General features: G+C 38.6%; 3 protein-coding genes across 4 annotated transcripts; 1 reads left to right on the top strand and 2 right to left on the bottom strand.

Moving 5' to 3' along the window:
- Positions 1 to 4311: 4311 nt before the first annotated feature.
- Positions 4312 to 11451, bottom strand: rex1bd (required for excision 1-B domain containing). Its single transcript, XM_053634080.1, has 5 exons — positions 11267 to 11451; positions 11048 to 11130; positions 8312 to 8516; positions 6924 to 7012; positions 4312 to 4916 (listed from the first exon to the last, which is right to left on the bottom strand). The coding sequence occupies exons 1-5, from the start codon at positions 11288 to 11290 to the stop codon at positions 4844 to 4846; spliced, it is 474 nt and encodes a 157-aa protein (XP_053490055.1). The 5' UTR covers positions 11291 to 11451; the 3' UTR covers positions 4312 to 4843.
- Positions 11452 to 12188: 737 nt separating this feature from the next.
- LOC128613372 (prolyl hydroxylase EGLN3-like) lies at positions 12189 to 41989 on the top strand. The gene is made up of 5 exons (XM_053634078.1): positions 12189 to 14175; positions 29701 to 29820; positions 32102 to 32238; positions 32858 to 32925; positions 34197 to 41989. The coding sequence occupies exons 1-5, from the start codon at positions 13390 to 13392 to the stop codon at positions 34265 to 34267; spliced, it is 1182 nt and encodes a 393-aa protein (XP_053490053.1). The 5' UTR covers positions 12189 to 13389; the 3' UTR covers positions 34268 to 41989.
- Positions 41990 to 42215: 226 nt separating this feature from the next.
- Positions 42216 to 61699, bottom strand: katnb1 (katanin p80 (WD repeat containing) subunit B 1). Of its 2 annotated transcripts, none has more exons than XM_053634076.1 (20): positions 61451 to 61699; positions 60602 to 60663; positions 60184 to 60314; positions 59936 to 60053; positions 59334 to 59434; positions 59173 to 59214; positions 57907 to 57990; positions 57680 to 57795; positions 51708 to 51776; positions 51432 to 51582; positions 50829 to 51010; positions 49338 to 49483; positions 49150 to 49200; positions 48985 to 49043; positions 48719 to 48877; positions 48471 to 48620; positions 48299 to 48375; positions 44166 to 44240; positions 42799 to 42915; positions 42216 to 42658 (listed from the first exon to the last, which is right to left on the bottom strand). In XM_053634076.1, the coding sequence occupies exons 2-20, from the start codon at positions 60639 to 60641 to the stop codon at positions 42523 to 42525; spliced, it is 2004 nt and encodes a 667-aa protein (XP_053490051.1). In that variant the 5' UTR covers positions 60642 to 60663; positions 61451 to 61699; the 3' UTR covers positions 42216 to 42522. The 2 variants fall into 2 exon arrangements, with proteins under 2 accessions (XP_053490051.1, XP_053490052.1); XM_053634077.1 differs by lacking the exon at positions 61451 to 61699 and adding an exon at positions 61340 to 61425.
- Positions 61700 to 62073: the final 374 nt, after the last annotated feature.

Genomic DNA, 62073 nt, shown 5'->3' with positions numbered 1-62073 from the left:
TTCAATTGGGATTTAGGAAGTGAGAGAGTCCTGCTTCTTTTATGCTTTTTATGCAGATACATTACCATTAAATTAAATGCAAATATAAGTAAATATATTTTTCCGTGATAAAGGCTTAATTTAATTAACTCCAGTTGGGTGTCTTATGTACTTATCTTATGTACTTGGGATTTATTGTTTGCCAGTTTTAGCATAATTTTTTTTTTTTTTTACCAGATCTTCAAAGATTATTTTCTGGCACTAGAAACATAATACATTATAGCCTTAAAAAGCTAAATGAACACATCATTTAAATGCATAAATACAGCAGTAAAGAACTGCCTTGCCTAAACTATTTAAATAAATATATATTTAAAAAAACACACATTTTAAATAATTTAAATACATCTATAATGCATTGTAAAACTGTATTACGTGATCATTATTATTACTATTATGCCGTGATATTACATGCTCTACTAATGTTGACGTTCCAAATAAAATATTTACATGTGTATACTCACACACACTTAATATTTTGTAGACAGTGGTAGTAGTAGACAGTGATTTTGTAGACAAGGTAGGGGCTAGTACTACATTAACATGACTAAACACTACCAAAGCAAAGCAAAAAATCATTCACACAGACACAAATAATAGCATTTGCACCCACTGTACCATTTTGGCACTGTTGCCTAAGCATTAAAAGTCACAGCATTACATGGAAATAAAAATTTGATGGCAATTCCTTTCAGGAAATAGTGACATTTAGAAATGCTCCAACATAAAAAAAAAGCATCATAAATTGCTGTTGTTAATAGATGCATTGACAGTTGGTACTTTTAACACACCTACTAATTAGTTAGCAAACAGCTAAATGATATTATCCATTAGCCTTTTATAAATCATAAAATAGCGTAACTACCTTATCAGGGGAAGCTAAGGAGGGAAATAATCAGAAGCAAATGATTGGTCTAATCATGGAAGCCCTGTCCAATTCTTTCTTTCTCTTTCTACTTTTGGCCTCCACTTTTATATGCAGGAATTATAAATTGAAAGCAAGCAGGAACTATAATTTTTTCCAAAAAGGCTGGTGGCTGCTGCACTGTTAGAAAAACTGTTAAAAACAACAGTTTGAAACTCTTAGAAACTTCAGACAATGCAAAGCAACATAATTGGACCGACCATTAGTGACTTCTAAATAACCAGAGGAAATGAGAGTTAGATATAATGCATGTTTCCCAAACCTTCCAAACCTCCCAGGGGCCTCAGTGCAAATGCACGCTGCAGTTCCGCCCCTGAGTGGAGAACTGCTTCCCAACACTTTTCTGCTGATACATGCCAACATTCATGTATAAAAAAATGTAATTATTGGCCATTAAATTGTAATTGACTGTTATCAGCATATTTGTTGACTGCTTAAACTATTATGTTAGTAAATATTAGGACATGGAAGAAAGAAATAAGGGCATGCCCTAAAGAAGACTCCCCAAAAGTGTACTTCCACAGTCAAATATCTGAGGAGTTATGAGCGGTTTTAGACGTCAAGCACTCCTAAGTGAATGCTACAAGAAGAGTACTGAAAATTGGATAATACATTCACAAGCTCATAGCCCATTTAAGCTCATAGCCCATATTCTACAAACTTTGTTCTAACGTTGCTTTGAACTTGGCATGTACCACAAATTCAAAAAAAAAAAAAAAGTACAGCAGTCAGGTCCAAGTAAATATGACTGTTTAGTCATGGCACTACCAAGAGACCAAAGATTTGGTTGAGACCAAAGGCTGGTGTCTTTAATAAAAATGTTTCCTCTATGATAAAACTCCTTCACTGGATAGCTATAAACGTTTTCTCCCTTTGTTTTATGTTACTTTTATACTTAGAGATATGATCACATTACATTATAATGGATTTATTTAAAGAAAACTACAGTCATGATACTGTGGAGTATGAGTCTAAATTGTAAGGCTTTAGACTGGATGTAGCTCATTAATACAGCCAATATAAACCTGCAGGATCCAGTTAGTTCAGGTTAGTTAACCTTGAAATCAGCTAGCTGAAATCACCTAATTTGTTAAAATTAGTTAAAGTAGTTTAACTGAAGTGCTTCAATAGAAGAGCCGCTTGCTACTGTTTAATACAGATGAGTGAAAAAGCATTTGGTGAGTACTGACTTGGTTTATATTTTAATCACATAAGTTTTCTTTTCCACCCCAGCAATTTTCAAAAGAAAGTTATGCCTGTCATGTCATGGCAGGCTAGTGACTGCATTTCCCAGAATGCACCACAAACTACAAACATGGCCAACGACTACAACTCCCAAAGCTACACACAGACACTCACCTTCTCCTGAGGACTAATCAGACTCACCTGTCCATATCATGCTGACAAGCACACCACACTATAAAAGAGACCACTCATTCACTATGTCTTTGCTAAGTATTATGCTCAGTTACTTGTTTCTGTTGTGTACCAAGCCTTTCATTAGTGCTGTTAATCTGGTTTTGATTGTTTGCCTCTGACCTTGATTTCTGTCTAACCTGCTCTACCCTGCTTACCTGATCGCCTGACTGCTGCCTGTCTTTGTTTATGGTTTTTGCCTTGCCCTCTGGATATTATGTTCTTAATAAAACCCTTAACTGCACTTACATCTGTCCTAAGACTCAGTTCATGACACCACCTGGGTGGTCTTGTTATTATCCTTTTAGTGAAACAAGGACCTCAGTGTTTTTACTGTTGATATGTCCTATAAATTTTGGTGTGGTTCATGTTACACTGTCACATATCATGTCTTGCTCACAGATACAGTCACAGTATTATAAATCAGCTCAGCAATAAAAATGCATTATTTTATTTTAAAACGCTGCCAAAAAAAATCATGTAACGAAGTTACATGAAGGGGTAAATGTATGGCGGACGAGGAGGCTAAGTGGGCTGCCAAAAAGGTCTCACCCTCTCTTCACGTCCGTGACGCCACCGTGTTTTAATTTTTCTCGCATGCATACACCCCTGTGATATTGATATTGTGTTTTTGCAGACCTCTGGTACACAGGCTGACTTTTCCTTTTGGCACACAGAGGGGTGTATACCCAGGCTGGATGGCATTATTCGCTGCCCTTCCACACTGTTCTTCCTTTCCTTGTGCACCATTTTCACAGTATTTCTCATGTCACAGAAAAGGAGGTTATCAAAAGTATTACTGACCAATTTTGTATCCCAAATGTTGTAAAAACCATGAAACATTTCCTTAAACATGATGCCCTACCTCCACCTGACACCCTTTCAGAGCCTGCAGATTGACACCTGGCATCAGTACAAAACCTGAGAGGATATTCATAAGTTTACTTTACACTCTTCTCCCTTTGTTAATCTCCCGCCACTGCACAAAACCAGTTTCAACCGGTTATGGGCAGATAAAGCTTCTTACCATTCCTATGTCTTCCGAATACCATACAGTGGGGGAAATAAGTATTGAATTTACTAACCCAGCTGATATTAATTTGAACAGATAGGGGGTATAATTACTTACGGATTTCAGCTGGTTCCTTGCTTTACCTTGGAGAACTGCTTTTTCTTAGCGTGTTCAATACTTTTTTTCCCGTGTCATTCCACTATATTACACATAACTTTATTTATGGACTTTAATACTGAGTTAATACTGGTGTCTGGTGAAAATGTCATGTGAATAACCTCATTGGAAATATGTTTACTGAAAAAAATGTTGACGCATTCAATACACTGATATGCTTCCTGTTTCATGCAAATATGCCTTTCCATCTAGCCAATCAATAGTTAACCCATTGTCTCTGTTGTCTGTCAACATGATGCATATACACTGATTTTCTTTGACAAGAGAGATCTTGCCATCTGAATTTGTGTGTCTGTGTCATTTGGCAAACTCTCCCAAGCACTTGATACAGGAAGTGTGTAGCGGAGCGAGGGGACCTTCTCTCTTGTACTCTTCGATAAGACTACATTTTGCTTTCTTTTTTCTTAAAAATCACAACCAGAAGGCCACATTTCTAACAGCAGGTGACCAAATTGGGGAGAAAATGGGGACATTTTTTTTTTTTTTAAAGAAAATAAAAAAGAGAAAATTTTATTACAAAAAAACTAACTAACTGCACTAACGAGAATAAACTGTCATGTTGTTACTCATTATCCAACATGCTCTCAACATCAAAGGTGTTATGGGACAGAAAAACATTAACAGGGAAAACACATGTTTACTAAACAATGAATGTGTCTTAATATCACTTTCCTTCTTTTCAGAATTGATCCCAAGTTTCACCACCGTGCAAATGCAAGTATACAGATGTCCACTCATAATGTGTGATAACATTTTATGGCTGTATTTTCATTTGGATAACATGTTGAACAATTGGTTTATGAATTAATCTATATAAACATATGATACAAATCCTCATGAATTAAATAATCAAAAGAACAAAAAAACATTTATTCAGAAAATGCATCCTAGGTTTGACATGGAACCTGCTCTTCTTTAAAGAACATTTTAAAAAGTTACTGCATGGCAACAAAATGTTTTAAGTACAGACTTATCTAAACGTTCTACGATGATAGTTACAGGAGATTTTATCTAGTGTAATTTTTATTCTTGGTCTAATTTCAATTGTTTAAAACCTGCTAAAACTACAGGAATAACTGTAAAAGCGACTCTTCCAAATCTCTGAATGCAATTACTTATAAATAATTTCTTGCAAAGAAACGAAACATCAGCAACACCTACACATGGTATACACATTGCACTGCACACACGATAGCATCTTTGGCCACTCCTCATATAAAAGGACACGGATGCAAACTCCATCCAAATCCATCATGGTATGCAGTCTCTCTGTTTCATTCTGCATCTTCTGAGTCATACTTGAAATCCTGCATAATTTCACTCAAAGACTCCTTGTTTTTTATGATACTGCAAAATAAAGAGTGAGAAAGCAACAGTGAGGTATACAGTAAGGCTGGACGATATGACCTAAAATCAAAATCTCGATTAATTGAACATTTTACCTCGATTACGTTTAATCAACGATTATTTTGCTTTTGGGGTTGTTTTTTTTTGTTTGTACTGTAAATACGCTCAACTATTAAAGGTGGGATTTTTTTTTTCCTAATCTAATTTTTTTCTAAGCATGAATTTCTTGTCTTATTTTAAAAATAATTGAAGGAAACACAAACTATTAAACTACTATAAACTATATAACACAAACTATTAAACTATATAAACTATCGTCCTACTCGACCAGAGATCAGATGTGCAGACTTCAGTGAAGCAGCTACTTTTTTATGACGTGTTTTCTGCAGTTTGGGGAAAATATGGTTGCAATGGCACAGTGTATGTTCTGTGGAGAGTTTCACCGAGGTGTTTAAACCCACTGCGCTTCACTGTCGCTATGGGAGCCATATCTTTCGCGATGTAGTAACAAATGGCGTCAGTTATTTCTTTCCATCTTCTTGAATCCTTTTCATATTGTGTAGCATTTTTAAATGCTTGTGTTATCGACACCTGCTTTGTGGAGGCACTTGTTGCTTGTCGGTCTCTCTTTTTTGAGCCATGCACTGTTCATATACGGTAACGTGATTGTGCTGCGAGTGTTGAAACAGATTGGTGTTATTGTCTTTGGTCGCTGAAACGGTTTTTCTGCAATGTTTACATTTAATGTAATTTTGTTCAATGTCTTCTTTACTGAAGCCAAAATGCGTCTAAATGAGGGACAAGGCGTTTTTCTTTGGTACAAGCTGCTCCTGTTGCACGGTTGACTCGGTGTTCGAGTCTGCCTCCATGTTGCTTCCGTGCCGCTGACTGGATGGGGCGGAGTCACGTGACTACACACGCTGTATGTTCTTAAAGGGAAAGTAGTAACCGGAATTTAATAAACAACGAAATAACCGACAAGGGGAAATTACGTCGGTTCGAGGTTCTGAATTTCGGTTTCGATTACTTTTCGATTAATTGTCCAGCCCTAGTATACAGTGAGGGACAACAAATATTTAGTCACTTCTGTTTTTGTAATTTAATATAATTCCAGTGCATACAGTATATCCACTTAAAGTTCACACGTCTTTTGACTCTGTATGAAATTGATAGGGAAAAACGTATGCAAACATGATCTGTACAATTGACCTGTCAGTACAGTTGGTTTGAGAATATGCAGGTGGAAAGTTCATGGAACCAACAGTCCTAGAGCACTATGAAGATTTCACAACACAATCTCAGAATAATGAAACGGAAGGAAAGAGAGAAGTCAGCAGTCACTTGTAAAGACTTGCAGGACGACCTGAAAGCAGCAACTGTTTATTGCTTAGTTTTATACAGGGAAAAAAAAATCAGCAATGAACTGCACTGAAATCATCACTGTTCCTATAGAGAAAATCACAACTCTTCTAGAACAATATACTTTATATCAGGAATATCAGAAAATGAAAGCTAAAATTTTGATCTATTGTCTCATATTCATCTCCAGTCTACTCACTCGAATCCCATGAGGAATCCTTATAACCCTGGGGACTTGAAGACAATTTGTCAAGATAAACAGGCCAAAATTAGACCACAATGCTACAAAAAAGCTTACTTCTTACTTTAGATGTCTCAAAGCTGAAATCGCCAACAACAGCTTTGCAAAAAATTACTAATTTTGGTCATTTGTGGTGTCTGAATACTTTTCCCCTATCAATTTTGTTTTTAAACGTATATTTGTTCATGTTCACAAATAAATACTTTATTGTTCATATTTACAAGTACAAAGTCAAAAGACACTATGTGTACATTTGGAGTGGATTGTAACAATGGTATGGTAAAGATGGCTGGATATATATATATATATATATATATATATATATATATATATATATATATACACACATACATACATACATATATATATATATGGAATAATGAGAATAAAATGATTGCCACTCTTACTCCTGTTTGATCTCCTGAACCTTCTCCTGATAGCTCTGATCTTCTGGATGATCTTGTGCACTCTGCTTGGCTAGCTGTAATTTTGCTGTCTGCAAGAAAGATTATGAATAGTTAAAATTCCTACCACACTGTTCTGAATGGATTTACTAAGCTAGCAAATGCAAGGGCATTCTTTAAGAAAGAAAATGTCCTTCACTCACACAGCTCTAACAAACGTGAGCAAAATGCACAATGACTTAGCTCACACACCAAAATGAGGCTACCATCGCAAAAAGATTTGTAACATCTTACGCGTAACATTGTGTGGGACAAAAGACACTGTAAACTTACATCAGGAAATCTTTTTAACCATCACGCATTCACAACTCTGTGTGCCTTTGAGCGTCGGTGGCTTGAAAAATATTGAGTAATTTAAAAAGATCACTGCATGTCCTATACACATGTGGAGAAGTGCAGATTTAAAGATATATTGTAATTGATTGATGTGCAGCTCATAAATATATTATTCTTTTTATTTTTGCTACAGTATGGTTACTATAGGTCTACCTTGAATTCTATGAATTAAAAGAAAAGTTAAATTAATATTGAAGTGTTCTGCATCAAACACAGTTCATACTTAGGAACATGAAAATTAGTGTGTGCTTCCTTTCCGTCTTAGTGCTTATGAGTCTTATGAGTCTGAGAGGCTGTGAAGCCGTGTTTTGTAATAATTACAAAACACAATTACAATTGCATCACAAGTTACACCTATAATTTCTCACAATCTTGCAAACAGAAGGAGCATGCATGACAACATGCTAACTGTTGGTGTAGAAATAATAACATGTAATAACTATGTAATAATAATAAACATGTAATAATAATAAGTAATAACATGTAAGGAAAAATTGTAGAAAATAACTTCTGGTTTAATTGTTTAATCTATATTGCAGAACAAATATCTCCATCATGAGTGGATGAATCCTGCTACCAACCCCACCAGTCCAAACAGACAAGGAGAAGTGATGAACTAGTGTGCATGCTCTATGTAATGAAGTCACAGCTGTAGTGTGGATCTTGATGTGTTACAGTTGTGTCGGCTCTCCCCTACTCTGTGTTGTTAGTTTGTAATGTAACACCACCATGCCAGCTACCGTGGCTATTTTCATGACAGGAAACAGATTAAAATGTAGAAAAATATGACGACTTTACAAACTTAAAGTCCTAGAGGAGTTGAAACCATCACAGTCCATTAAAATATGCCTCAGATGTTGGAATGTGGCATAAGGGGCATAAAGGAAGATTCATGTCATTTTTAAATATTAATTACAAAATAAATGCTTGCTATTAAAAAAAAAAAATCACTGAAATATTACTTGAGTAACAAACAATTTATGTTAAATACATACCAACTCTAGTTTCTGTTTCTCTTTGATTTGCAGCTTCTCGATATGTTCGGAGAGATCTGATCGGTTGAAGTCTTGATGAAGGCGCTCTTTAATCTCCAGCACCTCTTTTGAGATGCCACAGAACGCTTTGGTCATCTCATGAACCAGCTGTCTGTAATGCTCGAAGTCATAATCTGGCCCTGTCCTCAGGTACGCCTCATGACCTCTGAGATAAACATAAGCCAACCACATTAATTAACTAACACACACACACACACACACACACACACACACACACACACACACAGAGGTTTCCCAAAGTAGGGGTCGAGATCCCATGTGTGGTCGCTTGATATACAAATAGGGAGAAACCTCACAATCTCCTCTTCTGTTTCAGTCAATTATTTTACAAATTAATATTAATTATAGAGCTCGACCGATTGATCAGTTTTGTCGATTAATCTGCACTGATAACTGATTACTGAAACTATTGGTTATCAGCAAAAATCCACACGGATAGTTTTTCCCAGGTGTATCCCTTGCGGGAGCGGCTCAGAAGTGTCCGTTGTCAATGTACAGTATGAGAGCGGCCTCTAGGTCAATTTTTTTAATAGCACTGATGTCTGGTGGTGTTTGTTTTTGACACGTGAGTCGACACTGTGCACGGAGCGGGATACTTCAGACCACGGATTTAATACATCGACAACGAAAAGGAGTTTCCAGGAATGTTACTTTTTGGTAGTACAGTTTGGGATGTATATATTTTATTTACTTCAATATTTATTAATAGTTTATATACACAGTGCCCTCAATTAATATTGGCACCCTTGGTAAATATGAGCAAAGAAGGTTGTGAAAAACTGTCTTTATTGTTTAACCTTTTTATCTTTTGTTTAAAAAATTCACAAAAATACTCTACTCTGATGGATATCAAACAATTGCAAACACAACAAGTTTATCCAAAAAAACCCCAAAACCCTTTGTTAAATTTAGGTGTGCAACAATTATTGGCACCCCTATGAATTTATATAAGAAAAATATTTTTCACCTGGATGACTAGGAACAGCAAACAGGAAGTTGTTCAACCATGACTTCCTGCTTCACAGGGGTATAAATATGAGGTAACACATAGACCAAATTCCCTTAGTCATTCATAACAATGGTAGAGCAAGGAATATAGCTGTGATGTGCAGCAAAAGGTTGTTGAGCTTCACAAAATGGGAAGTGGCTATAAGAAAATAGCACAAGCATTGAAAATGCCCATTTCCACCATCAGAGCAATATGTGAAGGTGAAATTAGAGTCAGGTGATTGTCATCCCATTGATTAAAATCAGGTGAGTGAGCTCCCTATTTTATTTAAAGAACAGGGATCTAAACAAAAATTTAACAAAATCTTGGCATAAACAAAGGAGATTTCTGAGGATCTCAGAAAAAAAAAAGAGCTGTTGATGCTCATCGGGCTGGAAAAGGTTACAAAACCATCTCAAGAGATTGGACTCCACCAATCCACAGTCAGACAGACTGTATACAAATGCAGGAAATTCAAGTCCATTCTTATCCTCCCCAGGAGTGGTCGGCCAACAAAGATCACTCCAAGAGCAAGATGTGTAATAATCCGTGAGATCACAATGGAATCCAGGGTAACTTCTAAGCAACTAAAGGCCTTTCTCACATTGGCTAATATTAATATTCATGAGTCCACCATCAGGAGAACACTGAACAACAATGGTGTGCATGGCAGGATTCCAAGGAGAAAGCCACTGCTCTCCAAAAACAACACTGCTGCCTGTCTGAAGTTTGCTAAAGATCACGTGGACAAGCCAGAAGACTAATGGAAAAATGTTTTGTGGACGGATGAGACCAAAATAGAGCTTTTTGGTTTAAATGAGAAGAGTTATGTTTGGAGAAAGGAAGACACTGCATTCCAGCATAAGAACCTTATCCCACCTGTGAAACATGGTGCTGGTAGTATCATGGTTTGGACCTGTTTTGCTGCATCTGGGCCAGGACGACTCGCCATCACTGATGGAACAATGAATTCTGAATTATACCAACGAATACTAAAGGAAAATGTGAGGACATCCGTTCATGAACTGAATCTCAATAGAAAATGGGTCATGCAGCAAGACAACAACCCTAAACACACAAATCTTTTTACCAGAGAACGGTTAAAGAAGAATAAAGTTAATGTTTTGGAATGGCCGAGTCAAAGTCCTGACTTTAATCCAATAGAAATGTTGTGGAAGAACCTGAAGCAAGCAGTTCATGTGAGGAAACCCACCAACATCCCAGAGTTGAAACTGTTCTGTACTGACGAACGGGATAAAACTCCTCCAAGCCGATGTGCAGGACTGATCAACAGTTACCAGAAATGTTTAGTTGTAGTTATTACTGCACAAGGAACTCACACCACATACTGACAGCAAAGGTGCACATACTTTTACCCCTCACAGATATGTAATATTGGATCATTTTCCTCAATAAATAAATGACTAACTATAATATTTTGCCTCATTTGTTTAGTCTTTATTTACTTTTAGGACTGATGTCCTTGGTCAGTTTCTCACTCACTCACACACACACACACACACACACACACTCACTCACTCACACTCACACACACACACTCTCTCTCTCTCACACACACACACACACTCTCTCTCTCTCTCTCTCTCTCTCTCACACACACACACACACACACACACACACACACACACACACACAATGTCATCACAATTTAAAGGCCACCGACTTACTCTTCAAAAAGTGTGTATGCCTCCATGCGCTCAGTCTGAAGTGCGTAAAAACGTCGGACCAAACATTTTAAATCTGAGGGGGACTTTAAAAAACAGTCAAATTATGAAATCATGAATAAGGCTTAAGTTAAAAATAAATAAATCATCATCATCATAAACTACCCTACTGGTCTACATTATAAGCTAATAATCATGATAATAAATAGCTCATTAACGTACCATGGCTGGACCAGCGCTGTTCATCAATTCTTTCACCAGCCAGCGATTTCATTTATTTTACTTCCGGGGAATTTCAGCAGGATATTGTCAAAATAAAAGTCAACCCTCGACAACGCTTTATTCACAACATCTGGGAACTCGAAACCTCCTACTAACTCATCCGTCTAAAACCTAAAGTCGTCTAAAGTCTTCTAAAGTCTTCTAAAGTCTTCTAAAGTCTTCTGTCGCTGTCTACAAAAACTGAAATGAAAGAGTTTTGTGATTAGTGCTTAATTAATTTTTTTAAAGTGTTAATTTTTTTTTATTTATTTATTTATTGTATTTAGACAATCGTATGCTTCCAACTATGTTTTTTTGTATGCTGTAGCTTTAACACCCTTAACACCGTTCACTGGAACTAAAACGGACCCAAACCCTGAAAACAGCCCCAGACCATTATCCCTCCTCCACCAAACTTTATTGTTGGCACTTTGCACTCTGGTAGGTATTGTTCCCTTGGTATCAGCCAAGCCTAGATTCATCCATCAGATTGCCAGATAGTGAAGTGTGATTCCAGACAACATGTTCCACTGCTCCAGTGTCCAGTGGCAGTGTGCGTTACACCACTTTACACCAGTCCATGCTTGGCGGTACACATAGTGATCTTAGACATGTGTGCAGCTGCTAGGTCATGGAAACCCATTTCATGAAGCTCTTCTTCTGCTGGTGTTGCTTCCAGAGGCAGTTTGGAACTCTGTATTGAGTGATACAACAGAGGAAAGATGATTGTTACATGCTACACACTTCAGTGACCCCGTTCTGTACGTTTGCATGTTCCTCTGCTTCATGACTGAGCAAAAACAGTTGCTCCTAGACACATCACAACAAAAGCACTTACAGTTGAACAGGCCGTCCATACAGGATTTCACAGAGTTCTTTTTTGATTGTTGCAGCCAAACATGCGTGATATTGCTTTTGGCCTTTTTCAAATTTTGCGATACAGTTTTTGGTATTTTTCTGTGCTTTTTGTTGGAACATGACACTAATTGTCAAAATTGCAATCGCACAAAATAGTTCTGCACAGTCATTCGTAGTGATGTTTGTTGGTAAATGAGACCTTTTAGTTGTACTCATGTTCGACACATGTGAATCGAAGAGGGCTTTGGCTGAATGTGCGTTGCGATAGCGTCACATGGCGTGTCTTGGCCCAAATCTGTGGAAAATCTGCAGTCATTCTGAAAAATTGCAAGCTCGTTTGAATATCGCAGTGTTTGCATGATTTCGTGTTCATTTCTGCGATCGCAAAGTCGAAAGATCCTGGAAGGACTGATTAGGGTATCTTTAGAAGGGCAGAAATTTTAGGATCTGACTTGTGGCACTGACCGAATACAGTAACACATTTAAAGTCACTGAGCTCTTCAGTACAACCCATTCTACTGCCAGTGTCTGTCTATGCAGACTATGTGATGTTCTCCACTTGTAGCAATGGATGTGGCCGAAACACCTAAACTCTATAATTAGGAGGGGTGTCCACATACTTTTGGCTGTATAGGTTTTGATATAAGCATTCGTTTTCTTATCTGAAGAGTGGTCTATAAGGTAATATGTTACTTTCTTTACTGGCTTACAAACATCTGTCTTGTACAGATGTCAATCTGGCCAGATTCGAACCCAAACCAGGCTTCTAGTCATTGTCGGTGACGTCATCACAGGGAAAACAACACACGAAGTATCTACACAGAGCTTGACCTGCAAGTGCCCGACCTGCTGGAGACACTCTGGAGCTCCATACCCAGCATAACATCACTAGTCACTAGTCATAACCCATTACACGATTTGTCAGACTGGCTCCTGGTCCTGCCCTCGGTGCGTGACGTCACGAGGCAGCTCAGGCGGACGTGTAGGTATGAAAATAGAGGAACAGCCACCGGCGCCATGTGTCTCTGAAACGCGGGACTCGGCGGAAGGTTCAGAAAGCTGAAGTGAAGCCCGGATTGTTTGTTTTCTGTAGGAAATGAGCGAGAAATCAATGGCGCGGTGTGTGTGACGTGTCCGGGTGGGTTTGAGTGTGTAACTTGGACACTAGAGTCAGAGCGAATAGGAAACAGATCGATCCAGAAGTACAACAACAGCTGGTTTGAGTCATGGACGGACTCACGGGGGAAGGTGTCAGGACAGATCCAGACCAAGAACGGCAGTATTGTGAGCTTTGTGGTGAGATGGAGAACCTCATGAAGTGTGGTCGCTGTCGCAGCTCTTTCTACTGCAGCAAGGATCACCAGAAACAAGACTGGAAGAAGCACAAACAGGTCTGCAAGCAGGCCGAAAACAACCCGCTCCTACCGCACACACACACGCACACACACACACACACGCACACACACACACACACACCGTCGGCACAACCGAACTGCCGAGATAACGTGAAGAATGAACCGAAACCACTGCAGGAACAGCAGAAGAGCACAACACCAAGCTGCACGGCCTCGGAAAAGTCCAAACCACATGTAAGCACCACACAACCTTCACCATCGATCAAACCTGTGTGTGGAGCTGAACCTGAACACACTGGGGATGATATCTCCAACGGGCAAACCATGTCTCCTCATCAAAAACTGGCCACGGAATATATAGGGCCATGTATGAATAAACATGGCATTTGTGTTGTGAACAACTTCCTCGGTGAAGAACTTGGTCTCGGCGTGTTAGAAGAGGTCTGTGCTCTCTACACCTCTGGGGAGTTTACAGATGGACAGTTAGTCAGTCAAAGAAGTGACTCAATTAAGGACATAAGAGGTGATAAGATCACATGGATCGAGGGAAAGGAGCCTGGATGTGAGAAGATAGCTGTCCTAATGAGTCGCATGGACGATATTGTCCGTCACTGTAACGGAAAACTGGGAAACTACAGGATAAATGGAAGGACAAAAGTAAGTAACAGACATAAGTTTCTCGACCAGATATTACGTTAATATTATAACGCACAGAACGATGCTTTCGCAGTTTTCATGTCAGTGAAGCGTGTAGACTACAAAATATAAGGTTTCAGGTCTCCTACATTCCTGTAAGGCAGAATGACAGCAGTTTGGGGTCAAGAAGCTTTCTTTAACCTTTATATTAACATCGAAGGATGGCAAGTGCAGACAGCAATTGTGCAAACTTTACCAAAATAGTTCAAGATGTTTGATACTGACCATATGTTTTTAATTGCTGAAATACATTTTCTAAATAGTTGGGCAACTTTACCAAAACTCAATCTCTAATTGACTGCACATATTATATTAAAATCATCCAGGGTGTTTCCACATATAGTTCTGAGTCCACATTGTTTTCACAAAACACAAATCAAGTGGACCACAAAATGAGTTACAAATGAACTGTAGTCAGACCACGTCTGGAGCACTGAAACGTGAACGTGAAACACCCTCAAACAGCATTCGCACATGGGAAATGTTGCATAAAACTGTTCACAACTACCCCCCCACCCCCACCCCGTATTTGCTGTGAGCAATGTCTTTTAAATGATATTACATATGACCTCAAACACACATGTGAAACATCAGTCTACAGAAGAATAAGGGAATAAAAAACTTTTTCGAAAAGCTAAGCTGTGAGTAGATTGTATAGTGATCCATATGTGTGCTATAATGTGTTTTAGTGTGAACGAACAAATTTACTTGCACATATATTGAATATTGCGTACTAAATATTTTGTTCCCAGTTAAAACAAACAACAACAAAATGTATGAAATGAATGAATGAAGTAAAAAACTGACTGATTCTTTATGCACAGAAGAAGAATTAGTGAATTTGGGGCCCTAGGTAAGATACAGGAGTGAGCCCCCGTCTCATTCACCCATGCCCGAGATAAAATCCTACAAGTCTTGAGTGGCTTATTTGCTTTATGAAATGACGACAGATATAATTCAATTCAATTCAATTCAATTTTATTTGTATAGCGCTTTTTACAATAGACATTGTCTCAATGCAGCTTTACAGAAATATCAACATGGTATACAGATATTAAAGGTGCGAATTTATCCCAACTGAGCAAGCCACTGAGTGGCGACGGTGGCAAGGAAAAACTCCCTAAGATGTTTTAAGAGGAAGAAACCTTGAGAGGAACCCGACTCAGAAGGGAACCCATCCTCATCTGGGTAACAACAGATAGTGTGAAAAAGTTCATTATGGATTTATATGAAGTCTGTATGGCCTTAGGAGCAGCCGTAGTCCCAGCAGTCTGGAATTAGAGAAGATTTGAGCTCCATCCAGAGGCAGAAAGGATCTGGATCTCTAGTATCTCCATAAATTCATGTGGGGCTCGGCGAAAGGAGAGAGGGAGAAAAAAGATTATTATGACTGCGAAGTAGTAGAACAGAATCTAGTCAGGGTAGGCTTGAGTAAACAAATACGTTTTAAGCCTAGACTTAAACACTGAGACTGTGTCTGAGTCCAGAACACTAATAGGAAGACTGTTCCATAACTGTGGGGCTCTATAAGAGAAAGCTCTTCCCCCTGCTGTAGCCTTCACTATTCGAGGTACCGTCAAATAGCCTGCATCTTTTGATCTAAGTAGGCGTGGCGGATTATATAAAACCAAAAGGTCGCTTAGATATTGTGGCGCGAGACCATTTAGTGCTTTATAGGTTAATAAAAGTATTTTATAGTTAATGCGAGATTTTACTGGGAGCCAATGCAGTATTGATAATATCGGTGTGATATGGTCGTACCTTCTAGTTCTAGTTAGGACTCTAGCAGCTGCATTCTGGACTAACTGGAGCTTATTTATATTCCTACTGGAACATCCAGACAGTAAGGCGTTACAGTAATCTAATCTAGAGGTGACGAATGCATGAACTAGTATTTCCGCATCATGTAGTGACAATATGTTTCTTATTTTAGAAATATTTCTGAGATGAAAGAAGGCTATCCTAGTAATATTATCTACATGAGCATCAAATGATAGGCTGGAGTCAATAATCACTCCAAGGTCTTTAACTGCTGCACATGATGAAACAGAAAGACCATCCAGAGTAACCATGTGATCAGAAAGATTACTTCTAGCTACACGTGGGCCTAATAAAAGTATTTCTGTTTTATCAGAATTAAGTAGAAGGAAGTTAGTTAACATCCAATGTCTAATGTCCTTTACACAATCCTCAGCTTTACTAAGCTTCTGTCTGTCCTCTGGCTTCGCTGAAACATACAACTGTGTATCATCAGCATAACAGTGGAAGCTAATTCCATGTTTACGAATAATTTGACCTAGGGGTAGCATATATAAAGTAAAGAGCAGTGGGCCTAAAACAGAACCCTGTGGAACTCCAAAAGTAACCTCAGTACGCATGGAGAATTCACCATTTACATCTACGAACTGATAACGATCGGTCAGATAAGACCTGAGCCAGGAGAGGACTGTTCCCTTAATGCCAACAACATTTTCTAATCTATCAAGGAGAATAGTGTGATCTATAGTATCAAAAGCTGCACTAAGGTCGAGTAACACAAGCAGAGAGACACAACCCTGATCGTAGGTCAGTAGAAGGTCATTTACTACTTTAACTAATGCTGTCTCTGTGCTATGATGAGGTCTAAACCCTGACTGATACATTTCATGAATGTTATTCCTATCTAAGTACGAGCATAACTGCTTTGCTACAACCTTTTCTAAAATCTTAGAGATGAAGGGGAGATTTGATATTGGTCTATAGCTGGACAATTGAGACGGGTCAAGATCAGGTTTTTTAATCAAGGGTTTAATAACTGCTAATTTAAGTGATTTAGGTACATAGCCAGTGCTTAGGGAAGAATTGATTATATTTAGAAGTGGTTCAATTACTCCTGGACAAATCTGTTTAAACAAACATGTAGGTACGGGATCTAGTATGCAAGTTGATGAATTGGCTGAAGAGATTAATGTAGCTGGTTCGGATAATAAAATCCAGTATTCAATAAATAACTTAATTTATTGTGAATAACATTATAAACAATTCTTAAACCATGTAATCTAGATGACTAACAGTGAGCTTTGTCTGTTATGTTGCTTAGCAACCAAACACTATTCTATGGGTATTCTATGAATAAGACTAGCTTAGTGCGACAGTTTGCTTGGTTTAAACCCTGCCACTTTAGTATAGAATTCAATTATTGTTGTACGATCACTGGTGTGTGTGTATATTGAGGATTTTACAATGGCTTTGAACGCAGTTCAGCCAATTATATTTTTTGGAACTGAAATGCTCTGTTTTATAAACCAGCTTTGGTGAGAGCATTATGTACAGTCTGTAACAAATAGCTGTAATTCCTAAACAGTTAATGCAATATTAAGTACAGAGGCAAGATTACTAAAATTGCGCCACTGTCCAAATACTTTTGGACCCTGACTGTGCAGTCCCCTCTGAAAGTACTGAAACAGCAAATCCCATTCTTCTGTTTTTGGTATACACTAAAGACAGTTGGGTTTTGGGCTCAAAAGATGAATATGAGACGATGGATCAGAATTCTAGCTTTCATTTCCGGATATTTATATCTAGATGTGTTAAACAACTTAGAATATGACAGCTTTTGTTTGAACCCATCCATTTTTCAAGTGATCAGAAATATTGGCTCAGGTGTGCCCTGTTAAATGATTGTTTAAACAATTAATAGCTCTGGATGCCTGCATTTGGTTTGAGCCTTGGGTTTCACCTGTGAAGACAGTGTTTTGTTGTTCATAAGGATAAACCGACATGAAGACCAGAGAGCTGTCTTTGGGAGAAAAGCAAGCCATTTTGAAGCTGAGAAAAGATGGAACATTGATCAAAACCATTGCACAAGCATTGGTCATAGCAGTACAACAATTTGGAATATACTGAAAAAGAAAGAAACCACTGATGTACTAACAACCAGACATGGAACAGGTCAGCCATGGAAAACAACAGCAATTGACCTTGTTGATAAGCGAGGTCGGAGGAAAATGACCAAATGGGTTCCAGCTGCCAGCAAGGATAGTAACTCATATAATCACTCTTTATAACCATGGTGAGCAGAAAAGCATCTCAGCATGCATAAATCAAACCTTGAGGTGGATGGGCTACAACAGCAGAAGACCACACTGGGTTCCCCTCCCGTCAGCCAAGAACAGGTGTCTGAGGCTATCATGTGGTCTTGTGCTGTTGTAGCGTGCTGTTGTACCATCCCCCTCAAGGTTTGATATGCTGTGCATTCATAGATGCTTTTCTGCTCACTGTGGTTGTAAAGAGTGCTTATTTGAGTTACTATAGCCTTCCTGTCAGCTCAGACCAGTCTGGTCATTCCCCTCTGATCTCTCTCATTAACAAGGTGTTTCAGCCTGCAGACCCTCTGCTCACAGGATGTTTTTTTGTTGAGACAAAAATTTTGAATTCCCAGAAGCTCAGCAGTTTCTGAAATACTCAAACCAACTCCTCTGGCACCAACAACCATGCCACGGTTAAAGTCACATAGATCAGACTTTTTCCCCATTCTGATGTTTGAACATTAACTGAATCTCTTAACATGTATCCGCATGATTTTATGCATCGTGTTGCAGGTTTACAGGTGTTCCTATTAAAGCAGACGGTGAGTGTATGTGGTTGTGTACAAACCTTTGGATTTAATTTACATTTATGGATATTTATGGATATACACCCATTGGTCACTTTAATAGGAACCCCTGACCCCATGGGGACCCAGGGTAGAATAGATGTCTAGCACCCCCTAGCTGATCGTAAGAGGCAACAAATGGGGTGACTTATTTGCTGTGAGTTATGACGTAACGAGGAGGAAGAGGTCCTGGTGCTTGAGGAATGTGGTCTACTGTGGCTACTGCAAGTTCAACAAAAGTGCTTTGGCTCCTACTTTATTTAGACAGGAGGTTGGAAGGGTCAGTCAAGTAATGTAAACACTTTACCTGATTGCTCGAGTATACCATCCCTATATCTGTGGTGCATATCTGCAGCAGGTCCATGGGTTTGTGCATTGCCTTGTTGGGTGGGGAGTAGGGGTGATAAAACAAAGTACAAATAGTCATGGCTGCCAAACAAACCCCTAAAAGAGGGATGCTGGATCAGGATTTAGATCTTGGTTCAGTAAATGGGTATTCTTTTTCTTTACTATGTGATAGCTGGCAGGGATTCATAATTTTGGAATCTCTATCACCTGATCAAGTTATAAAAGCATTTTGAGGAATAGCAAGCACAGTCAAAGATGCAAAAAAAGATGCGGTCTGGACAGATTCTGGTGGAATGCGCAAAGAAGGTCCAAGTTGAAAATCTACTACATGCCACTGAATTGGCTCGCGTTTGTATAAAAGCCTTTCCTCATCCATCTCTGAACAGCAGGAAAGAGGACACGGGTGAGGCTGAAATATAACCACGTCTTCTCAATGGAAGAACTCTTAAATTCTAAACTGTTCCAATGATACTGCCGTTGGACCAGACAAGATTTGTTATCAGTTTATAAAACACCTTTCCCACGGTGTTCTGTCTCCTCTTCTTAAAAACTTTAATATACTCTGGACATCAGGAAACATACCACCTTCCTGGCAAGAAGCAGTGATCATAGTGTTGGGTCCGAGTCCACCTTTGACGTGTTCAAGTCGAGATCAAGTCCTTAACCAATCAAGTCCGTGTCCAAAATGGGCCGAGTTGGACTCAGGTCCGAGTCCTTGATGGCAGAGTCCAAAAAGTAATGAAATTTTTAAAAGATTTGAAATTGCAATTGTAAACTCAACACTGAGCTGTTAAATATTAATATTTTAATGTTATAAATGTAACAAAAAATACCACTATTACATCTTGCCATTGCTGTTTAATATTTTTATATCCTGCCATCAGCATCTGAACTAGTTTCCTATCAAAAAATGGTTTAATAAAAGAAAAAAGAGAACTTTTATTATATTACAAGTGTATGAAAATACAAATGAACCTGTTTTGTTATTGTATCACACTAAATATTATATATATATATATATATATATATATATATATATATATATATATATATATATATATATATAATATATATATGCGTGTCCTCCAGTTCTAGTTGACATTTCAGTCATTTGATGCCACAGTTATATAGGCTGAGAGCGAGAATACAGAGTTAGGTCATAACAACAAGCTTCATGCTTTATTACTGCTTTTAATCTGTCCATCAATCACAACAAACTCATTTCTGAACACAGCTCTGATCTTATAACTTTTTTTCATTTGAATTCCTAAAATGAAAAAAAAATCACTATTAGCAGGGTTTATGATATTTCCTACATTTAAAAAGTATATTTTACATTTTATGTGAAATTCAAGAGTGGAATCACCAATGCTAATGTTTATAGGTGGGCGATATGACTACAGTCTTATTTCATGATAACGATACGTTTTCTCAGGTCTATCAGTAGTATTCAAGTAAGAAATACTAAGGAAATTTAATAAAGCAATTAAATGTAAAATAAAATAGAGTTCACTGTTTGACATGTACAGTGATTCTTATTAAGCTGTTTACATTCACTTAAGACATAACTGACTGTGTTTGCATGAATACTTGGCCAGACCTGCATTTTGACATGATGCGTGTGTATTTATTTGACCATCCAAGCGTAATAAGCCGCTAAAGAGAACGCAATTCGGTACTCACATGATGAGGCAGCTTTCTGTACACGCATTTCAAATGTGTGTGCACAGAAAGGCCCTGGTCAGGCAGGGAGACATTGATTCATTTCTTATCAGGAGTGATTCTAGAGTCTGTCGGGGCCCTAGGCAAAAATTCTCAGGGGGCCTCCAGTTAAGGCCTCCAACCAGTGTTCATCACTATTATGTTATAAATAATCTGACACCAACCAAAAATGTACACAATCTAAACTTTTGTATTCATTTCCAGATGTTCACATTAGTACAATTTTCAAACTATAATTATAAACATTTTCGAACAATAAACCCTTACACTTACCACTCTCTTGCTTTCTTTTTTCCTTGTTCTCTTTTTTTCTCTTTCTTTTTCCGCTTCCTGACAGAAAAGTCCTCTTCATTTTCCTTCATTAATGTTGTTTTCTGAAAATATTACAGCCGAGAAGTCGACAGGAATGACTTGGGGCCCCTTTCAGGAGTTTTCCGACTGTCATGTCATTGCAAGTCATCCATGGTCACTGTGGTTGCCACATTCTGAGACATTGCTGTGGAGTAATGTTTGTCAGCCTTTGGGGGGCCCCTAACAGCCTGGGGCCCCAAGCAGTTGCCTGTCTTGCCTGTTCACAAGCTGCAACCCTGCTTTGTTATCTTAATTTTATGTTATTTGTTTTTTATCTTTCTTTTCATGTTACACATAATGCGGACCTGACTTTACTCTGAAAAATTTCCTAGTCCAAAATGTCAGAGTCTGTGTCAATTTGTGTCCCAGTCAGGGACTATAATAATCCTAACAATTACTGACTTATAGCTCTGACTAGTTGTCTTTGTAAAGCCATGGAGAGAATGGTTAATAATGTCTAGTCTGGAAGCTAGACACTAACAGACAAATAAACAATTCTAGTGTGGCTTTAGACGGTGAAGGAGTACACTCGAATAATCTTGTTATGTTAGAGTCTTATGTATATGATGCCTTTTAAAAAAGAACATGTGTAGTTGTATTTTATTTTATCTAGAGAAAGCACATGACATGGAATGTGGCATTTTAAAAGGCCTGTACTAAATAGGCTTTAGGGGGTGTTTGCTTCATTTTATGTCCTTTTTTTATCCAATAAACATTTTAAATTCACGGTAGGTTAGGGCTGCACAATTAATCCAATATTGATCTCAATTACGATTTTGACTGCCCATGATTACATGAACATGATCGACTGCGATATTGACGTTTAAAGTTCGTCCTCCGCTCATAGAAAACTCTGCTGCAGATCAAATCAAGCACTTCCTAAACTTACAGCCAGTCACCATAGAGCGGCGCAGGGATGACGTCATTTTTTAAATTCCAAAACCCAGAAAGGAGTTATCATTTTAGCCCTTCCGGTTCCATCCCAAAGTCAATGGGTTTTTTGAATGGGATTTTGGTTAAAAGCCTGAAATAAGGTCTGTGGTGAACCCAAGCTCAAAATATTTTCACATTTAATTCTACGACATAAAATATGCCAGTAAAAACCCACTCATGATTTTTTTAAAAGCTTTCATGTGTATCAAAAAAGGCGGTTGCTAACTGTCACGTAATGATAGTTTAGGACGGATGCAAGTGCAGATAAGAGCTTTATTGAAGAAAGGCAGACAAATCCAAAACATGAGACAATAGTATGGTCAAGGGTTAGGGTTAGCAAAAGGTCAGGCGATCGGCAAACGGGCATAAACAAGGCTAAACAACAAACAATGAGGTCGAGAACAGGATCAAAATTATGAGACGTGAAACTATGAACAAAAGCTTGGTACACTGAAAACTCACGCAATAGTTTGCATCGAATAAAGAGACACGAGGGGTTTAAATGACGAACACAAAACAGTTGAGACTAATGATGACACATAAGGGAACAACCAATGACAATACAGGGGGGGAGACAGGACAGAAATCATAACAAATGCACATGTACAAAGTAAACAAAGTCAATGTCACTTATAGAGCACGCTGCGAGCTCCAGCGCTTGCGCGAGGGGAAATCATGACACTAACATGTTGCTGAATGGGATTACAGAGGTTGTCGGGGACATTAAACGTCATCACGCCGAACAGGAAAAAACTTTGGAGACAAACTGGTTCAGGTCTGCTGTGCACAATTAACCCCAAAAACATGGATGAAGATTCATCCACAGAGTAAATCCATATTATAGAAAATGTTTTAAATCAAGTTTGGAAAAGTCTGAAGCTCGGTGATGGTGAAGTCGAGTGACCGTGGTGTAGTTCGTTTATAGCGTACGGTTAGCTGTTTATTTCTGGTGATTGTATTTAGGCTTCAAAATTCATAAACGTTGTGTTCATTTGTGAAAATGATCTTGATGGACAAAACATGTTAGTGTTGTAAACTTTTGTTGGTCACAGAGATTATTTTTGTGATAATCCAAAAGCCGATGGGAAAATCCTATTGGGTTTTTGTCGAGGGAACCGGTGTGATGATAACTTCCGGGTTCCGGTACAAAATGATGTCGTCCCTGCATCACCGCTCTATTGGGTGATTTGGCTGCGTCTCTGCTCCTGTAAACACTGTTATTGACTTTTCTGCATTTGCCTGAATTGTTTTCATTTGGTTGCAGATTGTTATATTGTATTGCATATTTTCAGTAGTTTCTTTAAGTAGTTTGACATAAGAAGCAGCTTTCCCCGTCACACTCCTATATACACGGGCACATCAAAAGAGGCCAATCATGTATCTGCTGCACTAGCAGTTACACACCAGCACCATGGCATCTGGATTCCAGGACAAAGCTGTTTTACAGCTGAGGCCATGCTTTGCTTTTAGCCCTGCAATACTCTGAACATGCACAACAGAATTCATTCATTTGTACGGATTCTAAATCTTGCATACCAGCCCTTGAAACCTTCAAAACAGATCACCCCATAATAGTTAGTATTTTATATATATATATATATATATATATATATATATATATATATATATATATATATATATATATATATATATACACACATACACACACACACACACACACACAGAACTACAACATTCTCTTTTGTTGAGTACCAGGCCAGTGTGGGCTCTCTGGTAATAGCAGTCAAGGCTGCTAAAAGGCCCTTGGAATGAAAACCAGTGAGTGTCTTATACCACCATCAGACCTCTGACTGATCCTGAACTCCTATATTGTAAGCAATAAGTAACTTGTAACTTGTAAGTAGCAAGTGAAATGAGATGAATATGAGGATAACAATCTGCATGGAATTATTGCTGTTATTAACAGAACATTTTTGTTTTCAAAATTGTTGGGCTCAGATTGTGTACAGTGAGGGAAAAAAGTATTTGATCCCCTGCTGATTTTGTACGTTTGCCCACTGACAAAGAAATGATCAGTCTATAATTTTAATGGTAGTTGTATTTGAACAGTGAGAGACAGAATAACAACAAAAAAATCCAGAAAAACGCATGTCAAAAATTTTATAAATTAATTTGCATTTTAATGAGGGAAAAAAGTATTTGACCCCCTCTCAATCAGAAAGATTTCTGGCTCCCAGGTGTCTTTTATACAGGTAACGAGCTGAGATTAGGAGCACACTCTTAAAGGGAGTGCTCCTAATATCAGTTTGTTACCTGTATAAAAGACACCTGTCCACAGAAGCAATCAATCAGTCATATTCCAAACTCTCCACCATGGCCAAGACCAAAGAGCTCTCCAAGGATGTCAGGGACAAGACTGTAGACCTACACAAGTCTGGAATGGGCTACAAGACCATTGCCAAGCAGCTTGGTGAGAAGGGGACAACAGTTGGTGCGATTATTCGCAAATGGAAGAAGCACAAAAGAACTGTCAATCTCCCTCGGCCTGGGGCTCCATGCAAGATCTCACCTCGTGGAGTTGCATTGATCATGAGAACAGTGAGGAATCAGCCCAGAACTACACAGGAGGATCTTGTCAATGATCTCAAGGCAGCTGGGACCATAGTCACCAAGAAAACAATTGGTAACACACTACACCGTGAAGGACTGAAATCCTGCAGCGCGCGCAAGGTCCGCTGCTCAAGAAAACACATACACATGCCCGTCTGAAGTTTGCCAATGAACATCTGAATGATTCTGAGGACAACTGGGTGAAAGCGTTGAGGTCAGATGAGACCAAAATTGAGCTCTTTGGCATCAACTCCACTCGCCGTGTTTGGAGGAGGAGGAATGCTGCCTATGACCCCTGGAACACCATCCCCACCGTCAAACATGGAGGTGGAAACATTATGCTTTGGGGTTTTTTTTCTGCTAAGGGGACAGGACAACTTCACCGCATCAAAGGGACGATGGACGGGGCCATGTACCGTCAAATCTTGGGTGAAAACCTCCTTCCCTCAGACAGGGCATTGAAAATGGGTCGTGGATGGATATTCCAGCATGACAATGACCCAAAACACATGGCCAAGGCAACAAAGGAGTGGCTCAAGAAGAAGCACATTAAGGTCCTGGAGTGACCTAGCCAGTCTCCAGACCTTAATCCCATAGAAAATCTGTGGAGAGAGCTGAAGGTTCGAGTTGCCAAACGTCAGCCTCGAAACCTTAATGATTTGGAGAAGATCTGCAAAGAGGAGTGGGACAAAATCCCTCCTGAGATGTGTGCAAACCTGGTGGCCAACTACAAGAAACATCTGACCTCTGTGATTGCCAACAAGGGTTTTTAAACCAAGTACTAAGTCATGTTTTGCAGAGGGGTCAAATACTTATTTCCCTCATTAAAATGCAAATCAATTTATAACATTTTTGATGTGCGTTTTTCTGGATTTTTTTGTTGTTATTCTGTCTCTCACTGTTCAAATAAATCTACCATTAAAGTTATAGACTGATCATTTCTTTGTCAGTGGGTAAACATACAAAATCAGCAGGGGATCAAATACTTTTTTCCCTCACTGTATACACAATTTTTTAATTAATGGGTGAAGATGCATCAATTTGTCGGTCATGTAGGAACCCTCTGACTTTCAAGCACATTTTAATGAACTTTTCTGCTTTTAAAGTCATCAAACAACAGTATTATTCTGTAAGGGCTTTTAAGGAGGTATTTGATAAGGTAACACCAGAAGGAATTTTAGAAATTTTTATCTCAAATTAATTAATTAATAGATTTTTAACCTGCTCAGTATGGAATATTTTATGCTTTCAGATTATTTCGACTATTTAAAGTGTTTCCAATTTAATTGGGTTTGTTTATTTGTATGCTAACTCAAGTCATAATTCATTTTTTATTTAGAACCTTGTTCCTGCCGTGAATATAGCCCTTGATGCTGGCATGGCGTTAAAAATTAAAGCAACTAACTCTCTAATAGTAACACCTGCACATTCATGCAATTATCCAGTCAGCCAGTCATGTGGCAATGCATAATCATGCTCTTGAAAGTCAGCAAATGTTCACATCAAAAATCAGAATGGTGGACCATTCCATGGCATGGTTGTTGATGCCAGATGGGCTGGTTTGAGTATTTCAGAAACTGCTGATCTCCTGGGATTTTCCTGCACAACAGTCTCTAGAGTTTACACAGAGTAGAACAAAAACATCCAGTGTGTGGCAGTCTTGTGGGCTGAAAACATCATCTTTTTGAGAGAGTTCAGAGAAGGATGGCCTTCTAGACTGGTTCAAACGGATGGGAAGTCTACAGTAACTCCAGTATCCACTCTTTACAACAATGGTGAGCAGAAAAGCATCTCAGAATGCACACCAAATCAAACCTTGAGGTGGCTGGGCTACAGCAGCAGAAGACCACATCAGGTTCACTCCTGTCAGCCAAGAGGCTACAGTGGTAATAGGTCCACTGAAACTGCACAGTTAAAGATTGGATATTGAACATTGCCTATTCAGGCATGCAAATGGGGTCAGAATTTGGAATTTGGCATCAACAGCATGAATCCATGAACCCAACCCGCTTTGTGTCAACAGTTAAGGCTAGTGTTGGTGGTGTAATGGCCACAATTAGCCCATCTTATAATGGGTAACTTGAAGAAATATACTGTAAGGGTATAGGAAAACATGTACATTGTAATAGCATGCACACATTATTGTGTCATTTATAAACTTTTCTTACTATCCAGGTTTGCAATTGTTTCATAGTAAACTCAGTCTGCAAAGTTGTTCATAGTAAAAGCAAATAATAATTTGTTAAATTTAAACTGATTTGTTTACTACTATTAGTGTATACACACAATGGTAATCATCATTTTTAAACAATTAGCATTTGTTAATTCTCAAATTCAATAGCTAATAATTTGTTCATAGCTATAATCACTTTTAAAGATGCGCAGTACCATCCATCAATTTTCCATACCGATTATCCTACACAGGGTCGCAGGGAGCCTGGAGCCTATCCCAGGAACACCCTGGATGGGGTGCCAATCCATCACAGGGCACAATCACACACACATTCTATGGACAATTTGGAAATGCCAATCAACCTACAGTGCATGTCTTTGGACTGGGGGAGGAAACCGGAGGACACAGAGGAAACACCCGAAGCTTGGGGTGAACATGCAAACTACCGTGGCAGGACTCGAACCACCAACCCCAGACGTGCAAGGATAACGTACTAAGCCACAGTGCCTTATTTTATTTTTAGGGGTTACTGTGGGTTTCCTCCAGGTTTCCTCCATGTTCTCCAGTTTCTTCCCAGATCCCACAAAACATGCTGGTATGATAAATTGCCCCTGGGTGTGAATGTGCGTAATCATGGTGTAATTGAGCAATGTTCCCTCCAATGTGTATTCCTGCCTCAAACCCAGCGTTCCAATGGTAGGCTCTGGATCCTCCGCGACCCTGACCAGAATAAATCGCTTATTTATTTATTTATTTATTCAAAATGTTCTTTTGCAAGATTTGATAAAATAGCTTGAGTTTAGTTGGTCAGTTTTTTGGTGTGTCTATTTATTGTTCATTTCAAACTTTTCTTGATTATAAATTGTTGTCCATACCACCCACTACTATTTTGGTAGTATGTGTGAAATTATGTATTTTAGTTTTGCAGTTGGATTTGTGAAGGTGAACAGCAGTATTTTTTTTTATAATGATTGAACTTGGCTACGGTTAGTTAGTTTGAGGCTATGTCTGTCTCATTAGCTGTAGTTAGCATTGTTACTTGATCAAATTATGCATGTTATAAAAGTATTTTTTAAGCTATTCCATTATTTGTAGGTTTTTTTTTTGTTTTTTTTTTAATACTATACTTATTTTTATAAATGGTTAATAGTGCTGGAACAATCTTGGAAAGGATGTCATTCTGTAAACAATCTGTTTAAAATGTGTACTTTACTATAATGGCATGGAGCATGTGATTCTCGTCAGTGCAGCTTTTAAATGCTTGCTTTTTTAATTACTATTAAAATGTTTTTGTCTCAGCAAAGCATCATCCAAATTTGATTACTGAACAGACATCAAGAATTATTGCCTGGGTTTCAAAAAAAGGATTTTATGGTTGTTGAAAATAACATAAAAGGCGTATTATTTAACATTATAATGCATTTACTTGGGGCCGGACTTATGCATAGGCTAACCTAGACTGTAGTCAAGGGCTCAGACCGAACAGTGGCCACAGAATTAATCAAAAGATAAAAATAAATATTTAGGATTTCAGTCCTGCGACCAGAGTCTTTTCAAAAAAATATTGCCGCTGGCTTGTCCAAGTTCAGATACTTTGTTAAAGAAGCTTCTTTGATTTGTTTAGTTATATGTTGGTCATATTTGGCTTGTTTTTATTGGTTTAGATTGTGGCAGTGGGTGGTTTGCAATCTTGCACAGGTGCAGTCACATAGATAGTGAATGGTAACATGCAAAACACAGCACCTAATGCAAAAGCATTCACAATAACAGTGCAGGGATTTTATTGAGAGCTATGAAGGAGTGTTTGGACTGACAGCTCAACCTAGGCTACATCCCTATTCTTGATACCTGTGTTGCGTTGCTGGTGGTCTCACAAGGCACAGTACTATGTCTCCACCTAAGTGGAGATTGCAGTTCTCAGATTCAGGAAACAAAATGGCCAGGCCGGACTGGCTATGCAGCACTGTGACCCGCATTCCAACACACGCAAGAGCTCCATCAAACCTGTGCAAGACCAAGGCAGTAAGAGACACACCCACAGGCTCCTAGCAGACACTAGAGTGCCTCCCATTTGACCTGTCCGTAGGGCTCTAAACAGTGTCCCCCATAACTAAAGGGAGGCAGGGAGGCTTCTATGGGTTCTGTTCTTCTTCTTTTTTCACTTCCTGGATAAGTCATTGATGAGCTCTTAGAGGAATTTTGGTAGGTTGACCACCTCTGGGAAGATTCATCACTGTTTCGAGTTTTCTCCATTTGGAGATGGTGTCTCTCACTGTGGTTCACTGGAGTCCCAGAATGATACATATTTTAATACCTTTCCTTCTCATCTCTTCCACAGAATCTTTTGATATTGGCATAGTGTGCTGTGTTCACTGTTTTCACCTACTTCGCTTGGTTGGAAATGTTCTTTTTAAGTGATGTTTTTTATTCAACAGGGCTGGCAGTAATAAGGCCCAGGTTTGTTAATCTTATTAAACCCAAATATCAATTCAAAAAACTAAGGCGGCAGTTACTTTTTCCTACAGGGCTGTTTGGTATTGGATAGCCTTTTTCCTCCAATAAATAAAATGAGCTTTTAAAAATGTGTTTTGTGTTTACTAGTGTTGTCTTGGTCTTGTATTAAATTGAGTTTGAAGATCTGAAACAAATAAATGTGACAAATGTGCACAAATGGAACAAATCAGGAAAGAGGCAAATACCTTTTTGCAATACTGTACATGATAAGCATTCTGACTTTTTGTCTTTTTCCTTTCAGGCAATGGTAGCTTGTTACCCTGGCAAGGGCACTGGATATGTGCGGCATGTGGACAACCCTAATGGTGACGGGAGATGTGTTACATGCATTTATTATTTAAATAAAGACTGGAATGCTAAGGTATGTAAAATCACTAGACAATGCAAATCCCAAATTAATAATGGCATTAAGGTATAGTGTCTCCCAAAGTTTAGATCTACATGGTGTCACATGTATGACGGGCATAATATGACATAGATTGGGGATATGTTTTTGGTAGCTTTTTTCTGCATTTCTCTGTTTTGAAGATTTTGGTAATTAAATATTTATCTAACATATACACAACCCTCTCTTAATATACATCATATAACAGTAGTTCTTTATGTATCTATGGTCCTGTGAACACCGAATAAGTGCCATGAATGGTGAATATCACCTGAATAACTACATATTTGTGCATGTACACATGCAAGGCAAAAAAGTCCAACAAAGCCATGATCAATGACGTATTTGCTAAAAATTCTGTTGTCATACATCATTCCTTGGAACCTTTCTGGCTAATCACTGCTCGTGTTGAATGACCGGGATCCCTGGAGTGTTATAGAGCTGCAGTTACATCACTATTTCACCCTTTCTAACCCCACAGGTATAGTAAATATCACCTGGATATTGCAAGGAGCAGCATAGATGCTCTGAATGTCACAAGTAACTGTCAGGTTTACTGGACAGAGCATACTGAGCATAACAAAGAATGTTCTTCAGATTCACGTTCATGGAAAGCTGTGATGTCAGTTAGTTTTGGTTTACAAAAATTGTTGGTATGACATTAGAGAAGTAAAGTCTGGACTTAACCACAAGGTCAATCTGAAGTAATCTGGCTAACAGCACATGCATGCAGTTCTCCTATTCTTTTTTTGCTGAAGTGAACACGAGAAACCCATATCAGTTTAGCATCCCGCATTAGCACTTAAGGGATTCCAGCCTTTCAAGTTTCTTGCAAATCCCTCTTAATATATGTGTTCTGTATGTGTTTTAATGAGAAAAATAAGAAGAAATGTCTTAACGAAAACAGTAGGGTTTCACCTGATGCTTGGCCCCTATGTAAGTCCAAACAATTACAATAGACATAGAAGCACTTTGTGTTTGGACATAATAATAATAATAATAATAATAATGATAATGATGATGATGATGATGATAGTAATATAATAATAATAATAATAATAATAATAATAATAAATATAGCTGCAAGCAGCGATTAAAGGGGCCAAGCACAAAAGGCACCAAAATGCAATGCGGAGCCTGAAGAACACAAAGAGGAGAAATAGAATGTACATGAACGAATAAAAGATAGGTTCAGAAGCACAGCTGAGAATATGATTGAACAGGAAATGAACAAAACAGGGGCATTTATTTGTATGCCAAAAGGTTGAAAGGTCAGTGCAATGCTGAGTGGCAAAAGAAAGGAACCGAATGACAAAAGTTTGGACACTTTTAAGAACTTGCACCCCGTGGAAATCGATCCCATAGTCTTTTAAACTAAAGCTTATTGTGCATCACAGTGCGCCACACAGAGAATGTAGCTTTGTTTTGATGTTAAGGAGAGTATCCAAGGTGAGCATGAGCACAGAAAAGCACTAGTTAGAATGTTAACAGATACTGGATCATAACTTCTGAACAAATATGAATATCAAAATTCTGTCTAGTCACTTTTGTGCAGATCTGACATTTTTTAAAAATAGAATTGGAAAATTTGTATGAGGAGAAGTGAAAAAACTAAATACTGTACATTTCAAAATGGTGACTTCTGTAATGGGTGGAGTCTTAATGTAAGATATCAGTTGAGGAGATATGATCAACATGAGGAGAGTAATCTGATGAACTAAATTTCTTTTCACTAGGGCAAAGTGTTCAATAATTATAACCATTTTAAAAGTGAATTTTTGAACTAGTGGTGCGCTTCTATGAGTTGGTCATAGAAGGCTCATAATTGGTACAGATGCTATTCATGGTCATATGTATGAGTGTGCCAAATTTAATCATTTTCTTACTTTTGGTTCATAGGGCTACCATAGACTCCCAGTGGGGAGTAGGAGTAGTAGTAGTAGTAGTAGTAGTAGTCTTTACTGGGTCACTCTCGTTGTTTCAGATGGCTCTTCTTGAGCAATAGTTTCCTTCTAGCCACGCCTCCCATACAGTCCTGAATTATGCAGAACTCTTGAAATGGCTGTCTGGTGCACCTTCACTCCACTCTCAGCCACATGCAGTGCAGTATTTATCATCAATTGAGGTTTTTAGCTTTATGTTAATACTTTATATCCGCTGACCACTAGTGTGCTTCATTTGCTAAGTTTGGACTTGCATTTATTTTTGTGTTTCAGATGCCACTGCATAATTCCCCTTAATTCGTCTTTCTTCCCAGGAACATGGTGGTATATTACGGATCTTTCCAGATGGCAAAACCCAGTTTGCTGACATTGAGCCCCTATTTGACAGACTGCTGTTTTTTTGGTCAGACAGACGGAACCCACATGAGGTCCAGCCTGCGTACGCCACTCGGTCAGTTACCATGGAAGCTGCTAGTATGGCACTTACTCTACATTAAGTATCTTAATCTTAGTGTCCGAACATATGTAGTAAACCAGTGGTTCTCAAACTTTTTTCAGCCTTGGACCCCTAGCATACTCTGACACAATATGTATATTATATTAATTTAGAATTATAATGTATAATATACAGTGTATATATAAGTCATCTACACTACACGTTTTCATGGAGCACAACGTGTCAAATTTAACACATTTTCAGTTCAATGTTAGATTTGATGTACTGCCTGCTATTCACTTTGATTTAACATTAACAGTGACCTTTGGGGGTGAACAGTAAAATGTTCACATGTTTTATTGCTAACATTACACGTATTTTGAAAATCAATCTGAATGATAATTTATGTATTTAACCCATCTATGTTGGCTATAGTGCAATTAACGCTTTTGCTAATAACGACACGGTGAACATAGTTCATGCCAGAACGAGCAAGCTAAGCTATGTTAGTGACCCCCTGTAATTATGCTACAGACCAAGGGGGGTCTGGGGAGCCGTGGTTGAGAAACACTGTAGTAAACAATACAGATTTTGTGCTGCATGAAGATGCTGATGTGGTCAAATTTCTGTGCAGGTATGCTATTACTGTGTGGTATTTTGACGCAGACGAGCGAGCTCGGGCTAAAGAGAAATACCTAACTGGTGAGACTCATGCACTCTCTCACACAGAAATGAGAAATATGACCCAGGACTAATGGTTAATCTGTTCATGATCTATATTTCTAAAATAGTGTTCTTTCTTACGGAAGCCCTAAGCGACCATGCACAATTACTTTTTTTTTTTCCTGTTGTTTTCTCGTTATCTCGACTTAATTTTCCTGTGTACTGACATCCTTCATCCTGAATCAGTGGGGTTTTTGAATGGTTTTTTTGGTTAAATGCCTGAAATAAGCTCCGTGGTTAACACAAGCTTAATATATGTTCACGTTTTATACTACGCTATAAAATACATCAGTAATACCCCACTCTTTTTTGTGTCTTGAAAAAGACGGTTGCTAACAAGTGGTTAAAGACTACAGAGGTTGTCAGGGACATTAAACATCATCACCCTGAACAGGAAAACTCTTCTATTACAGCCTCGTTGTGTTTATACTCGCACTCTTGCAACTCAAACTTTCCAACTTGTAGATTTATCAATTTATAGTATTTTCCAAATGTATTGTTTTTTTGTTTTTTTTAAATAAAGATTGAAAGCGTTATCGGAAGCGTAGCGGTGGTGACGTTGAAGTCATGCGACCGTGGTGTAGTTCGTTTATAGCCTAACATTAGCTTTTTACTTCTAGTGAGTGTATAGGCTTTAAGATCTTATGAATCTTATCTTAATGAACGAAACGTGTAAGAATCATACACTTTTGTTGCTCACAGAGTTTATTTTCTGCAATAATCCAAAAGACAATGGAAAAATCCTATTGGCTTTTTGTCAAGGTGAACCAGGGTGACGCTAACTTCTGGGGTGGCCTACAAAAATACGTCACCACTGCAGGATTCACGACTTCCATTAGCGTCTGACACTCGAGAAGGGGACACATCCCTCTCTCTTAATGTGGAGATAAAGTCCATCTCTACAGCGGGCAATTATTACATTTATGATGGAGAAGATGCCAACGTGCATGTAACACCAGTCCCATTCACAAAGCGCAAGATTTTCTCACAATAAAATTTAATCGTGAGAATACATCTTTTGTTTTGTCGAGATCACGAGAAAACAGCAAAAAAAAATAGATAGATAGATAGATAGATAGATAGATAGATATATCTAGATATATAGATATATAGATATATTAATTATAATGCATGGCCGCTTATGGCTTCCGTACTTTCTCCTGGCCTGACACGTCACGTTTCTGCCATTAAGGTAGCCCTTATTTAGACAGATAGAAAAAGGTTAATCACAATGAATCTGACTCTTTAAGGTGCTGTAGAAAAAGGGGGAAAAGTGGAGCTGAACCGGTCGGCTGAGCCAAGCTTAATGAAAAAGAGTTGAACAAACCTGCTCAATGGATGAGGAAAAGATGATATGGAATAGGTGTTAACCCTCAGAATGTTTTTTTACCTGCTGCATGAAGACATGAATACCATGCCAAGGAAGGAGAGAAATGACTGTGCTCCGTCTTAATTGTGCTAATGCTGTGCTAAATGAGCAGGCATGCAATAATCCACCACTGCATGTGTAGCAACATATAAAAAAGTGCTTAAATTAAGCAAGTGTGTTTGTGCTGCAATCAGGAAACGAGAATTCATTTGTAAATATAATAAATTCTCAGACAGCCAAAAATAAACATGATACAATGTGCTGAACATCCGAAGTATACATGAGTATACAACAGTTACAGTTGCATTGTTTATTTAGCTGTGATTTTGTGACTGCTGCAAACCTATGCTTGTCCGATCCAGGTTATGTGAAAGATCTTGGAATTCTTTTCACACCCATTGTCTGGTGATAGCATATGTTGTAATGTCGTTGCCAATGATGAACAATATGAATGTCAAAATGAATGTCTGTTATCCCAGACATTGTGTTATCATCTCAGTTTACAGCTCTGAATTCAGTTTTTTTTATTTTATTTAAAAAAACAAGGCCATTTTAAGTTGAATGATAATTGTGGCATCACCTTGTAGTCATTAGCAACATGTGAAATACAGATGTACCAAAATTCTTTAATTTGTACAGGACCTCGTCAAACATATTATTGAAATGTGAACATATCATGGTTTATAGAAAAACAAGCTAAAACATTCAGCCCAATGATTTAATAATAATGCAGAGGGGAAATGGATCTCCCTGAAGCACAGATCAGGCACGTCCTTGCACAACAGCGGGTCCTCATATACTGCATTTAGCATAATGTAGCATATATAGCAATATAGCGATATGCAGAGATTTCCCATAATTAAAACTGTATTGCTTAAACAAGGCCCCTATTAAAAAAAACAAGAATAAAAGAAAGCATGGGTTAGTACAGCAGCCAGATTGAGATCAATTCCACATCTTTTTACTTGTAAAATTCTTAGCATCTGCAGAAGATCTACACAATGCACACTGGTCATTCATAGCTTAAATAAAAGAAGCCACTTGGGTGTTCAAATACATTGAGATAAATTTTTGTCTAATTCATATTAATTCTAAGAACAGGAAAACCAGACAAAATGTACAAAACTTTTGAGAATATTTGTGTGTGTGTGTTTATTAGTATTATTAATATAGTATAAATTGTCCTGAAAGGTTTTCTGTAAATGGACAACTTAGTATACATGTTTAAAACATGAACAAATTGGGGCTGGTATTTAACAGCATTTAGGGGATATGCAGCAATTTCTACAGGGTTTTGTTTTTAATCAAAACCTACCAAACGCATCCAAATTTTATACATTGTTATAATAATCACCCATTTTTTTCTTGATTAATTCTAATGCTGTAAATTGGTAATACAAATCTGTCGACTACATGGAGGCAGTGTAAAAGAAATAATGTAGCAGTTTTTAAAATGACTTTAAAATGTCAAACAGAAGCTTTGCTGTCGTTTGTTAAAAAAAAATTGTGTTATTTAAATTATAAATTTTTTAGGCCCTTTATAAATTACGCAACACAATGCAGTTTATAAACTACCACCACCACTGTTTTAGATTTATACAATGAAAAAGTGCACAACCTGGGATGATCCTTCATTGTTTTCATGAGCATGTAAAAAGAAGGGAGGGCTCTTCAAACAAGCACCAAAGGGAATGTGCAGTTATACAGCAACCTCATAGGGTGTGAAAACCACCAATCAGAATGAGCTATATGTTTGTTAAAGTGTACAAAAAAAAAAAAAGAGTGGAATTATTTGTCTGAAAAGCTTGTTGTGTCAAAGACTAATGAGATTTAGACCTATCAATCACAATACTGTGCTGCTGCAGTATAGAAATAACCAGCAGATTATAGGGAAAAGAGTGACCACTGACCAAACACCTCTGTAGAGTTAGAGGACGTTGTTGTATTGAGTTTGTTATAAATGAAATGTATCAGAAATTATTGCATAATTTGTGTTAATGAGCACAATAATCACTGTATTCGGAGAACAATACTTAAAAAAGGCTCAGTATTACCGTACGCGTCGTGTTGCACACGAGAGGGAGAGAGTCAGGTCAGTATTGGGATTTCTGACAAGCCACAGTACAAGGCAGGCTGCAGATAATTATGTAGTTATAAAGAATGATGAAAAGGAGATATTAACGATAACATTGAAATGTCCTGAGTATTTTCTCTTAATGTTTGTCCTAATTCTGAACTACATGCTGCCAATTAAAACCACTAGGGTACAATATGAAAGTAGTAGTCCCTGCTTTGCATTTGATGTTGTTGTGCCCCTGTTGGTACGGCATGCATTCGTCATGGCATTGTTTCAGCAATCTTGTGCAACGTCGCAACATTTATTTCCATCCAGAGTTGCATTCATTTTTGGCCGAGATCTTGTGTTGAGGACGGGAGCATCAAACCTTTCCGTAAAGTATTGTCCAGCACATCCCAGAGACTTTCAGTGGGGTTAAAGTCAGGACTCTGTGGTGGCCAAATCATGTGTGAAAATGAGTCCGCCTGCTCCCTGAACCACTCAATTTAAGTACAGTTGAGCTTGATGAATCTTGGCACAATCATCCTGGAATATGCCTGTGCCATCAGGAAAAAAATCCATTGATGGGATAACCTGGTACATTCAGGTACTCAGCTGTCTTCATTTTATTGCTGCATAGTGTTGCTTAGCCCAGACCTGACCAACCCCCGATCATAACACTGCCTCCAGAGGCTTGTACAGTAGGCATGGTGGTGCATCGCTTCATGTGCTTCCCTTCTTACCCTGACGCACCCATCACTTTGGAACAGGGTAAATCTGGACTAATCAGACCACATGACCTTTTTCCATCGCTCACAGTTCAATCTTTATGCTCCCTAGCAAATGGAAGTCTTTTTTTCCCCGATTAGCCTCACTAACAAGTGGCTTTCTTGTGGCCACACAGGTTTTTAGTCCCAATTGCCTTACTTTCACTGTTAATCATAGCCATGAGTTCTGCTGTTTAATTTTTTTTTTTTACGATGTGACTTCACCAAGCGTTTTAAAGATCTCCAATCAACATCATTCAAGATTTTTTCCTGACCACATTTCTTCTGCAAAGTTGACACTTCACAACTCTCCTTCCAGGCTTTAATAATGCGTTGGACAATTCTTTACCTAATTCCAGGGAGTTCAACAACCTCCTTAGTTGTTTTCTTTGCTTGATGCAGGCCAATAATTTGTCCTTTTCTTTCTGATAATCACCATCCAGTTTCATATTAACACCCAGCTCATTTATGCAGTTATCCAATCATTCAATCATGTAGCAGCAGCCCAATGCATAAAGTCATGCAGATACAGGCCAAGAGCTTCAGCTAATTTACTTGGTTGTGGATTGTTGGTTCCAGATGGGCTGGTTTAAGTATTTCAGAAACTGCTGAACTCCTGGGATTTTCTCAAACAACAGTTTCTAGCGTTTACATAGAATGGTGCAAAAAACATTGGATGAGCGACAGTTCTGTGGGTGGAAACGGCTTGATAAGAGAGATCAGAGGAAAATAACCAGATTGGTTCGAGCTGCCAGGAAGGATATAGTAGCTAAAATAATCACTCTTTACAACTGTGGTGAGCATAAAAGCATCTCGGCATGCACAATATATCGACCTTGCGCTGGATGGGCTACAACAGCAGAAGACCACATCAAGTCTGAGGAATCTGAGGCTCTCATGGACACAGACTTGCTCAAACTGGACAGCTGAAGATTAGAAAACTAATCTGGTCTTTTTCCAGTCTTCAACTGTCCAGTTTTGATGAGTCTGTGCCCATGAGAGCCTCAGATCCTTGTTCTTGTCTGATAGGAGTGGAACCCAATGTGGTCTTCTGCTGTTGTAGCTCATCCACCTCAAGGTTTGATGTGTTGTGCATTGTAGGATGCTTTTCTTGGGGGATTTTCTCCTAGGGAACAATTGATAAATTTAAAATATATATTTAGAATTGATATATTTCTGTAATGCTGCTTTGTGACAATGTCAATTGCTAAAAGCGCTATAGAATAGAATTGAATTGAATTTTCTGCTCACCATGGATGTAAAGCTTGCTTATTTGAATTACTATAGACTTCCTGTCAGCTCAGACCAGTCTGGTCCTTCCCCTCTGATGCCTCACATCAATGACATGTTTCAGTCTGCAGACCCTCCCCTCACAGGATGTTTTTTTTTTTTGCACCATTTTGTATAAACTCTAGAAACTGCTGTGTGTGTGTGAGTGTGTGTGAGTGTGTGTGAGTGTGTGTGAGTGTGTGTGAGTGTGTGTGAGTGTGTGTGAGTGTGTGTGTGTGTGTGTGTGTGTGTGTGTGTGAGGTGTGTGTGTGTGTGTGTGAGGTGTGTGTGTGAGTGTGTGTGTGTGAGTGTGTGTGTGTGTGAGTGTGTGTGTGTGTGAGTGAGTGAGTGTGAGTGTGTGTGAGTGTGTGAGTGTGAGTGTGTGTGTGAGAGTGTGTGTGAGTGTGTGTGAGTGTGTGTGTGAGTGTGTGTGTGAGTGAGAGTGTGAGTGAGAGTGTGAGTGTGTGTGTGTGTGTGTGTGTGTGTGTGTGTGTGAGTGTGTGTGAGTGTGTGTGTGAGTGTGTGTGAGTGTGTGTGTGTGAGCGCGTGTGAGCGCGCGTGTGAGAGCGTGTGAGCGCGCGTGTGAGAGCGTGTGAGCGCGCGTGTGAGCGCGCGTGTGAGCGCGCGTGTGAGCGCGTGAGCGCGTGAGCGTGTGTTTGAAAACCCTAGGAGAGCAGCAGTTATAGAAATACTGAAACCAGCCCATCTGGAGCCATGCCATCCCCATTCTGATGTTTGACGTGAACATTAACTGAAGCTCTTGACCTGCATCTGCATGATTTTATTTATTTTATTTATTTCTTTTTTTTGCTTTGTGATGCTGCCACATGATTGGCTAGTTAGATAACTGCATGAATGTGCAGGTGTTCCTAATAAAGTTCACGGTGAGTGTACATTTATAAAGAATGGCCATTGTCATGGTCCCCCACTACCGACACAGTACCCTACTACACCCACAGTTAAATATGTTTTTATTTTATTAAATGAAAGGGAGTCGAATGAAAACCCTTTTTTTTTTTTTTTTTTTTTTTGCATTATTGTCACAAAATGTGTATAATTTTTCTATGTCCTTGCTGTGGCCTGTGAATGATTGTTGATGACTCATGTAAAGTACAGCTGTGTACACTCTGTTTCTCTAATTTATGTTGCACTTTTTAAGGTTTTCCTTTGACTCACCCATATATAAAAAATGTATATATGAAGTACATTAATTTTTTACCATATAGTGTTTTGATTTGATTAGAGAACTGCATTTTCAACAAAATTATATTTTTAATATAATACTTTCCTTCAGATTTTTGCTAAAACATTCATGTGATGTATTTATGTCATTTAGTTAGTAGAAAAAATAATCTGTCCAGTTTTTAATGTTTTATTTCTTTACTTATTTTTTCTTGGCCTGTACTAGCAGTAAATTGTAAGGCAGTATGCAGTTTTTACCGTGTCCACTGGTAATTATTTACACTGCTGAAAAATAATTAATAAAATGATTTCCACGTCACATATACAGTTGTAGAGCCTTATGGTTATCCTTGTTATAGTTATAGTAGTTGATTATACATACACAATGCTGTGCAAACGGTGTTTTTTTTGTTGTTGTTGTTTGTTTGTTTGTTTGTTTTTTTGTTTTTTAAACCTAAAGTCAATGTTGAGGTTGTAGGTCTGAGCTGGTCACCTTAATGCTGTAAGTACTTTCCCTCCAGGCAGGTCTTCATCATGTGTGAAGTGTATTTGGATGGTTATCAGATGAAATTTGATTTGTGATTTAATTTTAATTATGAAGGTCATTATGAAGCATGTATTCATATGACTGAATATTGAAATATATGCAATAAATTGTGATTTTTCTTAATTCATTCAAATTCATCTGAGTTTTCTATTGACTCAACGGAAGTCAGAGATTTTAAGTACCGCCTTTTCATTTGCCAACACTCACACAATAATATTAACTTATTTTTGGTGATAAAGCAAATAATAAAAAATAAGTTAGCATGTTTTATTTTCAAGAAAAATGATTGAACTGATGGAACAACATCCATCCATCCATGCATCCATTTTCTGTACCATTAGAGGGTTGCGGGGAGCCTGCAGCCTATCTCAGGGGACTCAGGGCACGAGGTGGGGGACAACCTGGACGGGGTGCCAACCCATCGCAGGGGACAATATAAAATTATAAATACTGACCACTAAATATTTCACTGTGAAATATACAAAATTACATATGACAAAAAATAACTTTTTGAGGATTTGAGTTCCATTTTAGTCCTAGAATGTTACACAGGCATTGAGGTTACTGTGGTCTCATTTTCTTTTTGCTTTTGTATCTGTAGCATACACTCTACCCACTTATTCATTTTGGCTTTTATATATTCTGTAATTTGTAACACCAGCCTCTCTCTTCAATAGACTGAAATAAAGTGTGGCAAATTTGGGACTAGTGATTGCTAAAAAGGGACCTCACGTTGCCAAACAGGGGTCACGCTGTGACAGGCAGTATGTGCTGAGCTGAAAATGATGCACGAATATTGACTAGGGTTATCACGATACCAGAATTTTGAGAGGAAAGCAGGTGGATTAATCTGTCATTACTTTATACTGTGTGTATGGTTTGTGTCGCTGCACACTCTTCATTAGCAGTAATGTGGAATGTGATGTGCCAAGGGAAAATGACATCTTGAAATATAGAATTGAAAGTATTGACACTTCTGGAATCAAACCATCTTCTTTATGGTTAAGAATTGAAAAAAGTACCAAAGTTTTCATACATTGTACAGCCCTAGTACTGATATTCTACAAAAACTATGAAGATCTCGTAGAGGTGAGCAGATTCAAAACATTTATTTGTAGATTTTGAGAAAATCTACTAAAAAGGGAAAGTTAATAATTTACACACAATGGTGCAAAAGACAAAAAAAAAAAAAAAAAAAAACAGTGAGTGAGTTCTGTGGGTGGAAAGGCCGCGTTGATAGGAGAGGAAAAGGGCCAGGTTGGTTTGCGCTGCCAGGAAGGGTATAGTAATTCATACAAGCGCTCGTTACAACCGTGGTGAGCAGAAAACCTTACAGTGGATGGGCTACACCAGCAGCACAACACATCAGGTTCCACGCCTGTCAGCTAAGAACAGGAGAACACTGAGGTTGTCATGGGAACAACCTCACCCAAACTGGACAGTTGAAGATTAGAACAACAAAAATAAAATAAAATCACTTGGTCTTTTTCCAGACTTTGGCTCAGAAAAGACTGTCCTTTTTCTCTGATTGTGCCTCTCATCATCTTAGATACAAACTTCTAAGTCATCGCTGATGCTACTTTCCAACTTTCCTGTTGGGAATCGACCTCATGAAGGCCAAAGGTTTTCCTGCTGTGCCACTCAGGAGCCCAGTTTCATTGTGATGAAATCATGTGACAGTGACAATTTGCAACAATGTTTATGATGTTCTCATTGCATTTTCTTTCTTTACTGTTCTTGTTGTATTTATTTATTTACTTGCACAGTCTGTGTCCAGCACTTAGCATTTCACTATGCACCGTACCCTGTATAACTGTATGTGACAAAGTAAACCTGTGAAACCTTGCATCCTACATGTGCATTGTGTGCTTATGTATTTGTAAAAAAGTTTGATGCCATTTTGTGTACATACAGTATGTTCCAGAAAATTTGAATAAAAAAAAGTGACTTTCCTTACTTTTTTTAATACACACAAAGTTTGTAATGCCATACAAACAGGTCCTGCAGCGGAAAAAAAATGTAAATGAAAAACTTTGTAAATTTGAAACACTTGAAACAACATATATTTACAAATTAGAAAACAAGGATCGATGTATTTTATTTGAAGAAAAAAACAGTACATACTTTTTCTTTATATAAAAGGAATTACAGAAAGAAATTTATCTCCCAAACAAAAGCAGTTTTATAAGTACACAGTAAATTAAATTTTCCTGATGACGTATGCTGTAATAATTCATTACATAGTGTTTATGAAGTTTATTCATATAGCCTAGCAGACTTCTGGACTTCCTCCTCAATCATGTCCTGGTGAGTGCTTTGTTACATAAGAGCTTACTGAGACCAATCTTTGTGTGTGATATTAAGCAATAAGGAAAGTGATTGTGTTTTAGTAATCCAAAGGGGCCATAAGTAGCTGCAGTTCTTTGAAAGTACTGCCATGTCGACCAACTTGCTCTGCACGGTTCCTCACTACGTTACTGAGGTTCTTCAGCTGCTTATAGCACATCTTACACTTCTGGTGCCTGGAAGTCAGGGAACAAAAAGTATGCACACATTCACATGCCTGTACATTAGAAAGTATGGTACAGTAGACCACGAATGTTTACACAAGTGACACAGTTGTACCACTGGACTGTACAAATGTTAGGTATGTTACACAAACCTCTCCTCTCGTGTAATGTCCACTCCAACAGATGGGGGAGCATTCAGTGTGTCTGAGATTAATGGCCAAAAGCGCTTCAAAATTAACTTCAAAGACATGCACCCAGTCTGCATGTAACTAGGAAGCAGAGAGAAAGGGAAGGAGAGAGCAAGAAATCATGAACTAACGAATTATTAATAAATCCCTTCATGAAAATTTGCACAAAAAAAAAAACCTTATTGCAGAACAAATTCACCCATGTGTTATCCAAAAACCTCCGGTCCTGTTTTTGGATCTAGCAGCACTAGAACTGAGCTACACTCACCATCCACTTTATTAGGAACACCTATACACCTCATTTATGCAGTTATCCAATCATGCACAGTGCATAAAATCATGCAGATACAGGCCAAGAGCTGCAGTTAATGTCCAGATCAAACATCAGAATGTGGAAAAAGCGTGATCTCTGTGACTGTAACTCTGATGCGGTTGTTGGTTCCAGACGGGCTGGTTTGAATATTTCATAAACTGCTGATCTCCTGGGATTTTCACACACAACAGTCTCCCAGGAGAGCAACAGTACTCAAACCAGCCCATCTGGTACTAACAACCATGCCACGGTTAAAGCCACAGAGATCACAGTTTTTTCTCCATTCTGATGTTTGATGTGAACGTTAACTGAAGCTCTCGGCCTATTTCTCTATGATTTTTGCTTTGCTGCCACACAATTTGCTGATTAGATAACTGCATGAATTTACTGGTGTTCCTAATAAAGTGGATGTTGAGTGTATCTGCAAACTTTTTAAAAAACAATGGAAGGCCATTGTAATAGAAATAAAAAATAAAAAATTTTTTTAAAAAACACAGCACCCATATTTTCTCTCATTCCTTTAATATAGCACCCTACGATGAGAGAAAAAAAATCCCTGTTAATTCACATTAAGCTAAAGACTTTACAAACAAGACCATGGAGATTGTAGAGGATGGGAGTGTGAGAGATGTTTAATAATCAGTCCCTTGATAAACAGCCACCTTGATGCAAAGTAAGAAAATAGAATAGCTCAATACAGCTAAATAAACACTTCTGTTTTGTACAGATAAGTTTAACATAAGTGTAACAAAATGAGTCTTCACTAACGGAAGCTCAACTGACAGCTTTTTATCAAAAGCACAACAAACAAATGTCTTGGTCAGGAAGAGTAGGGAGCTCCTGCTATAAATAAATAAATAAATAAATAAATAGGTGTGTGAACAAGAGACAAAAATAGACAGATTATCCATTAAAGTCACGGTTTATGAAAAAGTCAGCAAGAGTCATATGTAAATACTTGTGCACTCATTAGAAACCCTATACAAGCATATTTCAGTGTGTAGAAGCTGATGCTCACCTTTCATATTTACTCTGTAGCAACTCCTCAAGCTGGGGCAAGATGGTCATGCAGGTGTCTAGTTTCCAAAGTGGCCTAAAGATATTCAGATTCCAGGTGTCCAGTTTATTCTTATGCATCTTCTTATTATTACTATTAGTAGCAGTAGATATAGTAATACTAATAGCCCAGAATTATTGGCACTATTGGTAAAGATGGGTAAAAATGTAATCAAAAAAGAGTTTGTGGTTAATTTGAGTAAAGAAAATAACCTTTATTTGAGGTAAATTTATTCAAAGCAAATAGAAAACAAGTGGATCATGTGGCTCAAAGTTACTGGCACAGAAATTTTATATAACAAGTTTATATAATAACTACACAGTCCCCTCTAAAAGTATTGGAACATTGGAAGGCCAATTCTCTTTTCTTCTTTTTTGCTATACACTGAAGACATTTGGGTTTGAGATAAAAAAAAAAAACAAACAAAAAAAAACAAACAAACAACAACAACAAAAAAAAAACACCACATGTACGAGATGATGGATCAGAATATCAGGTTTCGTTTCCCTTTCTTTATATCTGGATGTGTTAAACAACTCAGAAAATGACGACATGTTTAGTTTGAATCCATCCATTTTTCAAGTGATCAAAAATATTGGAACATGTGACTGATCGGTGTATCTTGCTGCTCAGGTGTGTCCTGTTAAATTGATTGTAAAGCAATTAATAGCTTTGAATGTTTACTCTTGGTTTGAGGCCTAGGTTTGACCTGTGAAGACTGCATTTGTTGTTAAAAAGAATAAACCAACATGAAGACCAGAGAGCTGTCTATGGGAGAAAAGCAAGCCATTTTGAAGCTGAGAAAAGAGGGAAAATCAGAGCCATTGCACAAGTAGTCGGCATATGGACCTCAGTTTTGCTCAAAGGCATGCTGCAACAGGTTTGTTCTGTGGTTATCCGTGAAGTTTTGGGAACCAGAGGGTCTCCGATCTTTCTCCGTCTTTTCATTATGGCCTGACCGTAGACCGTTTTGGACAAATAGAACCACAAATGCTAGATGGTACTGTAACTTTGACTCGAAAAAGCATTCTGGGTTATGTTTGGATCAACTAGCAGGTCCAAACTTCTAAATGTACACCAAAATGGTTCTATAAATCAGAGACTCATACATTTGACATGCTCATCCCAATCCCAGGTCCTGAACCCCACTGAAAATTTGTGGGGTGAACCGAAATGGAGAGTCCATAAGAGCAGACCAGGAAATTGGGAGGATCTGAAAAGATTCATTATTAATCTCAGAATACTTGGTGCTGTTATGTTGGAAAAGTGAGGTGGGCAAATTACTAAACACAGGAGGTGTCTAGTCCAAAAAATTGGAGTACTGCTTTCCTTTATCATAATGGATAAGACTGTGATGGTTGTTGAAAGTTTCAAATGCCTGGTAACCACTATCTTTCAGGAGCTAGAGTGGGATGCCAACATTAATTGCATTGCCAAAAAAGCCCAGCAATGTCCTTGCTGTGACAGTTAAAAAAAAAGTTCAAACTGCAGTAAGAGTGGTTTGCTGAGTTCTACTAAGTCACCATTAAGTCTGTCCTCGCCACCTCAAGAACAGTTTGATTTGGCTCTGCAACCAGTAATGAGCTGAACAGACTGTAATCATTGTCAGGTTGGCTCAAGAACTCAAAGGAAGAAACCTTCCCTCTCTGAAGGACCAGTTCACCTCCTGTGCCAGGAAGGAAGCGGATGCTTTAGATCAATGTCAAAATCACCAGACACAGGAAAAGCCGATTTCCACATACACCGTTTTTTCTGTGCAATATTTATCTTTGCACCACTCCTCTGTACAATATTCTTTTTAATTTTTTTTACTTAAAGTACAATAGATGTACAGTGCTGTGAAAAAGTATTTCTTCTGTTTTTGTGTACATCATACTAAATAGTTTTAGATATTCAAATGAAATAAAACATAAAACAAAGGCAACCTGAATATAAACACAACAATTATTTACTTTTTGTAATTTTTTTTTTAATGAAGCAAAAAAAAAGTTATCCAACACCGATCTCTAATGTGAAAAACTAATTGCCCCCTTAATTGCCCCTGGTTGTGCCACCTTTAGCAGCAATAATTGCAACCAAACGCTTCCGATAACTGGAGATCAGTCTTTCACTTACTTCTAGGACTTACTCCTATGTTTGGATCGTTGTCTTGCTGCAGAATCCAGTTGTGCTTGAGTTTCAACTTACGGACTGAAGACCGGACATTCTCCTTTAGGATTTTCTGGTAGAGAGCAGAATTCATGTTTCCCTCATTTATTGCAAGTTGCCCAGGCCCTGAAGCAGCAAAGTATCCCCACACCATCACACTGCCAGCACCATGCTTGACCGTAGGTATGATTTTCTTTTTGTGGAATTCTGTGTTTGATTTACGCCAGATGTAACGGGACCCTGTCTTCCAAACAGTTCCACTTTCAACTCATCAATCCACAGAACGTTCTCCCAAAAGGTTTGAGGATCATCAAGGTGTGTTTTGGCAAAATTCTGAGCCTTAAATGTTCTTCTGGGTTAGCAGTGGTTTTCTCCTCGCCACTCTTCCATGGAAGCCATTTTTGCCCAGTGTCTTTCTGATAGTGGAGTCATGAACAGTGACCTTTATTTATTCAAGAGAGGCCTGTAGGTCCTTTGATATTGTCCTTGGGTATTTTGTGACTTGCTGGATGAGTCGTTGCTGTGCTCTTGAAGGAATTTTGGAAGTTCGACCACTTCTGGGAAGGTTCACTACTGTGCAGAGTTTTTCCATTTGTGGATAATGGCTCTCACTGTGGTTCTTTGGAGTCCCAGAGCCTTAGAAATAGCTTTGTAACCCTTCCCAGACTGATGTATTTCAATCACCTTCTTCATCATCATTTCTGGAATTTCTTTCATCTTTGGCATAGTGTGTTACTGGGTAAGCACTTTTAACCAACTTCATGCAGTTGAGAAAGTTCTATTTAAGTGTCGATGTGATTGAACAGGGTTTGCAGTAATCAGGTCTGGTTGTGTCTACTCCAGCTGAATCCCATTATGAATGTAGTTTCATAGATTTGGGAAACTACGGGGTCAAATACATTTTCACACAGGCCCAGTTGGTATTGGATAAATTTTTTGCTTCAGTAAATAACTATCATTTCAAAACTGTATTTTGTGTTTACTCAGATTGCCTTTGTTTCATCTTAGTTTTTGTTTTAATTTCTGAAACAATTTAGTATGAGATATACACAAAACCCAAGAGAAATCAAATAGAAGAGAACAGCAAATACTTTTTCACAGCACTGTATAATATCCACCTCAGACCATAACAAACCTATTATGTACCACTGTTTTCTCCATCATCTTTATTTTACTGTAATGTTTATAAGCAGAATAGCTCAACTACTAAGCCAAATTCCTTGTATACTGTAGTGTACCTTAAAAAGAATTATTCTAATTGTAATAAATGTGGTTATATATAAAAAATAAATAAATAAATAAATAAATAAAATAAACAAAACAAACAAAAACAATTATAAGGGTTTTAAATATACTTTTTTTAATCCTAAATATTCTTCAATTAAAGGTGAGATTTCTCATGTTTTCAGTGTGAGATTAAGACAACTATGGGTGGCACGGTAGCAACGTGGGGGTTAGCATTGCAGCCTCACATTTTGATCCTGAGCTCAGAAGTTAAGCATGTTATCCCCGTGTTTGCATGGGTTTCCTCTGGGTTCTCCGGTTATCTCCCACCTCCCAAATACATGCAGGTAGGTGGATTAGCTACACTAAACTGCCCATAGGTCTGAATGAGTGTGTGAATGCATTTGTGATTGGTGGCCTGTGATGGACTGGTGTCCCATCTGGGGTGAATTTTCTGTGCTCAGTGTTCCCTGGATGACCTCCAGATTCACTACCGCCCTCACCAGGATAAAGCAGTTACTAAGGATGAATGAATATATGATTCATCTAACCACTAATATACATAAACACACACAGAGATATATATATATATATATATATATATATATATCCTTTTATTCTTTACTAAGGGTGCCAATAATTCTGAACCTGATTGTTCTGAAATTAAGTTCAGTTTTTAAATCAATGCGAGGTTGTGTGTGAGGCTGTAGGCGTATGCTTACGGTTTGAGGTTGATTATATTGAGGATGTCCACCACAATGGACAGATCATTCATGGATGTAGCAGAATCGAGTGATGTCTGAAATATGAAGCAGTGCTTGAGAGCAAATCACAGACCCAGGGCAAATTCTCTGTTCTTGTATATACTGTATACCAGACTTGTTCAACACTTACCTTGATGTCGCCACCAGCCCAGAGAGCCCGTACTGTGTCAAGGTTTTTGTGTCTGCTAGTCAACATCACACACATAGTACTATGCCCTTTTCTGATCTGAACCAATGCCTCTTCATCTGCTGTGACACTGGTGTTTCCACTTAGTCCAGGCTCATTTACACAAAGACATACATAACCAACTTACAAAACACAGAACTTGAATGTGTAAGAATTTGAAATGTTACCCAAAAACAGAAAGCGGCACTCACTTGTAAAATGTCCCCGAAAATAAGGCCGAGGGGCTCAATGGAGGGGTTAACGGCTAATTTGGGTTCGAGTTTGGATGTCGTGACAACATGCCTTGAGACTGATACAGGCTGGGCTGGAGCTGTGGGCGTTACTGTGCAGGAAACATTGGGGGCCTTCAGCTGTACAGACAGATGCAAATGAAGTTACATAACATCACTGAGCTTTAAAATACGTTTACATGCAAGATTGGGGTTGGGGTTAGAGTTGATATGCTTCAGGGACATACTTGGTCAGGCAATGTAGTAATGATTTCTTCTGCTAAGTGGGGCTTCACCTGGAAACTTTCTAAAGTAGATACAGAATATTTTGTAACTGTTAGGAAAAATGGGAGCGCCATCATAAACACAAATACACACAAACAGCCCTCAATATAAAGTATAAAGAAACTCACCATCCACAAGTGGTGCAGGGAAGGGTTCACGCCTTTTGGGAGGTGTTCGTGCTGGGCAGAAAATACCAGAGAGTACAAGAGAGAAGCAGAGAGACTGTCAGAGTTTGGCTGAGATATAGAGTAAGCTCAATTGGTAAACAACAGAAGTACAGTGTAAAGTAAAATGCATGCTCATGTAGTTCTCTCACAGATAGCACTGCGGGGCTGAAATATCTCTTTATAATCATCTGGATTTGTGATTTCTGCTTTGCTCTCCTCATCACGCTCATCCTCGCTGCTAGGGCTACGCCTCTCCCCCTCAACACACCTGTCTCCATCTGCATTCTGTTTCATTCTGCATACAGAATCTTAACTTCACATAACACAACTTTAAATTTACATAACCCAAAAATATTAAGTCTTTTATGTATGGATATATACACAAGCTAAATAAACCCATACACACCATGAATCACTTAGATCAGAGGTTCTCAACCTTTTGCAACTAAAGCCCGCCCCTAGCCTTCCCCATCATGTCGCATGCCCCCCCCCAATATTGGAGGAGACCAGGTATAATGATTACCTGTTCTATATTTTAAAAAAATCTCTCTCTCTTTCTCTCTATATACATAATGTGTATATATTATATATATACACACACACACACACACACACACACATACATACACATTATATTATATTATATATATATATATATATATATATATATATATATATATATATATATATATATATATATATATATATATATATACACACACACACACACACATACATACATACACACACAAAAAATAAAATGTGCGTTTAATAGATTTTTTTTGCTTTCGTGTTTTGGTATTTTTTTATATTATTTTTCATAACGTGTGATTTTTTTTTTAAAATAACGACTTTTATAAAACTATATAACAGACAGGTATGTAAGATGAATGATCAAAATGTTTCTGAACACTACAACTACTCTGAACAAGAGTACTAGGTTGTAATAACATGGACTATTTTACATGTAAAACATGTTGCATTACATTCGTGTTGCGTTCTAAAAACATTTGCATACGAATGATGTAAATAGGGACGAAGGGCGTCTCGTTATCCAGGACATTTTTAAATCTCCGGCTCTGAACAGAGCAGACGCAGAGAGAGGTGTGAGTGCAGCGGGAAAGAAAGACCTCGCGCTTGCAGGACAGTACTGGTGACATTTGGAAAGTTGCTAAGGTTTGTCCAAAAAGTTGCTAGGCGCTAGGTCTGAAAAGTCGCTAAGTTGGCAACACTGGTCTGCACTGACCGCGACATAAAAGGCTGTCTATTTTTATAAAAAATAAAAATAGATAGAGCTTACTCCGCCTCTCCCCAGCAAAAAGAAAATACAGAAGGAGAGAGAATGCAGAGTTTTTCAATTTATGCACATTCTATTTGAAAAGCAATACACAGAGGACCCAAATGATGCAATGTCTGAATTCTAAAAAAAAATTCACGCCCCCAGTTGAGAACCACTGACTTAGATAAGTCCATTAACACACCCACAACCAGTGTATGTCTTAATTCTAGGATTCATTGTTTTTTTTAGAATTAATTAGTTCAAAAATTAATCTAATTGAAGTTAACGAATTAGACAGACAACTTTAATCTATATAATTATGGCAATGTCTGTCTAGGCACAAAAGAGTACGGAGACGAACTTCTGTCTGCTGCAGGACATGGTGGGACGCTCATAGTTGCGCCTTAGTGTTACTCCTATAGGAATGGGTGCAGCAAGTGGCTTGCCACCATGAATTTGTTCTTGGACAACTCCTGATTTCTTCACTCGGTCCAGATCCACAACATACAAGCTCACATTCGTCTGGCTGCACGACACTCCAATCTAACAACAGCAAAAATTGAGATAAAGAGGAGTCATTTTTCAGCACAATTAAGACACTCTTTTATTGATTAGCTTGAAAGAAAAGTTCAGTATATTTTGAACAATAGTGGCTATTACTTGTCTAGTAACATTTTTCACAGATCGATAGTTTTATTTTGTCATTTTTATATTATTTACTCAGCAGCAGTAAAATTGGGAAATTTACCCTAACAACCAAGATTAACCTTAACCAATTTAGTTAGTCGATCATTTAGCAGAGCCAAATCTAGGCAAATATAACAATCAAAATGTTCATCATTAACATCAGCTTTCTAACTAATAAACATAAACATGCTGACTCCATTATCCCAGGGACTTCTAAATATGTGTGTATAAACATATTTACAAATACAGAAAAAATAAGTCAAAGTGAGTTACTGACCATTTGACTGTTACAGATTGCAAAGTCAACCACTTTGCCCCAGCCTACATGTACTACATCAAAGCAGCAGTCTGGCTCCCAGCCATACACACGCAATGTGTCATGTGAGCCACTGTATAAACAGCTACCATCAGGACTGAATAAGACACACCTGAGAGAGAGAGAGAGAGAGAGAGAGAGAGAGAGGAAAATCTGAAGGGGACGGTTATATCACAAACTTTTTTTTAAACTTCAGTGCAGTATAAAATCATGACCTCTAGAGATCTAGATAATAACCTTCCAGATGTTTCACCCTCTGATGAGCCAATCATCTTGAATTTCTCCAGATCCCATAACTTTATGGTCCTGCCAAAAACAAACTTTCTGTTATAAACCTCAAATGTAAGAAGCCCTGAAAGTTGACACAAAGCTCACATTATGCATATATCAATATAGACATTTATTTTTGTGAAAACTACATAGTGCAAACAAAGGGATTTATTTATTGTTCATCAGTAAAATGCATAATTTCAGCACTTTCATGCATACTTTCAGCATAATTTGCAAAGGAGTTACTGCATATTAATATGTGGATTACATGGTCAATTGTCTGCAAGGAAATGCAACACACTTTCAACAGATGGGAGACCTCATGGGGAAAACTAAGGTTGCTGCTGGAAGTGGTATTAGTGAGGCCAGCAGGGGGCGCTCACCCTGTGGTCTGTGTGGGACCTAATGCCCCAGTATAGTGATATGGACACTATAGCGTACAAACAGCACCGTCTTTCAGATGAGACTGATGTCCTGACCCTCTGTGGTCATTAAAAATCCCCCAAAATTCCCCCATTGGCCCTTCTCTACCATCGCCCCCTAGTAATCTCCATCTCTGAATTGGCTACATCACTCTCTCCTCTACAGTAATAGCTGGTGTGTGGTGGGCATCCTGGCTTTATGGCTGCCATCGTATCATCCAGGTGGATGCTACACACTAGTGGTGGTTAAGGAGATTTCCCCTTCCAGTACTATATAAAGCACTTTGAGTGCCTAGAAAAGTCTTATATAAACTAAGGAATTATTATTATTAAACTTTTTGCAATATTTTTTTTCTTTCATTTTCACCACTACCTTGTATGATTTTAAATGGCTGTGATACTGTGAAACCATGAAATTTTTAGACTAGGTTATCATACTGTGTAAATTTCCACCAACACTCCTAAATGACACACAACTTTACTGTCTGTTTCCACACATGTAAGGATGATGTGTGTTCTGACTAAGGACTAATATCTGCCCTTGTAACAGAAAGGTTCGCTCATTGGTATAAACAAGACAATTTGGTCCTGGCCTTTGGCTTTTGGTCTGCTTACTTTTCATCCACTGATTTTATGATTCCTTTCACATCCCACATATTTCTTGTGTTTTTACTCCTTTTTTTATATTTTGTAATAAACCTGCTTAATGGATTAATAATAGTAAGTTAAATGCCTAGAGTGATAAGTTACCCCAGCTTTATAAATTATAACAATTATAATTAAATTATACAAAAATTATAAATTGGAGTTTGGTGTTAACACATGCATTTATCTTGTACCTGGACCCATGTGCTGCATTATTTGTAGCTCAGCAAGGGGAAAGCTAATTTGCAGAACACCCTACACAAGCAACACGCTTTAAGTCTATCTGGCTTTCTTAGTGTAATTTTAACAGGTTTAACTTCTACAATCACATCATCAACTACTAGATCCTTCAGATATCTTCTTCACAACATCTGGAGAATGCAACCTCGGCTGATGACAGAAGCTCTCAACTTCTGTTACAAGCTACTAAAAATCTAAAGAGCATTCATAATGCTGTTCCTGGTCCAGTCCATAGATCCTGATGTTTTCTCTTGTGACGAATCTATGCAAGAGAGTGCAGTATGGATCAGAGTATATGCTAAATAACAATGTAAGTGAAGGCTTTAACTGATCAACAGTTCAGAGTAGTATCTGGGGAACAATGCATAATTATGGTTTTGATCCATGTCCAAAAAATAAATAAATAAATAACATTAAAAAAATGAGTGGGGAGCATGCCATGTTGAGGGATGAACATGACGTGCTTGGGTCAAATGCAAGAAAATGTCAGTTTTTATTATAATGATGTACCACTGGCTGTTCAGAAGAACACACCGTTTGTCAGGAAGCTTCTTTTGCCCAAGCTGGAAAGTACATGCTTGACAGGTTTTATCCTACACTGAAAATAGAAGGCAAAAACACAGCTCTGCAATTCAACACGCCTGTCTCCCATGTCCTCCTGCCATGAAGTTCAGCCAGTGTTGCAAGTGTATGAAGTCACTTTATAAATATAACAATACCATACATTTTGAAATAACAGCCATGATGTGAATAACAATGCACTACTAAAGCCATAATGTATGTATACGTTTCATGTTTAGCTGGGCTGTCCACCTAGTCTATTTCTAGGTACTGTAAAAGTGTGAGGCAGTGGAAATGGGATGTGGGGGAAAACAGTAAAAAAATTTATATCGTGCATTTATCTTTTACGAATCACTTGTCCAAGGTAGAAACTGCAGTGCACATATATGCAGGGCTATACGGTAAGATATAGACAACAGAAAGGTTTACATGAAGGAAGATGTAAGCTTCCAGTAGAAAAGTTTACTTTCTTCCTATTCTTAGGTAAAAGATTTTTGTGTGTCCACATCTCATCCAAAACACACCCTGTATACACTCTCCAGGTTCTACCACGACCATTACAGAATGACCAGCACAGGAGAGCAAACAACAACTTGATCACATTCTAATTTTCATTACCAATAAAAGAATTTGTAAACTGTTACATTTGACACTTCTTTGTAAGCTTTAATGTTTTTTTCGTACGATTTTAGAAAACAATGGCTGTAAATGGTCAAAATGTTACTTTTTTTTTAGATGAACTTTTCGGTGGCATCCTGTGGAAGCAGGGGCGTGCTCGAGCGCCGGTTTGTGAATGGAGGGTGAAGCCAGGCGCCAGAACAGCACCGTCAGCACTTTCGACTGACCTTTCACGGACTCGACTGCCTGTTTGCATTCGCCCAGAAGGGTGGCTGCTGGCTGAGGGACGCAGTGCTGAGGATGTGATCGATCTCATGGTGCTGGAGCAGTTTATCGCCTGACTTCTGGAAGGGATGGCGGAATGGGTCCAGTGCCACCGCCGAGGTGGTCTACGTGGCGGAGGATCACTTAGTGGCATATCTGAGCACAGGCAAGCCCCTCCCTTCTTTCTTGCTCTCATACCTCCCCCTCTTCTCCCCGCCCTCTCCCTGTACCTGCTCCATGGAGATGGGGGCCCATACCCACGATAGCCGGTCTCCCATGCTTTCCCTGCCCCTTCCTTTCCCGCTGTGACCGTCTCTTCTCTTCCCCAGGTGGGTGAATCCGAAGCCGCAGGTGTAGGACTAAAGCCTGGGCCAGTGTGTTGGTGTTACGGGGAGCTGGGCATTTTCAGGACCAATACCACATGATGGAGGTGGGACATACCGCATACCAGTGAGTGTTCAAGGGGGTACATACCTCACATTGGTGGATTCGGGCTGTAACCAGACCTCAATTCACCAACGCTTGGTTCAAGGTGAGGCATTGGGAAAAGCACATTTAGTGAATGTGACACATGTGCAAGGGAATGTTCAGAAATATCCGCTGGTGCCGGTCATCATTCATTTTGGTGGCAAAAACATATAGTGGAGGCGGCAATTAGTCCTCACTCACCCATCCACTAATTTTGGGGACAAATTGGCCAGGGTCCCAAGCAGAGAAATGTTTATGGATGGGACCTGCAATAGTGAAAAACGGTGTGGGATGTGCACAGCATTGGCTTGGGAGGCGTCTACGTCAGCTCCACGTTAGGGATACATCGGGGGGGGGGGCCCTCCCCTCTTTGCAGGGATTCCCCATGGGGATTTCCCCTTGGAGCAGTAGCATGATGACAGCGTCCGGCACACCTTCGACCAAGTGAGAGTAATTGATTGTCAGCAAACTCAGCCTAATGTTGTGCTCTCCCACTCCTATTTCATGATTATTAAGCATAGGCTATATTGAGTGACACAGGACACTCGCACACAGGAGGAAACAACCCAGTTAATGGTTGCGAAGAGAACCAATTGAGAGAACACAAAGCGCGTTACACATCCCTAATAAATAAGGTTAACTGATGTTAACTATATACTTGACTTATGTTACCTAGGTCAAATACACTGTACACTGATCGATTTGATTTCACATTAATCCTGGACTACTCTTTTTGTACATTTTGGAGTGATATCCTGTAGCAGCATACTCCAATGTTAAAATGCTGAGTTTCAACGAAAAATGTGTAAACGCATACAACGCATCTAAATCAACAATAACAAAATGCCGAAAAAATAACAAAAGGGCTGGAAAAATTTGCAGTTGTTATGGGGCTCCTGGTGGTTGCTAGGTTGTTGCTGTAGTATTTCGGGTGACTGCTATAGTAGGTATTTGCTGGACTGTTGCTAGGGTGTCCAGGCTGGTTGCTAATGTGTTGCTGGGAAGTTGATATGTTATCCTAGGTGGTTGCTAGAGTGTTTATAAAAAGAAAGACATAAAAAAGGGTAATAGAAAGAAAGCAAGGACATGAAGACAGTGAAACAGATAGGAGTTAAAATTAAATGAATATAAACTCAAAGTGCAGATTTTCAGCTTTGAGTGCATTTACATCCAAATCAGGTGAACGCTGTAGGAATTGCAGCACTTTTTATATGTGCTCACTCCTCTTGGTGCAGTCTATCCTTTATGAGGGATACAAAAGAAATTTTATTTACTTTCAATTTAACTACTGCTTCAGCTGAGAAAAGCAGAAAAGCATAGTTTTCAGGTGTCTCCTACAGTGCATCACCATATCAAGGGGTTAAAAATAGCAAATGCTACAGCTAATCCATAGATGCTTGTCTGTCAGAATCATGATGATTTCACCTCTGCATTTAACACATGATCCCTTCACTGTTATACAGCAATCTTTTACAACAAACTCCACCTGCTGGAGGATCTCGGGCTTCCAGACTGACAGGGAACTGCAAGTGAGACTGGGAAGCTTCAGACTCTCTTACCCTCAAACCTGGATCAGCTTAAGGTTGTGTTATCAGCCATGCTCTCCTCTGTTTACACAAATAACTGAACCGCCAAAGATCCTTCCAAAAACTTCCAAGGTTTAAACAACCATCATCAGACTCATACAGAATGCAGATGAGCATTTGGGCAAGTGGTGGACCAGCCTGTGTCCTGGTGCAGTCGTAACAACTTTGAGGTAACAGGTGGAGCTATTCAAACTTACAATAACAGTTACGACTCACCTGAAATGGGATTGTAACAATGACACCGGTGGCAGTTTAGGAAATTCTGCACATATCAAATACACTGCAATCAAAGAATACTCCATTATGGTTTGGTTTGGCTCTACCACCTCACAGGAGAAGCCAAATGCCAACACATCATTCAATCCCCTTGTGACCTGCCCTCCCTCACCAACTTACTGTATATGTCAGCAGAGCCAAGAGGAGAGCAGATAAAATTGTCTCGAACCCCACTCATTCTTTTTAAAATCACTTCCATTAAGGGTGAGGTACCAGACACTAAAAACTTACAGAAGTAGACAGAGTTTATTTCCCTGAGCTGTAGCCCTTCATAAACACCAACCCACAAATGAATTAGTGAACTGTGACCTGAACCACAAAGTAATACATTATATGATATATTATACATCATATGATGTATATTGCATATGATACGGTATTCATAATTCTGCACTTGTGACATTGTTCACACTTCTGTTTAATCTGTACTTATTGTCCAAAATTCTCTGATTCTGATTAACTAGCCTATTTTTGTCAGCTGTCCTGTGCCTGTTCCCGAGAAATGCATCCTGAAGAGCCAATGATCCCAGTTGCAAATAGCTTTTGGTACAACATATACCTTGTGTTTTGCATCTTAACTTTATTCATTGATTAAGTTAACTGGCTAGTTTATTGAGACTAGCAATGTGTGAAAAGCATACTGATGATGGATGACAAGGTAACGGACTGTTTGATACCTGTCGAGATTCTCTTTCTTCCTCTGGTTTGTGTATTCACATTGTATGCTTTTAGAACTGCTGCACACTAACCAGAAGTAATGGGCAAATAATGAACAATAAAATGTATTAATTAAAATTTTGCTTTGAAAACATCAACAACTCTCCTTTGGTTCTCTTATGCACTCAATTACAGTCACTACCTGTCAGCACTTCCTGAAGCCAGAAGGTACTCATTTGGGTGGAACTGGACAACAGAAACCGCTGATGTGTGTGCTGTGAATTCTGTGATCATCTTCCCAGCCGTTAAATCCCAAAGCTAGAGTAGGAAAATGAAAAGCACACAAAGATAATACATATAAACAATACCCAGGGGCATGTCTACATTTTAAATAAAACATCTAAGTGTTAAACAGGCACCATGTCTTACCTTAATTGTGCTGTCATCACTGGCTGAAGCAAGCCACTTTCCATCAGGGCTAAAGCCCAGACAACGCACTGCTTGAGTATGACCCTATGTGAAAAGTACATTTTTTTATGAAGAAGAGAAAACAAAACCTGAATTCAGAAATACACTGGGGGCAGTGACGGCTCTGGGTTACTGATCGGAAGGTCAGGGGTTCAAGCCCCGGTGCTACCAAGCTGCCACTGTCGGGCCTTGAGCAAGGCCCTTAACCCTCTGCTCCAGGGGTTCCGTATCATGGCTGACCCTGTGCTCTGACCCTAACTTCATAACATGCTGGCATATGGCATACAGGTGCTGTAATACATGTGACCATTAAAGACTCAATCATCATCATCATCATTTAGGCTCATATTTATACAGAAATATATAAAATTCTAAATTCGGACCATGCGCTCTGATCCCAAGTTCCTGAAATATTGGGGTATGCAAAGAAAAGAATTTCACTGTGCTATGACCAATAAAGTCTATCATTATTTACACTGTACAATTACACTACTGCCTATACCGTCAAAATATTTTGCTATTCAAAATTAATTCTATTATCCCTATTCTTCAACACATGCAGCTTATCAACTGACTCCTTGATTGTCCAGGCTATTTAAAGCCGATTTATACTTTTGCATAGTTGCACATGCATGTATCTACTCAACACGGACAAAGGGATTATTTGGTAGCTTGAAGAATGCGACATGCTTAACAGACGATGAGCAACCATGAGTGGTTGAGAAGGGAAGTCTGTCCATTGGTACTGGGACTGGAACCTAAATCATTCACCGTTGTTTTCTCTAGCTGAGCCATAGAAAGCTATTTCATCAGCTTTCTGCTAGAGTTAGCCACCAGATTTATACAAATCATCACTTAAACACTGTTTAGAGAGGTTGTTCTAATAAGCATGAGAAACAGAATAAGTATTTTTTGCCCCACAAACTTTATTTTTGATGCTCAGCATGCACAACTTTACTCATTAGGAAAATGGGGCAATGAGAGACACATTTCAGAATTTACGATAGTGAATTTATCTTCAGGGACCTAACTGAAATGTATATGTTTTTGGATTGTTTTGCCATGTACAGCTTTTCTTCATTTTGCATTGGATTTTTATTTATTTTAAATTTATAAATAACATACATCACAACCAGTAACCTAAAATATGAATTTTATGTTACTGGACAGTCACAAATTTTAACTGAATACTCCTGCTCTAGGTGAAGTTTATAATGACTCACTTACCTTATACCTGAACACACACCCTTTCCTCCTCAAATCCCATAACTATAAGAGACAATATTATTATGCTTTTAAGTACAATACACAAACATTTATATTCTTTTGAAGGTTATTTAAATTGTATAAGTAAGTATAGTGGAGAAGTGTGTGCATCTTCTGGTCACCTTAATGTTAGTATCCATGGAACCTGAGGCCAGGTATTCCCCAAATGGGTGAAAGTCTACACTGCAGATATTAGCCTTGTGACCCATCAATGTCCGAAATACTAAAAACAAGACGTACCACATTTAAAAATACACGCCCTGTCAACCCACACCAACACATACACTCACCATCCACTTTATTAGTAACCCCTATACACTTGCACATTCATGCAGTTATGTTATCATGTGGTAGCAGTGCAATGCAAAAAATCATGCAGATACAGGTCAAGAGCTTCAGTTAGTGTTCACATCAGATCACATGATGACAATGTTCACATCACAGAATTGCACGAAAACAAAAACACTGAGTGAGTGACAGTTCTTTGGGTGGAAACGACTTGTTGATAAGAGGGGTCAAAGGAAAATGCCCAGATTGCTCTGAGGTGCCAGGAAGGATAGAGTAACTCAAATAATCACTCTTTACAACCATGGCGAGTAGAAAAGCATCTCACTCGATGATGCACACAACATCGAGATGGATTAGATAAGAGAACTGCAGGAAGTTGTACAGGTGTTCCTAATAAAGTGGATGGTGAGTGTATATAAAAAGGCACAAAACTCACTTTTAGCAGCTTCCAAGTCCCAGACCCGCAGAGAACCTGACTGAGAGCCAGCTACCACCTGCTCCTCTGAGGTACTGAACTGGACACATTCCACAGGGCTTGTGTGGCCCGTCAAACTCTACACAAAGACACAACAATATCAGCTCATGACAGACAGGAAATGCCTCAGAGGGGAAAAAAAACAAGTTAATAGACACATCCTTTAGCATTTCCACTCTCGAACACAGGTGTGTTATTGGGACCGCTACCATAATGCAGTTAGATTTGTTGACAGCCCAGATGTTGACTCTGCAGTCCTCCCCTCCTGTAGCCAGCAAGCGACTTGATGATTTACCCAACACCAGTGAAGACACGTTACTTGGCTGGGCCACCACATCTTCTAAAACAGAGTAGAAATGTACATTACGGATAGAAATAAAACCTGTAACACTACAGTAAAAATCCTCAAGGATAAGTTAAACGAGCAAAAGAATCTAATCCAGTTATCAGGAACAATTAGACAAATCAGAATTTTTCCTAGACTGCAAATACCTTTACCTTTATGAATTCTTACTTAAATATTATTTCATTTAACAACTCAATTATTATTAAAACCAAAACTGAACAGAAACTGGTTGTTTCATTCTAAACAAGGACACAACGAAAGCACTTAAAAAAGGTACTCACGCAGTTTCCATGACATTTTCTTGACATTGGACACTGCCATGGTCAACACAATAGCAACCTCCCTGTAAGATATAGGAACAGATAAGCCCAAAATTTAATGTGATCTCTGTGATTTTGACAATACCTGGACAAAAGAACATATTGAAATCATTCACATGGCTGGATCAAGAAGTTGTAGCAAGGTGGCAGGACACAAGGCAGCGGACACCCTGGACACGGTGCCAACCCGTCTCAGGGCACACTCACTCACTATCTCTCACTATCTATCTATCTATCTCTCTCTCTCTCTCTCTCTCACTCACTATCTCTCACTATCTATCTATCTATCTATCTCTCTCACTCACTCACTCACTCACACTCTCTATCTCTCTCTCTCTCTCTCTCTCACACACACACACACACACACACACACACACACACACACACTCTCTCCTGTGGAATCTGGAAATGTCAATCAGCCTACAGCGCATGTTTATGAACTGGAGGAGGAAACCGGAGTACCTGGAGGAGGAAACCCCCTGGCTAACCTTTTCTAACCACTTAGTCGTAACAAAGCTTCAATTCCATTTACTTATTTAAAATAAAAATTCACAGTTTCTTTGCTTTCATGCCGTATCGCTTGTGGATTTTGCTTATTTGACAGGAAGTTATTGTAGCTAGTAGGAAACCCCCAGATCCGTTACAGTGACTAATATTCTAAAAAACAGTTAACAGTTCTACGGTTCTGTGAGCTTTTACCGGATAACTAAACTGGGTCCTGTTAAGGGGTCATTCAAATATCATTCAATTTCCTCCGGCTAACTGCACACATTGCTTTGTTTTGTTTGTGGCAACTCACTCAGTGCTTACCAAATAACAACGGTTCTGATTGGTTCCTCAGGAGAAAGACGCGACCAATCAACTGTTTGAGTCTTGTGAAGCAGAATTTAAAGAAGGCGCTCGGACATACCAGACAGTACGCTAATAAATACCACTTCACTCTGTAGAAATGCCAACAAAACGGGGAAAAGCAGTATAGCCTGAGTAGCGGACGTAGCTGCTGAGCTCCGAGGCGTGTGTAGGGGGGAAAAAAAAACCCGTTGCTTAGAAACACTTTACACGGTGCTTGATTCGTTCAGCTAAAACACGTGACCAATGACGTCACAGTTTCCCCCTCAGCACACAACCACGTGACTGCTTTGGCGATTGCTATGTCATTCGCACCAGTGGTGTTTTCTGTTGCAAGCTGTTTTGTGTAAGAATTTTAATGGAAGTAGTTGGGGAGCACCAGCATGTCTATAGAAGGCAGAAACTACTGGATGGGAGGAGAGAAAATGTTATTGTTTATACTTTATTTTTTATTTAGCATTTTATTGTTTATTGTATTTGTAACAATACTGCCCTGAAATGAACATCCATCCATCTATTTTCTGTAAATCTGTAAATTTCCATCATCTTATCTTGCACAGGTTCCCGGAGGCCGCGTTCAGGTG

Source organism: Ictalurus furcatus, chromosome 10, assembly GCF_023375685.1.
Source record: "Ictalurus furcatus strain D&B chromosome 10, Billie_1.0, whole genome shotgun sequence".
Classification (NCBI taxonomy): domain Eukaryota; kingdom Metazoa; phylum Chordata; class Actinopteri; order Siluriformes; family Ictaluridae; genus Ictalurus; species Ictalurus furcatus.
This window is presented reverse-complemented; position numbering and strand designations above follow the sequence as displayed.

What these genes read in the sequence shown, in the direction of transcription:
- katnb1 (XM_053634076.1), bottom strand. Translation starts at nt 60,641, where the DNA reads ATGGCAGTGTCCAATGTCAAGAAAATGTCATGGAAACTGC. An exon ending in TCAGCCCCGCAGTGCTATCT is followed by an intron (nt 49,201 to 49,337) that starts GTGAGAGAACTA and finishes TTTTCTGCCCAG; the next exon opens with CACGAACACCTCCCAAAAGG. An exon ending in CTACAGAGTAAATATGAAAG is followed by an intron (nt 42,916 to 44,165) that starts GTGAGCATCAGC and finishes TCTGCTTCCTAG; the next exon opens with TTACATGCAGACTGGGTGCA.
- LOC128613372 (XM_053634078.1), top strand. Translation starts at nt 13,390, where the DNA reads ATGGACGGACTCACGGGGGAAGGTGTCAGGACAGATCCAGACCAAGAA. An exon ending in ATAAAGACTGGAATGCTAAG is followed by an intron (nt 29,821 to 32,101) that starts GTATGTAAAATC and finishes CTTTCTTCCCAG; the next exon opens with GAACATGGTGGTATATTACG. An exon ending in CAGCCTGCGTACGCCACTCG is followed by an intron (nt 32,239 to 32,857) that starts GTCAGTTACCAT and finishes ATTTCTGTGCAG; the next exon opens with GTATGCTATTACTGTGTGGT.
- rex1bd (XM_053634080.1), bottom strand. Translation starts at nt 11,290, where the DNA reads ATGAACAGCGCTGGTCCAGCCATG. An exon ending in ACAGCGCTGGTCCAGCCATG is followed by an intron (nt 11,131 to 11,266) that starts GTACGTTAATGA and finishes TGTTTTTTAAAG; the next exon opens with TCCCCCTCAGATTTAAAATG. An exon ending in GTTCAGGAGATCAAACAGGA is followed by an intron (nt 4,917 to 6,923) that starts GTAAGAGTGGCA and finishes TTTATTTTGCAG; the next exon opens with TATCATAAAAAACAAGGAGT.